This window comes from Neofelis nebulosa, chromosome 11 (assembly GCF_028018385.1).
Source record: "Neofelis nebulosa isolate mNeoNeb1 chromosome 11, mNeoNeb1.pri, whole genome shotgun sequence".
Classification (NCBI taxonomy): domain Eukaryota; kingdom Metazoa; phylum Chordata; class Mammalia; order Carnivora; family Felidae; genus Neofelis; species Neofelis nebulosa.
The window spans coordinates 33507024-33579112 of record NC_080792.1 but is presented as its reverse complement, the minus strand read 5'-3'; positions in this window follow the sequence as shown (position 1 = coordinate 33579112).

Genomic DNA, 72089 nt, shown 5'->3' with positions numbered 1-72089 from the left:
TAATAACACTGGGAATTTAGTTCCTTTCCCCTTGAAGCCCAGTACTCTTTTAGTCATCTGCCTTCTCAATACCCTCCCAGCAAGTTTATAAGACAAGTCTTCCTTAAAGTTTGCATGGTTCAAAATGTTTTGACCTCTTTCACATTGTGTATACTACTGCCAATATTAAAGGGAGTTCTATATCTAAATTTAAAAAGGTAACTGAGCTTTCCTAAAGGAAAACTGGGATATATGAATTTCATTTGTTATAGAAATATGTTTTGATACACCATAGTATCAGAGTAAGAAAACTGTTTAAATAGAGGTAAAAATAAGAATTGCATCAATTTAATATTGGCACATTATACAGCTAGAATTTTTTTTAATGCTGTTTGACTATCATGTGCAAATAATTCCTGATTTTTATGGATTTGTTCTTCAGCAAGCACAAATGCACCCTGAGTATATCCCCTGGTTTTTAAAAACTTTTTGAGGTACCTGTAACATTGTCAAATTTGCTTTACCCTGAACAATGCAAGAAAACTCAAAACCTAATTCTGAAGTCAAGTGCATATAGTATTATTTGTAAGATTTACACACTCATTCAATTAATTATAATGACAGGAGTGAAAGGCCTCTCCATTCTGATCCATTCATACATACTTACAAACTGTTGTAATCACTATCACTGTGTATCCTGTACTATTCGTTACCTCTCATCTCTTCATTTTTTGCATTTTCAACTGCTTTGCTAACTACAAACCATCCGCTTCTGGTCCCAGGCAACTGCTGCTCTGCCTTCTATAACTTCAGAATAAATTTGTCTTTGCTAGAGTTTCACATAAATAGAATGATACAGCATGACCTCATTTGTGTCTGGATTCTTTGGCATGATTATAGATTGATCACATGATCGTCTACCAATAGTTTGTTTCCTTTTATTTCTGAGTTCTATTTCATTGCATGATATATCACAATTTGTTTATTCACTCATATATTGGTGGGCAATATTAGGGTTTCCAGTTTGGGGCCATTAGGAATAAAGCTTCTCTAAATAAACATATACAAGTGTTTATAAGGACACATTGTTATTTCTTTTCTACTTAGTTGTATAATTGCTCTATTCATAAAATTATTTTCAAAATTGGTTAAACCATTTTACATTTTCACCAGCATTATATGAGGTGTAGTTACTATACATCCCCACCAACACAGAAGTGTGTGTGTGTGTGTGTGTGTGTGTGTGTGTGTGTGTGTTAATTTTACTCATTCTAACAAGGGTGTAGGTCTATATTAATTTTATTTGCATTTCCCTTAAGGTTAATGTTGTTGAGTATCATTTCATTTGCTTATGACCATTTGTATATCTTTATTTCTGAAGTATCTGTTTAACTCTTCCTCATTTAAAAAGTTGGGTTTGTGTCATTAGTATGAGGTTATAGAAGATTTTAAAAATATATTTTCTGGGAACTAGTTCTTTGTCATGTATATGAGTTGCACACATTTCCCCCTAGTCTGTGATTTAACTTTTCATTTTCTTAATAATGTCTTTGAAAGAGCAGAATTTTCAATTTGAATAAAGGTCAATTTATCATGTTTTTATTTTATGATTAGTTCTTTCTGAGTTCTATGTAAGAAATTCTTTCTTTCTACAAGGACACAACAGTTTATTGTTTTCTTCTAAAAGTTTTATAATAGTAGTTTTTACATTTAAGATTTATTTTGACTTAACTTTCTTTCATTTATGTGAGGAGGTAAAGCTTGAGATTCCTTATTTTTCATACGTATATCCAGAAATCCTAGCACTCTTTGTTGTAAAGATGCTCTTCCTTATTTAGATTACTTTGGCACTTTTATTGAAAATTAATGTATTGAGTGTGGACTCATACATACATGGTGGGTGGATTTCTGGAGTCTCTGTTCTGTTACCTTGATAAATGTATGTGTTCTTACTTCAATAATACATTGTCTTATTTACTCTTGACTTATTTAAGTCTTCAGAGAAGGCAAAATTACCAACTTTGTTCCTTTCCAATATTGTTTTGGCTATTTTGGACCATTATCATTTCCATATGATTCTAAAGCAGCTTGTCAATTTCTAAAGAAATACTGTTGAGTTTTATTTGGGATTACTTTGAATGTATGAATAACTTTGGGAAAAATTTTAAAGATGGCTAATAATCCATGAGAATACTATATCTGTCGTTTTATGTATGCAAATCTTTGCTTTGTCAGGGTTTTGTACTCATCAGTGTACATATCTTGCAAATATTTTGTTAAATTTATTCTTAGGTGTTTTTTTGTAATTTAAGTTTCAATAACTTATTCTGATTGAAATGCAATTGATTTCAGTATATTGGTCTTGACTGTGCAAAACTCCCTCTGATAATATAGAAATTAACTCTTAGGAAACTGAGCCAATTCTGGGCATACTTGATTGGTTATTCTTTTCTCATAGATCACAATTTTGCTTTCCCATTGTCCAAGACATGAAACAATGCTTTTTACATATGTCATCCAGTTTCCTGGTTGTTTACGGTGGAAATGTAATTCCAGACTCTGTTGTTACTTCATGGCCATAAGTAAGCCCACAGTGATCTTTGTTTTTTTCTTTTAATTGTTAATATTAAAAGTTTATAATGTAATTCAAGGAGCTTATAACCCTTAAAATACTAAGCTTCTAATCCAGGCACATGAAATAATTTTTTTTTTCATTTTTTCAAGTGTTTCTATGTTTCTCAGCAGAATTTTAAAATGTGGTTAATATTTGCTTGATATTCATCAATTACATTGCTATGCAATTTTTTGGGTAGCATATGTTAAACCTTTTTTACCAAAGCATTCTTTTTCTCTTTTAAAGTTTAAACTTTTTGACATTTCTGTTAGTAATCAGAAGTGAATGTATTATAAGGATCTTTTTTTAAAATTTTTTTTATGTTCATTTATTTTTGAGAGAGGGAGAAAGAGAGAGACAGAGCATGAGTGGGGGAGAGGCAGAGAGCAAGAGAGACACAGAACCCGAAACAGGCTCCAGGCTCTGAGCTGTCAGCAGAGAGCCGGACATGGGGCTTGAACTCACAAACTAGGTGCGAGATAATGACTTGAGCCGAAGTCAGACACTTAACTGACTGAGCCATCCAGGAGCCCCATCAGGATCTATTTCTTTGTTTTGTCTGGAAGGAGTAGTAGCTCCTTTTGACTTCCCTCCCTGCTTCCCTTCCTTCTTTCTTTAAACAATTTTTAAATTTTAAATGGCAATAGTTAGTTGAGATTCTGTGTTTTCTTTGATTAATTTTGGTCAGTTATATTTCATTACAAAATGATTCATTTTCATTATAGATTTTACAGTTTTGCATATTATTGATTAAAATATTCTCCATATTGAATAATGTATGTCTGAGTTTATTCCCCTATCAGCATAGCGGGTAGTGTGTGTTTACTTTTCCCCCTTTTTTTTCCATTAAATTAACCATTATTTTATACTTTATTATTTAATTTAAAAACGTTTTAAAATATAATACTATTAATAAATGTTTATTCTCTATTTCATTAATTTTGACTTTTTGTTTATTCCCCTTTTCTCCTTTCTTTACTTCAAACAAATTCTTTTCTATCTTTCCAAGTTCACAGCCTAATCAATTTATATTCATTAATATTTTAGTGATGAAGTAGTTTAAAGTCACTCATTCTCTGAGAAGATTTGTCTGATTGTATCCAGTCTTCAGTACCAACCCTTTATGGCAACAATCAATTTATTTTTCTTCTTCTCCACCCCACCAGTATCAGGAACCCCTCTCTGAAGAAAAATCAGAATCACTCTATTAAAACAGGTTACACTGGAACATGCTATGAACTGGATTTGAATTTAATTAACCATACGAGTCATTCCTCAAATTGGATAAGGCGATGGAGACAATGGGGGGAGTATATAGAACTCACTATGTCCAGTGGTTTTATAAGTCGAAAATTAAATGATTGAAAATAATTTTCCCTCCTCATATTTGATAAATTCAAAATGAGCGAGCTGAGAGGAATTATGTATGTTTTGATGGGCACTAACCTTTAGAGCTCAGCATCAGGCTTACCAATCATATTTTCTCCAATTGATTTCTTATTGCCTGTCATGACAACTTAGAGCCCAGTATAACTCCTAATATTCTTACGCAGAGGTATGCTCCAGGTATGACCCATCTATTCTCCTGAACCATGGCTAGTTAGCATATTTCAACTTGAACAATGACACAATAAAATTGTAACACACTGAAAAGTAGTATAAAAATAATGAAAGGTTATGGGACGCCAGGGTGGCTCAGTCACTTAAGCAACTGACTCTTGGTTTTGGCTCAGGTCTTGGTCTCACAGTTTGTGGGTTCGAGGCCTGAGTCAGGCTCTGTGCTGACTGCACAGAGCCTGCTTGGGATCCCCTGTCTTCCTCTCTCTCTGCTCCTCTCTTGCTGTGTGCGCTCTCTCTCTCTCTCTCTCTCAAAATAAATAAACTTAAAATTAAATAATGACAGGATAATTGTATCTATTTCAGAAAGAAAAAGAATGGCTTGGGGTAAGGAAAAGAATGTCTAAAGGCCTAAAAGAGAGTTGTTTTTGTAAGCAGTAAAAAAAAAATCATAATGCACACACACACACACACACACACACGGAGAAGATGTCATTGTTCATGGTAAACAACAGTCAAAACATGAATTCTTGTCTACCTGATTTTTAAACTCTCCTGGAGATAATTAACAAATATAAGTCTCTCTCCAAAGCAACATTCTGTTTGGCCTCTGACCAATAGGTAACTCCATTCCCAAAGATACTGGTCTAATTCCTTCTCTCTGGTGAAAGAACTCAGGGGGAAAAGTATAGCTCAGTCTCTCTTTTTCAATTACATCGACCTACTCCCAACAGGCTTCACCCAAACAACAAGTCCAAGGATTCTAAACAAGATGTTTTTCTTTTGAACATGTCCAACCTGGCGCAGCCTCCCTGAAGTGCAGTTCCAATATGATTCAATATGATTCTGGAATAAAATCAAATGATGTTAGTTTCCTTTTTTCCTCTACTGTAAAGAACTTTCTAATCTCACAAGGCAAATTTCTGATTTCTCTGGGATTCACATTAAAAAAATCATGTCTACACTTAAAAGTATAATAGATGAGAGAGTTTTGCACACATTAAATTCACCCACTAAGTTGAAAATGGAGATAGTGTCTGATGAGATCATCTCTGATTTGTGTATATTAATGAAATAATATTGTACTCAGTTACTCCATGCTAAGTAGGCTAAATATTTATATTGATAATCTGTGTATGCAACACAATTATTGAAGGATGATATATTTTTTTTAATTTTTTAATGTTTATTTATTCTTGAGAGAGAGAGAGAAAGACACAGAGTATGAGAAGGGGAGGGACAGAGAGAGGGAGACACAACATCCAAAGCAGGCTGCAGGCTCTGAGCTGTCAGCACAGAGCCCAGCGCAGGGTTCAAACCCATGAACGGTGCAATCATAACCTGAGCCTAAGTCAGATGCTTAACTGACTGAGCCATTCAGGTACCCCTGAAGGATGATATTAAAACAATTGCCTACTAATAATTACATTTTAAACAATTCATAACATTCCATTAAAATTCTCAGTCTCTTCATGTCTTTAGTAACTCAGATGATTACTAAAAGATCAGAGCAGAAAGGTTTAACTTAGGTCACACCATCTCACAATGTGAGACTCTAACCAACAAGTCAATAGATTTATCAAGTTGCTGGGTTACCAGTAAAGTCAAATCATTTGAGGCCAAGCAAAAGAAGAATAACTTCAGAATTCAGCAGAACATAGTGTTTTCCACTTTCTTCTTGACTAGGATATTATAAAAATATGTACACCAAAATGTGACACAAATAGAATTTTTATTTTATTGAATTGTTAGCAAGATATCAAAGATGCATCCTTCTTTTGCAATGCCTATGTTACTACTGTAATTAATAGACAGTAATATATTTTCGTGTGCACAAATGTCTTTCCTTCTCTTGTGTGCTCATTATCACTATAATAGGCAAGATATTAAAATAAAATTGCTATGGATTGAGAAGTATGTCATATAGTGTGCAATATATAGAAACAATTTAACTCACAATGGGTAAGCTTGCTACCATTTCTAAGTCACCCTAATAGCATCCCCAAGAGATAGTAAATAAGTGTGCTATATGAAAACCTTGACTTTTAAAGTAAGGAATGTTCGGGGCGCCTGGGTGGCTCAGTCGGTTGGGCAGCCGACTTCGGCTCAGGTCATGATCTTGCGGTCTGTGAGTTCTAGCCCCGCATCGGGCTCTGTGCTGACAGCTCAGAGCCTGGAGCCTGCTTCATATTCTGTGTCTCCCTCTCTCTGACCCTCCCCTGTTTATGCTCTGTCTCTCCCTGTCTCAAAAATAAATAAACGTTAAAAAAATTAAAAAAAAATAAAGAATGTTCTATACAGATGGCTAAGCTCCCACACAATGCTTCTATTTCCCCCAGCTTTATTGAGAGATAACTGACATATAACATTGCAGAATTTTTAAGGTGTCAAATGTGATGATTAGATACAAGTATATCTTGTAAAATAATTACCACAACAAAGTTAATTAATACCTCCATCATCTCAAATAATTACGTGTGTGTGTGAGTGTGTGTGTATGCATGTGATGAGAAGATTTAAGATCTACTGTCTTTGCAACTTTTAAGTATATAATTCAATATAGTTAATTATAGTCACCCCTGCTACATACTATATACCCAGAACTTATTCATCTTATAACTAGAAGTTTGTATCCTTTGATCAGCATTTCTTCATTTTCCCCACTTCCTAGCTCCTGATAACCACTATTCCACGCTGTCTCTGTGAGTTCAGGTTTTTTAGATTCCCTATATAAGTGAGATCAAACAGTACATGTCTTTCTCTGTTTGATTTATTTTACTTACCATATGCCCTCAAGGTCCATCCATAGTGTCATGAATGGCAGTGTTTCTTTCATTTTTATGGCTGAATAATATTCCACTGTGTGTGTGTGTGTCTGTATACACAACCCACACATTTTCTTTATCCATTAATCTTTCTTCTTTTTAATATTTTTAATGTTTATTTACTTTTGAGAGAGAGAGAGAGAGAGTAGTGGAGGGGCAGAGAGGGAGACACATAATCCAAAGCAGATTCCAGGCTCTGAGCTCTCAGCACAGAGCCCAGCATGGGGCTCAAACTCATGAACCGTGAGATCATGACCTGAACCTGGACGCTTAACTGACTGAGCCACCCAAGTGCCCCATATCCATTCATCTTTCAATGAAAATATTTATGTTGTTTCCATGTTTTGACTGTTGTGAATAATGTTGCAATAAGCATGAGGTACAGATATTTCAAATTAGTGATTTTATTTCCATTGAATATATACCCAGAAGTAGGACTGCTGATTGATATAATAGTTGTATTTTTAATTTTTTGAGGAATCTTCATAGCGTCCATACATGGCTACATCAATTTACACTCCCATTAATAGTGTAGAAGAATTTGTTTTTCTCTGCATCTTCATGAGCATGTGTTACCTTTTGTCTTTTTGATACTAACAGGTGTAAGGTGTTATCTCCTGGTTTTGATGTACACTTCCTTGATGATTAGTGATGTTGTGTCTTCATGTACCTGTTGGCCATGTGTGTTGAATTTGGTTTTTCTAGTAGTTTGTTTAGAATTTTTGCACCTAAATTCATCAGGAATATTGGCCTGTAGTTTTCTTTTCTTGCAGTGTCTTATTCTGGCACAATAATGCTTTCCTTGTAGAATGAGTTTGGGAATGTTCCCTCCTCTTCAAATTTCTGGAAGAGTTTGAAAATGATTGGAGTTAGTTCTTTAAATATTTGTGTGAATTCACCAGTGAAGCCACCTGGTAATGAGCTTTTCCTTGTTGGATGGTTTTTGATTACTGAATCAATCTCCTTACTCAATATTGGTGTGTTCAGATTTTCTATTTCTTCATGAGTCAGCCTTGGAAAGTTCTATGTTCTAGGAATTTGTCTATTTTTTCTAGGTTATACATTTTGGGAGGCCACACCATTGCCCATAGTAGTCTGTTAGGATGCTTTCTGTTTCTGTGGTATCGGTTGTAATGTCTTCTCTTTCATTGCTGATTTTATTTATTTGAGCCATCTCTATTTTTTCAGGTCTCTTTCCCTGTCCCCCACACCCACAGCTGAGGGAGCTCACTCAAATACTCTTACTTTTCCCTGTATGAGAAATTGCAGGCCAAGAAAGTTCCTCTTGGCACTGAACTGTGCCACCCTAAGTAGTGATGCTGTGGGTAAAATAAAACTATTCTTCTTACTGAAATCAATGCATACAATTCGATTTTTTTTCTCCAACTCTGTGCTGTATCTTCTCTGCTAGAATCCTGGAATTCCACAGGACACTCTTCTCTGTGGGTCATTGTCAAGATCAGTATTCTTGGGAGAAAGATGGTAGAAAGCCCTTCCCCTGCCATGATGAGGATGTAATTCTCTCCCATAAAATGCTTTTTTGTGGAAAGGGTGGATCCAGGGGCAAGAGAATATATGACTTATCACTGTGGTAGCAACGCTAGTAGGCAACAAGTAGAACTTTGCCTGTGGTCCTCTTTCTCTCCTTCTCTTTCTCACATAATCTCTAACAATGAGATGACTTTATCCTGTAACTTCTTGTGCAGGTACTTGGGATGAGCTTTCTATCAAAGCAAGAAATACACGTGATCTTCTTTAACTCACTCTACCTACACTAAAATGTTCATAGCTGATAAAATATGGATTATATTCTTCTAGAAATGTGGAATCTAATTAGGATTTATTACCGTAAATCAATAACTCAAAAGGATTATTCTTGAAAGGCTGACTTTTAGTCACTGTGATGAGAAGACTGTGGGCAATGCCTTTCCAACCTTCTCAGTATTTCTATGATTACACATTATTGGAGGTTTGTATATTTGTAGATAATGTTGGATCTAACTTCAGTACGTAAATGATGTGGTTGAGAAAAAAAAATCTTTTTTTTAATTTGAAAGCTGAAAAGTATCTTAGAAGTTCATTTTGCTCCTTTAGTTTCTTCCTCTCTGTCTTGATGAAGAGGTTGTTAGATAATCCTAGAGATACGAATACCCCCTGATTGCTTTAGAAACAATGTACAAATGATTTTACTTCATGTATTAACAAAAAGACACTACTACCAGGCCATCTGTTGTCTTTTTTTTTTTTTTGCTTGTACCAGATTATATCATTTTTCAGTTGGTCCACATCACTCTCTTAATCAGTTAAAACACTGTTGAGAAGTTCTTGAGTGTTCTTGTCAATCCACTAAAACTCTTCAGAATGGTCCACTGAATGAAACATTGGCTACTTTTAAGTTAGTCAACAGATTTCCTTCACTTGTCTCTGTATTGAACATAATGATTCTAAGCCATGGAGTATAATACTGTAGGAACAAGGAAATTCAACAACATGCATATTCTTATTGCCATTCATCATCCAACTGTGGGACTGTATTTTAAAGAAGTTAAGTCAATTTCATATACTTGGACCAGGTATGTGAAGTCATATTAAATAGTCATTTTTTACTAACTGGTGTGATTTTATATAGACTGTTCTTTAGAGTCAGAAACTAAGGTATGCCATTATATAGTTAGAGTTCTGAAATACATGCACACGTAGCCTAGCATTAATTTGGACACAAATGTTTATACATCCATGCTATTCTATCAATAATTTTAATTATGAAGAGTGAAAAATAAAATATTATTGTTTCAAAAAGATCTTATTAGATTATTTTGTATTAATATCCCAGATCTTTTCATCTTATTTTTAATAACAGAGAAAATTGAAATAAAGTGATGCGTCAAAGACAATAAAAGAAAGTAGCTCATCTGCAACCAGAATTCATGTTTAGTTTGTTCAATCCCTGTACCTTTTCCTGTCAATCGGATTCAATTTAACATGACATAATATATTTTCTTTCATTGCTTTCTACTTCCCATGATTGAGTCATAAATAATACATCTAGATTTATATTTCCAACTCTAAACTGTGTTTGCATCCCTCATGGAGCCTAGCATATAGCCCAAAAAACTGTATGCTATTACATAATTGTTTCTGGAATTTTCCATGAAAACCCTGATTAGTGATTGGCAACCTAAGTGGAATCACATAAGAATTTATGCCTCATGGTCTTTCTACTTGCTTTCAAGACACCATGATTGAGATTTGACCCACTGCTCACCTCTAAGGAGCCAGCCACTGTCTCCTGACCATTTTTCTTCACCCTATCCACCTAATGATAATTTACGGTTTTATGAATTCGATGCAATTGGCAGCCTACATGAATATCTGAGAAACTATAACACAGCAGTATTGTAATGTCCCACCAACTCTATCTTGACATTTGGATTTTTTTTTCCTAGAACACCAGGGTTACTTTCATTACAAATCTTATGAGTTTTATAGGTTTCATTATAATGTGAATCCACAGAAATTTGAGGATTAGGAAGTAAAATCATTAGTTATATCTTCAGGGGATGACTATGGTCACCTAGGAAAACCTTGTAAAGTTGTCATAAAATGATACCTAAGACATTTTAAATGACTTATAAAAAGAAATGCTGCCAGGCAGCAACCCCTTTGGTAGTTATGGGTATAAAGCATGCTGTGTTTAGCAAAGAAGAACTTAAATGACCACACAAACACAGTGTAGTGTTCCCTACTAAACTGGAGAGTCACCATTAAAAGCTGCAATAAAAAGGGCAGGTCACCAGCAGACCAAGGATGATGGCAGAAGGGATTTAATCAGCCTTTTGCAATGGGTTCATTTTTCTTCCTGTGCTTTTTATAAATAGTGTGATCTTGGAAAAAAAAACATCCATTCTTTCTTTTCAGTCTCTACAACAAAACCTATAATTCAGGTCCTATTAATTCTTCTATGACATTAATTTAATTATTTTCGTCCCAAGTCCTAGTGGTCCCCTGGTCAAAATTTCCCTTCTTCCAAACACCTGCAAATACACAGCCATCTCATAATCAGGTGGACACAGTAGACTCCTTGTTGTTTTCAGAGCTACGCTACTGTCCACCAGGAGAATATCCATCTTCAGCCATGGCCCCTCCCTTAGAGGCAGCCTTAGCTTCCAGAGATTTCATTCTGTAGCTCACCGAGACTGAACAATTCAGCCCTCTCCTCTATTACCTTATCTACCTCTCTTTCTCTCTTACTCTGAAGACCTTCTTTTTTCTTTTCTATTCTGTGCCTGACATACATATCTTCTTATTCCCAGGTTTATCTGATCACCTTTTTCCTGCTTAGAAAACTACTGGAAATGGTGGGTAGTATTGATTTGATCACCAAAATCCATATTCAGTGTAGTAAACATTTGGGTGTTTCAGTACAATGATAAATAGTGGACAAGATACAGGCTTTGGAAAATTAAGAGCTTCGTTGAAACTTAATTTTATGTGCTTCAAAGAAAGAAAATTCCAGGGACGCCTGGGTGGCTTAGTGGGTTAGGAGTCTGACTCTTGATTTTTGGCTCAGGTCATGATCTCAGGGTTCATGTGATTGAGCCCTGCATTGGGTTCTGTGCTGACAGCACACACACAGAGTCTGTTTGAAATTCTCTCTCCCTCTCTCTCTCTCTGCCCTTCCCCCCTTGCATGCACACTCCCTCCCTCTCTCTCAGAATAAACAAATATCAAAAAACCCCATAAAATTCCAGACAGCTAGTATTAACATCAATAAAAGACAATTAAGGGGTACAGATGGCCTATGTGTTCAAAAGTATGGACTATCCCATGTCACAACAAGCAGAGGGAGTATTGAGAGGAATATAAATAATGTATGCTATAATTTAAAGACTTTTGTATTAGATGAGGGTGTCTTTTTCAAACTGTACATTACTGTCTGCTTCCAAACAGTAAGGGATTTTTACCATCTGTTCTAAAATTAACTGATGTTCCATAGAGCAAAGGTGGGGAAAAGTGGGAAGAGAAAGATAAGTGAAAACACAGAGAAGCAGGAAAAACTATCTATCTATCTATCTATCTATCTATCTATCTATCTATCTGCTTGTGAGAGAGAAGTACAGCATCCCAGAAAGGGAGAACAGAGCAAGTTCCAGAATCACAGAGAAAGTTCTATAAATGCTTCTCAAAAATAAAACAAGCATTTGTCTTTTTTGCAATTAAAATATTAATGAACGGCCAATTCTAAACTCTGGCATTTCATACATGAGCGTGGTTGGTAAAGCTAGAGAAACAGAAGTTAGCAACGCACTAAGTAAAGAATAAGCACAGAGAACTGCAAACAGAATTAACTGACAGTTCTCTATAATTGCTACACTAAGTGCACTTTCCAGCCCAGATCAACACAGATATCTTAAAGAGCATCAGCTATTGGCACCCAACCAGAATAACAAAAGGACAAAATCTTTTGGATTAAGTCTACTTGGCTAAATATTTTCCCAATTTTTTGATGAAGAATGGTACATATTTATAATTGAAATTCATTGTATCTGATACGGCTCATTATATTTTTACTTAAGCTAACTGTATAGAAATTTGCATAGACATTTCACTCTGTAGTTAAAAGAATACCAGTGTTGTTATGGTAAAATTCTGAAAGAAAGAATGCTCACAGATTTAGTTTCATAAAAATGTATGAACTTAGTGTTTTTATTTGGCAATAGTAACGCAAACCTACTAAGGGCTGTCCACATGATGTTTTCTAAGATGATGACTTAATGTGGTCCATAACTACCATACTATGCTGCACATTATCCAAATGTAATTTTGACACCTGGCACATTTATATTAAGCATTTTGGTTATATCTATAATTTTAAAGTGTTTATATAACACCTAATTTATCTGTTGCCTTTATAAACACCAAGGGAGATTAGTGATAAGTAGAAACTTGATTACATATCTCCTAGTACCATAGACCAAGAAGCTGATTAGAATTAGTTTGAGGTTTGTGCAAGATCTAGGGCACCAAGATATAAATTGGGAAGACAGGCTGCCTCATATGACAAAGCTAAGGTACTATTGGGGTCACTACTGATTAAAACCACTAACCCAGAATGACCTCTAGAACTTGTCTAAGTCTACATTTCCCTCCTCTACCATATATTTTTTAGTTTTTTACAGTCACTAAACATCATGGACACCAAGAAGTTAGGAAGAAGATCCTGGAATTTAGAGTTGAATGAGTTATTAAAGATCTATTCTAATGGTTTGCAACTTGTATGTCCCAGAGAGTGCCTTTCACCCCAACCTGTTTCTTGGGAAATATCTTCCTCCGCATCCACTGAGGAACAGTTTTCTAAAAAAGGTAAAGCAGCTAGGCTTCCCTCTTTATTTTCAAAATTAAGTATGAATAATTTTGCTTTTACGTATTTTATATGATAAATTACTGAGTAAGATATTGTGAGGAAAATCTTTCTGAAATTTCTTCAGAAAACCACTGGTCTAGTGCAATATTTCAACTCATGTAGGAATGCCCTTTTAAGTAACTTTGGCTATTAGTTAGTGAGAGAGCAGATTAAAGTTTTAACTAGCATTGCAAAGAGGACTGATTATTTTAACTGGACATTATATTGACACTAGCTGAGGACACAAACACAGGGGACACCTAAGGAGGAAACATTATCCTACCATATTCTATGACCTTTCTTTTTTCCATGAAATCAGAATAATGGCTAAGCAAACTTATGAATAAGAAATAAGCATGTGTAAAAATGTGTGTATAGTTTCAATGTATATTGTTTTAATTTTTGTTTTCCTTTTATATATTCCATATATTTAAGACTTTTATTGTGTAATCTCACAGCAAGGTGGACTTAAGTGATCTATCAAAGTTTTCCACCTAAATGAAGATATTTTTTCAAAAGGCCAAGGATAAATAAGACAAGGCACTTTTTTTAAATGTTTATTTATTTTGAGAGAGAGAGAGAGAGAACACACATGAAAGCAGGGGAGGGGCAGAGAGAGAGAGAGAGAGAGAGAGAGAGAGAGAATCCAAAGCAGGTTCCAAGCTGTCAGCACGGAGCCCAGTGTGGGGCTCAGTCTCACTCAGAAACCATAAGATCATGACGTGAGCCAAAATTAAGAGTCGGATGCTTAACTGACTGAGCTACCCAGGAGCCCCATGGACACTGGGTTTTGATATGAGAAGTTTACACACAGTGGAGGTTGGAAATGGAAATATTAAGCATGACTTATATTTTCCATACTCTGATACTTTGATGTCTAGATTCTTACTGACTCTGAAGGGACTATCCTTCCCAGGGTCTTAGATATTCATTGAAATTATAAACAACTCTCCTAGGAGAATGAATTTCAAGTGAAAACCAGCCAATTTAGAGCCCATATGCCACCACTTTCTTTACCAGACTGTCACATCTCAGGCCACTATCCACCTGCCTCAATTATCCAGAGGCCTGACACCAGACATATGGAAAACTCCTGTGTGTAGGGAGTGATGAAATAATTCAAACTAGACAATCTTAAACTGGCTTGCCCTGCTTCATCTATTCCTTCCCAAAGAAACTACAATATAGGCTGTTGCCCACATTTCCCCTTGCTTTTCCTGCCCCCTGACTAACTCTGGTGCTTCTGGGCCACGTGGTCCCCTTGCATGGAGTTCCATGTCTCTTGTTTCCAGGGCACTGTAGGGAAACTTCTTCATTCATGGCAGTCACTTCTATACTTGTGTGTCTTACCATACTTCATTAAAACAAATCCTGGATATCCTTAAAACAGGAAAAGAATTAAATTGTTTCAAAATTTACCTTCTTAAATTCCAAAATGTGTGAGATTGAACAAATGACTAAATCTAGGAGCCTATGTTTCCTCAACTATATATAGTGAAAATAATAGTATTTACCCCAAAGTATTGGGAATTAAATTTAAATACCTGTCATAAAATTAAATTTTCAGTACATATGAGCTGTTATTATGAAATATAAGAAGCCTGGTGCATTAACTATGATGTGTAGGTCTCCCAATTTCTAAAATCATTTAACATATCATAATTTGTACTCATGAACTATAACTTTAAATTGTCACTCAATATGTCTGTCTTCTATATAACTACTTAATTATTATTTCTCAGCTAGTAAATATTCTCATTCATTTAAAGAAGATAACATATTACCCCATTATCAGTGATCAAAGCATCACTGCCTTCTGACTTGTTGGTGAATAACTAGAGAAGTAAAGAGATTAACTAATTTGGCCAAATCACTGCACAGTGCTTTCCTCCCTCATTTCTTAGAGATTGACATTCAGGGATAAAAGCCTCCATTCTCTGAACACAGTCCGAGAATTCTTTATACAAATCCAACCCAGTATTCACCCAAGAGCTTACCAGACTTGTGTCCTCTTAGCTAATTTACTGAAAATGAAGGTCTGAGCTAGTCTAAGCTCCCTCTCATAAGTATTCATTACTGTTTCCATAGGTTGAAAGAAGCAAAAAAATTGTGGAAACATGAGAAGCAAAGAAGATCAAAGAAGAGAGCAGAAAGAGGCAGAGAAAAAAAAGGTTTTTTTTAAAGTACACTGTAGATTTTCTTCCATAAAAGGATTCTTGTCAAAGTCCTCAAATAAAGTAGCTGCAGGGTAATATGTGTGGCTTGTAGATGAATTTTCTCTGAACCCTCCGCCTGGCATGTTCTTTGAGGGATCATTTGCCAAAAGGTGCCAAGCTCAACGAATCCAGTGGCAACTTTAGACTAAAAAGGCACGATCCTTGCTAAGGTGGATCAGAGAATAATCTGGTAATTATGATTCAAAAGTTTCTGGAAGTCACCAAAATCATCTTCAGGAGTCAGCCTTCATCAAATTTGTTTTGTGGGAATTCTTTCTGGGTAGTTCACTCTCCATAATAATAACAATTACTATTTTGGCAAAAGTAAGAATGATAGAACTGACAATAAATATTGGGAAAATGGTTCAAAATAACATATACCAAAATTTTTGTATGATATCATGTATTGAACACTAGAATGGGAAGGCACCACCTATAAAAGTGGGAATTTAGATAAGAAGACAAAATGCTAATGGCAAAGAAAGGTAACAGAAAATAAAACCAAACAAAGAAGAACTTTTCTCTTTTTACAAATTGCCCAAGACTAGTTTTCTCATTAATAAAATCTAAAGGACAGTCACAACGATGAGATTTAAACAAATGAGGAAAATCTCATTCTTGTGACATCTCTTTAAGTCAGTGTGTAATTATTAATCAGCTGCTATGTCTTCCAGTCCACATTATAGTCAGCAGAAGATGCAAGTATAACCAAAAGATTAAAACTAAATGGAAAATTAAACAAAGGCATTTCACTCTGAATATAATCTAAAGCAATGGGCATTAATAGGTATATCACTCAGTAATGAAAGCCTTTTTTCATTTTCAATGGACCTAAAGATACATACCTCAAGAGAAGTGAAATAAAGTATTTGAACTAAATATATGTTTGCACAACTATAGGGCTCTGTGGAGAGGATAGCCAGATGATAACTATGTTGGAAAAATACCTTCTGAGGTTTTGGTTTTGATGTTTCTGATGATTCATATTTGTTTTTTGGACTAAATATCCAAAACTCAGACACAAAGTATCTGAAAAAATAAGCAAACCATCCTGACCATTTTAGCCAACAGGGATCAGACTCAGAGAGACCATAACTATCCTTAGTCATCTTGCAAGATTAAACAATAAACCTAGACAAACTCAAAATATTATGAAGAATATAGCTTGTCAAAATCTAGTTGCATTTTTTCTTTTGAGAGCTCCTTGCCACATCCTTAGATGATTCAGAACTCAGGGAGTTTACTGTTATATAGGGGGCAAGAATCATGGGGTGACAATGTCACTGTGTATATATGATAGTATTTTCTGAATAGTCTATAGAGATTCACATAAGATGGTTAAAAATAGGGGGATTTTTGGAAGAGGTGAAAACTTTGGGCAAGTAAAGCAAGTTGGAGACTAGGATCAGGCAAACAAAGGGGTCCCTTTGTGAAGTTTTAACTTAATCAAGACTTTTCTATATGGCAATACATATTATAATTATATGTTTTTAAAGATAAATATATGTACATGTATAAAATATCTGAATCAATGAAAATATTTGGAAATACTGATAAGAGATTTATATACAGGATATATAGAGGACTTACAGTTCCATATTAAAAAGACAGACAATCTAGTTAAAACTCAGAAAACTGGCAAAAGACTTTAATATATAGTTCTCTAAAGAAAATATATAAATGTCTGATAAATACACGAAAATAGACTCAATATTATTAATCATTATTGAAATGCAAATTGAAGCCAAAATGAGATACCACTTCACATCACTAGGATGTCTACCATGTAAAAAATGGACAAGTTTTGGTGAAGATATGAAGTTGGAATTCTTTTTTAAAAATTTTTTAACGTTTATTTATTTTTGAGACGGAGAGAGACAGAGCATGAACAGGGGAGGAGCAGAGAGAGAGGGAGACACAGAATCTGAAACGGGCTCGAGGCTCTGAGCTGTCAGCACACAGCCCGACGTGGGGTTCAAACTCACGGACCGTGAGATCATGACCTGAGCCAAGGTTGGACACTTAACCGACCGAGCCACCCAGGCGCCCTGTGAAGTTGGAATTCTTAAACATCATTGGTATCAATGCAAAATAGTACAGCAATTAAAAAAAAAAGTTTGGCAACTGCTCAAAATGTTAAATGAAGAGCTACCCTATAACCCAGAAATTATATTCCTAGTTATATATCCAAAGGAAAGGAAAATGTATGTCTACACAAGAGATTATACACAAATGTTTGTGTGCATTATTCATAATAGCCAAAAAGTAAAGACAACACCAATGTACATCAGCTCATGAAGGGGTGAACAAATGTGGTATATCGTACAATGGAATGTTATTTGGCCATTTAAGGAATGAAATACTAACACATGCTACATCACAGATGAACCCTAAAAAATATTATATTAAGTAAAAGAAGCTGGACGTGAAGGGCCACATATTGCATGACCCCAGTTATAAGAAAAGTCCAGAATAAGCAAATCCATAAAGACACAGAGTAAATAATTAGTTTTCAGGAGCTGAGCAAAGAGGGATGAAATGTACCTGGTAAAGTATACAGGATTTATTTTAGGGATGTTGAAATTGTGCTAAAATTAGAAAACTCGATAGTGATGGTCATTATAGAACTCTGTGAATACACTAAAAACCACTGCAGTGTATACTTTAAGAGAGTGGATGTATGATATATCAAGTATATCTTAATAAAACTGTTACAAATAAGCACACTTGCTACCTAAAAAGAGGGTAGTGTATCACTGGATACACACAAATAAGATTTTAGTTCAACTTGAATTTGATAAACACTTTTTCATTTTTTTAATGTTTATTTTTTAAAGAGAAACAGAGCATGAGTGGGGGAGGGGCTGAGAGAGAGGGAGACAGAATCTGAAGTAAGTTCCAGGCTCTTAGCTGTCAGCACAAAGCCCAATGTGGGGCTCAAACTCAGGAACCCAGAGATCGTGACCTGAACCAAAGTCCAATGCTCAACTGCCTGAGCCACTCAGGCACTCCTTAATTTGATAAACACTTTTAAATTGCTGTCCATATGCCAGGCAATTACTGGCAACCAATGGGTGCAAGGATGAATTTGAAATTTTTGCCTTTCATGAGCCCACAATCATGTAGAAGATAGCGACAAATACACCTGTTATTATTTATTAATTTTAATTATAGAATATATACTATGTTGAAATGTACTGAGAAGTAATTGGAATGAGGGACAAATCAGAGTCAAGCACAGGGATTTGACCTTTCAACTTGACACTTGAGTTAGTTGGAGTTTTTCAGGATAACAGACCTGAGAATGACATGGGGGTAACATGTCCAGTGAATGATACATGTAATATGTAACAATACAGGATAGGCTATGATTAAAATCTACATGCTAAGATACTATTGATTCAAGGTGTGATCAGAAAGGCTGGACTAGTCCCTTAGAGAAAGCAACATTTATAGAAATTTAAAAATTGTATCATCTCACGTGTGCTTTCTGTTTGCTCAAAATGAGAAAGCTTTTCTATTTTACCATGGAGTTCAGGGAATTATCTGACTCTAAAGATGCATAAAAGTCATTCATACAGACATGAAAAGATTTTTTTCCAAATTGTTCTTAAAACATTAAGTTGTATATTATTTGGACATTGATGTGGAGTAAGTGCTATTTGCCTTAGGAATCAGCCCTCAATCCAGGGTGTTAACCCTGTCCAAGTATACTTCGTGTCCTTCAGTGACTGCTGCTTCCCCTGTAAATGGTTCGTTCCTGAGCCACACCTTTAAAAAATACAGATATTATTAAATGTCCAAACCAAACTTCTATTGACTATAAATTTTATCCCTGATATAGTCAGAAGAATTAGAAAACCTTAAGAAAGGCAGTCTACTGAGACAGATAAATGTATAGAAGAGAAACCTGATCTAGCTTTAGAGAATTAGGGAAAGATCTCTAGTAAAAGTGATACTAGAGTTAGGAAAGAAAGGTTGGCCGGGGCGGGGAGGGGTAAGAGGAGGTAAAGATCAGCTTGTGAAAAACCACAGCATAAAGGGAACAGGGTGGAACATATTATGTGGGGTTGATAGGAATGTTAGGTAAGTCTTATAGCATCAATTATTAAGTTTAACTTTGTACTTTAAGTATATGGGGGTAGTTATTGGGGAAATTGCCTTTGAGAAATGTCACCTTGGTTATAGGGTAGAAAATGGATCAGAGAGGTGCAAAACTCTAAGCAGGGAGAACAGATTTGAGGTTTTGAAGGAATCCACTTGAGCTGGTAGTTACAATAGGTATTAAGGAAAATGTAGAAGACATGGTGATTGGTTTCATTGTGGTTATAACAGGGTGGGAGTTCCAAGGTGGATGAGGTTTCAGGCTTAGGCAACTGACAGAGTAGCACCATATCCTAAAATAGGGAAGGCAGGAGGACATACAGCCTATGAGACAAAATAAAAGACAAATGGCCTGGGGTGCCTGGGTGGCTCAGTCAGTTTGAGGAACTGACTCTTGATTTCAGCTCAGGTCATGATCTTGTGGTTTTGTGAGTTTGTTCTGCACTAGGCTGCTTGGGATTCATTCTCTCTCCCTCTCTCCCTCTCTCCCTCTCTCCCTCTCTCCCTCTCTCTCCCTTTCCCTGCTCATGCTCTCTCTCTCAAAATAAATTAATAAACTTAAAAAAAGAGACAGAGAGAAATGGCCTTCAACCCTCCATTAGATGTCCAGCAGAAATTGCCCAGTAGAAAGTTAGACATGTGGGTCTGAATCTGTGAGCTAGTGAACCAAATGTGGAAATCAAAGTCATGGGGCGCCTGGGTGGCGCAGTCGGTTAAGCGTCCGACTTCAGCCAGGTCACGATCTCGCGGTCTGTGAGTTCGAGCCCCGCGTCAGGCTCTGGGCCGATGGCTCGGAGCCTGGAGCCTGTTTCCGATTCTGTGTCTCCCTCTCTCTCTGCCCCTCCCCCATTCATGCTCTGTCTCTCTCTGTCCCAAAAATAAATAAAAAACGTTGGAAATCAAAGTCATGATGATGGATGATAAAAACATTGGCTAGGAGGAGCTAGTCTTAGAAGAGTATGTTAGGAGAAAGTAATAAGGGTAACAGAAAGAGACATTTAAACTACTCTATAAGAGAATTTGAAGATGGGGAAAAAGAAAAAGGTGCTATTAATGGCATTATGTACATGATGTTTCCTCACAATTAGACTTATATTATGATTTTGGCATCAGTATTACAGAAGCGATGTACTTCATCAGATTTTCATATCTCTGATTACTTACGAAATAAATGTTTTAAATTGAGGTATATTTGGTATATATTAGTTTTAGATGTACACCATAATAATTTGCTATTTGTATATATTGCAAAATGATCACCACAGTAAGTCTAGTTAACATCTGTCAAGAATTTCTTTCCTTCTGATGACAATTTTTAAGATCTATTCTCTCAGCAACCTTCAAATATACAATATAGTAATATAGTTGCCATGCTGTGCATTACATACTGATGGCTTATTTATTATATAATGAACATTTGATCCTCTTGACTTCTTTCATCTATTTTGCTCATGCCCTACTCCCCAACTCTAGCAACCACCAATCCGTTTTCTATATCTATGAGCTTGGTTTTTGTTGTTCTTACTAGATTCCACATATAAGTAAGATCGTATGGTATTTGTCTTCCTCTGGCTTATTTCACTCAGCAATAGTATCCCCAAGTTTCATCTATGTTGTAGCAAATGGCAAGATTTCATTCTTTTTTATGGACGAATAATATTCCGCTGCACATGTATGCCACATTTTTTTTATCCATTCATGTGTTGGTAGACACTTAGGTTGTTTCCACATCTGACTATCATAAATAATGCTACAGTGAACATGGGAATGCATGTGTACTTTTGCATTAATGTTTTCATTTTCTTTGGATAAATACCCAGAAATGGAATTGCTGGATCATATGGTAGCTCTGTTTTTAATTAAAATTTTTTAAATGTTTATTCATTTTTGAGAGAAAGAGAGAGACAAAGCACGAGTTGTGGAGGGGCAGAGAGAGAGGGAGACACAGAATCTGAAGCAGGCTCCAGGCTCTGAGCCATCAGCACAGAACCTGACATGCGGTTCAAACCGATGAACTGTGAGATCTTGGCCTGAACCTGAGCCACCCAGGTGCCCCACTATTTTTAATTTTTAAAAGAACCTCCATACTGTTTTCCACAGTAGCTGCAACAATTTACATTGCCACCAACAGTACACCAAGTTTCCTTTTCTCCACATCTTCACCAAAGTTTGTTATTTCTTGTCTTTCTCATAATAGCCATTCTGACAGGTTTTAAAGTGATATCTCTCTGTGGTTTTGATTTCCATTTCCCTGATGATTAGTGATGTTGAGCATCTCTTCATGTAACTGTTATCTATCTGTATATTTTCTTTATAAAAATGGCCACTCAGATCCTCTGCCCATTTTTTAATCAAATTGTTCATTTTGATATTCATTTGTATGAGTTCATTGCATATTTTGGATATTAACCCCTTATCAAATATATGATTTAAAAATATTTTCTCCCATTCAGTGGGTTGCCTTTAATTTTGTTGATGGCTTCCTTTGCTACACAGAAACTTTTTAGTTTGATGTTGTCCCACTTGTTTATTTTTGCTTTTATGGCCTTTACCATTGGTGTCAAATTCAAAAAATTACTGCCAAGACCAATGCCAAGAAGCTTACTGCCTATGACTTCTTCTGAGTTTTATGCTTTCAGGTCTGACACTCATCTTCAATCCATTTTTAATTGCTTTTTGTATATGTTGCAAAATAGTGGTCCAGTTTTATTCCTATATATGTGGTTGTTCAGTTTTTACAACACCATTTATTGAGGAGACTGTCACTTCCCCATTGTACATTCTTGGCTCCACTGTCATAAACTAATTGACCATATATGTGTGGGTTTATTTCTGGGTTCTTATTCTGTTCTATTGATCCTATGTGTCTGTTTTTCTGTCAATACCATACTATTTTCGTTACTATAGATTTGTAATATATTTTGACATCAAGGAGCATCATAAGTCCTGCTTTGTTCTTCATTCTCAAGATTTGATTTAGTCATTTGCAGTTTTATACAAATTTTAGGATTGTTTGTTCTCTCTGTGTAAAAATGCCTTTGGAATTTTAATAGATATTGCAATGAATCTATAGATCACTTTGGGTGCTGTGACATTTTAACAATATTAACTCTTCCAATCCATGAGCACAAAATATCTTTCCATTTATTGGTGTCTTCTTCAACTTCTTTTTATCAGTGTAGAGGTAAACTTTTTGCAGTTTTCAGTGTAGAGGTCTTTCAGCTCCTTGGCTTAATTTATTCCTACTAGTTCCTTCTTTTTGATGCAATTGGGATTGTTCTTTTCTTTCTTTGATCACTTTTTATTAGTGTACAGAAACAAAACAAATATCTGCATATTGATTTTGTATCCTGCAACTTTACTGAATTTATTTATTAACTCTAACATTTTTTGGTGAAGTGTTAACAATTTTCTATATATAATATCACATCATCTGTAAATACTGACAGTTTTACTTCTTTTCCAATTTGGGCATCTTTTACTCGCCAATTTGCTGTGGCTAGGACTTTCAATGCTATGTTGAATAAAATATTCAACAAAAAAATAGGTATCTTTGTCTTTTTCCTTGAGTATGATGTTATCTGTTGGCTTGTCATGAAAGGCCTTGACTATGTTGAGTTACATTCTCACTAATACTCACTTTGTTGAGAGTTTTGATAATGAATTGATGTTGGATTTGATTAAATGCTCTTGCTACATCTATTGAGATGATCGTATGATTTTTGTTCTTCATTTTGTTAATGCAGAAATTGATTTGCAAGTGTTGAACCATCCTTGCATCCCTGGAATATGTCCCACTTGGTCACAGTGTATGAGTCTTTAAAGTATTGTTGAATTTGTTTCATTGAGAATTTTTGCATCTATGTTCATCAGGGATATTGGTCTGTGATTTTTTTCTCGTGGCACCCCTGTCTGATTTTGTCATCAGGGTAACGTTGGCCTTGTAAAATGAGTTTGGCAGCATTCCCCTCTTTATATTTTTTGAAAGAGTTTGAAAAGGATTGGTATTAATTCTTTTCTGAATATTTGGTAGAATTCACCAGTGAAGCCACCTGGTCCTTGACTTTTGTTTGTTAGAAGTTTTTTGCTTACTGATTCAATATTCTTACCAGTAATTGGTCTGTTGCTTCAGTCTTAGAAGGTTGTATGTTTCTAGGAATTTGTGCATTTCCTCTAGGTTGTAAAATTTTTAATGTATAATTTTTCATAGTAGTCTGTTATGATCCTTTGTGTTTCTGTGGTTTTAGTTGTAAAGTCTCCTCTTTCATTTCTGGTTTATTTAATTGAGTCCTCTCTCTCTTTTGGTGTGTCTAGTTAAATGTTTGTCAACTTTGTTCTTCTTTTTAAAGAACAAGCTCTTGGTTTTATTCGTCTTTTCTACGTCTTTTTACTATTTCATTTATTTCCACTCTGATATTTTTATTTCCTTACTTCTACTAATCTTTAGCTTTGTTTACTCCTACTTTTCTAGTTCCTTCAGGTGTAAATTTAGACTGTTTATTTGAGGTTTTTTCTTATGTCTTGAGGTAGGCAATAATTCCTATGAACTTCCCTCTTAGAACTGCTTTTGGTGCATCCCATAAGTTTTGGTATACTTTGTTTCTATTTTCATTTGTCAAGGTGCTTTTTGATTTCCCTTTTGATTCATTCACTGGCTCATTATTTATTCCACAGCATGTTGTTTAACTTCAAAGATTTGTGATTTTTTCAGTTTTCTTCTTGTAATTGTTTTCTAGTTTCATAGCTTTGTGTTTGGAAAAAATGCTTAATGTCATTTCAATATTATTAAATTTGTTAAGACTTGTTTTGTAGTCTAACATGCAACTTTTCCTGGAGAATGTTCCATGTTCACTTGAAAAGAATGTGTATTCTGTTGCTTTTAGATGGAAGATTCTGTATATATCTTAAGTCCATCTGGTCTAATGTATAGTTTAAGGCCAAAATTTCCTCAATGATTTTCTGTCTGGATGATCTATCCACTGATGTAAGTGGGGCATTAAAATCCCCTACTATCAGTGTATTGCTGTTTCTTCCTTTAGGTATGTTAATATTTGTTTTTATATTTAGAGGTTTCTATGCTGGGTGCATAAATATTTACAAATGTTATATCCTCTGGTTCAATTGTCACTTTTATCATTATATAATACCCTTCTTTGTCTCAAATTACAGTCTTTGATTTAAAGTCTATTTTGTCTCATGTAAATTGTACAAATCTTATAGATGGGTCTTGATTATTTTCCATTTAGCCACTCTATGTACTTTGATTGGAGAACTTATTCTAGTTACACCTAAATCATTTTTTTACCTAATGTCATTATTGACAAGTATGTACTTATTACCATTTTGCTGTTTTCTCGCTGTTTTGTAGTTCTTCTGTTCCTTTCTTCTTCCATTGCTCTATTCCCTTATGGTTGATGACTTTCTTTTGTAGCTTGTTTAAATCTCTTTCTCATTATCTTTTGAGTAACTACTATAGATTTTGCTTGGTGGTTGCCATGAGGCTTACATAGAACAACATATATTTATAACAGTCTATTTTAAATGATAGCAACTTGAATTTATTCAAAATTTCCACATTTTTATTCTCTTCCCATGTTTGACCTTTTTGATATCACATTTTACATCTTTTTCTCCTGTGTATTTCTTAACTAATTAGTATAATTACAGTTATTTTTTACTACTTTCATCTTTTAACCTTCATAATAATGTATGTGATTAATTCATTACCTTTATTATATATTTACCTTTACTAGTGACTTTAATACTTTCATATGTTTTCTTGTTATAACTGCCAAGTTTTATATACATTTTTAATGTTATTTATTTTTGAGAGACAGACAGAGTGCAAGCAGAGGAGGGGCAGAGAGAGAGGGAGACACAGAATCCAAAGCTGGCTCCAGGCTTTGAGCTGTCAGCACAGAACCCAACATGGGGCTCAAACTCATAAACTGCGAGATCATGACCTGAGCCAAAGTCAGACACTTAACTGACTGAGCCACCCAGGTACCCCACCTTTTATCTTTTTCTTAAAGAAGACTCTTTAATGTTTCATGTAAGGCTGGCTTAATGGTAATGAATTATTTCATCTTTTGCTTATCTGTAAAACTCCTTATCTTTCCTTCAGTTCTAAATGGTAATTTTACCAGTTAAGGTACACTTGGTTGGAAGTTTTGTCTTTTTTTTCACCCCCTTATTTCAGCACTTTGAATATATCAGCACCCCCTTATTTCAGCACTTTCACCCCCTTATTTCAGCACTTTGTTCCCTTCTGGCCTGCAAAGTTTCCACTGAAAAATCTACTGATAGTCTTATGGGAGTTCCCTTAAATGTAACAAGTTGCTTTTCTCCTATCTCTTTGTCTTTAACTTTTGACATTTTATTTATAATGTATTTTGGCATTGGCCTGTTTACATTCATGTTATTTGGAACTCTCTGGGCTTCCTAGATCCGGATGTCTGTTTTTTCCCCCAGGTTAGAAACATTTTTAGCCATTATTTTTTCAAATAAGTTTTCTACTCATTTCTCTCTCTCTCTCGCTCTCTCTCTCTATCTCTCCCCTCCTTCTGGGACTCCTGTAGTGCAAATCTTAATCTGTTTCATGTTGTCTCATAAGTCAGCTATCTTCATTTTTTTTTCATTATTTTTTTTCTCTATGATGCTCTGTTTGGCTGAGTTCCTCTGCTCTTTCTTCAAGTTCAATTTTCATTTATTCTGCTTTGCCTCATTTGTTGTTGAACCACTCTACAGTATTTCTCAATCCACTTATTCCTTTTCATCCTATTATTTAAAATAAAAATTAAGAAGATTCTCAAATTGCTTTAATTGGTAATACACTCTTCAGGATAGCTTCTTCTTCCTTTTAACTTACCTCTTTTATTTTTTGAGCATGTTTTTTCTGACTGAGCAAAATTTTCCAGGCTTATTTTGTAGTTTCCCTCTCCTCCCCTTGGTTTCTTTCACTGGGAATGGTATATGGAAACCAAGATCTGAACATTCATTGTTCTCATTGCTACTGAAATGTAATTATTTCCAGTGATTTCAGTGAAGAGAGCTAGGAAATAAGCATACACAAAACACACACACACACACACACACACACACACACACACACACACAAACCTATACTTATTTGTAAACCCATCCTCATATCCATATTTAAACAGAAGAATATAGATATATTTTTTAAAGCATGACATTACACCATTATCTTTAATTCTAATCCAATATCCTGGGTTCATTCTAATTGTTCCCCTTTCCATTTTTGTAACTCCCAAATTCAACAATGAGGTACTTGATTCCCATTAACCACAATCTACCAACCAGTCTAGAAATGGGGTTAATTGCATCAGGGTCTTATCTTCCTGTGGGCCCCACTGATGCCAATTTGACAGGAAAGAAGAAAGAAAGGAAAGGAAGGAAGGAAGAAAGGAGTTCTGTATTTTTTATGGTATTTTTCTATGTATGCCCTTTTTGTCTCTGGGGAGAGATTTTTATTACAAAAATTAAGTATTAAAAAATATTTTTTTAATCTTTGAGAGAGAGACAGAGTGTGAGCAGGGATGGAGCAGAGAGAGATGGAGACGCAGAATCCAAAGCAGGCTCCAGGCCCTGAGCTATCAGTGCAGAGCTCAATGCGGGGCTCAAACTCACAAACCATAAGATCATGACCTGAGCTGGAGTCGGACGCTCAACCAACTGAGCCACCCAGGTGCCCCCCAAATTACATCTTATACTTCATTGTGTCTCTCCAAAATATCTAGCACAGTGCCTTACCCAAAATTTGAAAGTGGAAAACTATGGGCTAATTCTACCAATACACGTGGTTTATTTAACTGATGCATATTTAAGGGCGCCTGGGTGGCTCAATCGGTTAAGCATCCAACTTCAGCTCAGGTCACGATCTCGCAGTTCATGAATTTGAGCCCCACATTGGCTCTGCACTGACAGTGTGAAACCTGCCTGAGATTCTCTCACGCTCCTCTCTCTCTGCCCCACCCCAACTCACTCACATGCTAGAAATAAATAAATAAATAAACTTTAAAAAATTTATTCCAAAGTTTATTTTAATGGATATTTGACACATGTTTTTTCAATTTCTTACTTCTTTTAAAACTCAGACATTATGACATCAGTGGACCTATATCTACTCCTACATGAGGGGGGAGAAAAACCAGTTGATTGACTGCTGCTGTCTATGGAACACTTACTAAGACTTCAGTAGAAATACCTGCCATACTTCATCTCATTGACTACTTAGCACCCAAAGGAATATGAGTTTATATCCTCACACATAAGAGGCCCTGGCTGAAAATTTGAATATTTGCTAGTTGATTGATTACCCAAGGTCAAGTTTAGAGCCCCAAATCAACTGAGTCAACCTTTTCTAATAAAGCTCTCACCGTTTATCTTTGCTATTTACTTCTCTACATCTCCCAGCTTAGCCTAAATTCAGAAACCTGGTCACTGCCATCTATGAATTATAGTAATTTGACCAGAGAATATTACTTGCAATCCCTGAGAAGAGGAGGAGAGAGTGCCAGAACCATTAGTTTCAGGGGAATAAAAATTGCTCATTCATAATTTTGTGTGTGTGGTCTATGAGCTGTAAAGACCACTTAAGGTCACTGCTTCATACAGTATTAGGTAAACATTTAAGAGGTAAATACTTTTATCCATCTTTGCTTCCAGCAAAGAAATAGACCATGAAAACTCCAGAGGGCTGACTTGATATATGTTTTCACTCTATTATTTTTCCTGAGCTAAGTTCTCAGTAATGTTCTCTGTAGATGCAGGTAACTGGACCATGCTCAGTGTGAGGGAAGAAAGGCAGATGTATCTGTGAAGCTATTTTATATATAATTTTTATTTATATGTTTTATACATATAAATGATTATATATATAATGAAATCTATAATTACATATATAGAGAGAGACAGAAAAAGAGACAGAGAAAGACAAATCTCTGTCCATGAGAAGAATTTCATCCCTTGGAAAATAAATATGTCTGTTAAATTTGTGAATTTATAGGCCAGTTGGAAATAAGTGAGAAAACAGTTATCAAAATATTTATTAAAGGGCACCTGGGTGGCTCAGTCAGTTAAGCGTCCCACTTCAGCTCAGGTCATGATCTTGTGGTTCATGGGTTCAGGCCCTGCATTGGGCTCTGTGCTGACAGCTCAGAGCCTGGAGCCTGCTTCAGATTGTATCTCCCTCTCTCTCTGCCCCTCCCCCTGCTCACGCTCTGTCTCTCTCTCTGTCTCAAAAATAAACATTAATTTTTTTTTAAATATTATAATCTCTTGTATTAATATATGATAATTGACATTGTTTAGTGGCTATATACCATATCTAATACCTATAGTTATTTCTTTGCAAATTGTAGATAATTGTCACAGTTTTTACTTATATTTGCCCATATGTTAGTGGGATGTCAGTTGATGGTATGTTAACTTGATATATCTCAATTGATGGTAACTCTACCTTGAAAAATGAAAATGACACTCTATTGATAGTGAGGCTGAGGATTTTTTATGTTTATTTTTATCTCCCCTGTGATTACTCATTCATATCACTGAGATGTTAATGAGTTTTGTGGATCCATTATATATTAAGATGATAAAACATTTGTCTTATTGTTGTAATTATTGCTCCTAGGTTATTCTTTATTTTCTTTCTTTATCTTTTTTAATGTTTATTTGTTTTTGAGAGATAGACAAAGCACAAGAAAGGAAGGGGCAGAGAGAGAGGGAGACACAGAATCCAAAGCAGGCTTCAGGCTCTGAGCTGTCAGCACAGAGCCCGAAGCAGGGCCTGAACCCATGAACTGCAAGATCATGACCTGAGCCTAAGTCAGATGCTCAACCGACTGAGCCACCCAGGGGCCCCATTATTCTTTATTTTATTTACAGTTTTCATGTACAAAATTTTGAGTCAAATTGTTAACTTTTCTCCTTTTGATTTATTCCTTCACTTCTATAGTTTGAACACTTTTTCTTCTTCCTGAATTGGGAGTAGTAAAACATGTTTCTATCAAGTATCTACTAGACAGTGGGAATTATGATAGCTTTTGGTTATTCATGGGCAACCAAGGCAAGAACCTTCTATCAAGAGGCTCCTATCAATATAACATTGATAGACATGTCAACAATTAACTTTATTTTCCTTTTTCCTCTGTCCTCTGCCATGTAGGCCACAGAGGACTTATATATAAGCAGGGTTTGAGAGGTTAGTTATGGATGACAATGAAAGAAAACAAAATACTGTTTTCCCCATCATTCACTCAAAGACTGATTCCAAATTGAAATTAATGAAGAATGTTTTCTTACTAATTTAATAAAGAGTCTTAGTATAGATCTCAGAAGAGCAAACTCTTCAACGTGCTTCTTACACAGATGGACTCACAGACACAAAAACACACATCCTCACATTGTGTCTTACAACTGTCAGGAAAGTGTTGAAGGTGAAAAAGAGGAAACCAGGGACATGTCTCTGCCCATTAATGAAATTAGAGGCTTTACTTTTCCTGAGAGAGTGTGATTTAAGGGCTAATCAGCACCATGGTCCTTGCACATTATCTAAGAAAGTAGAAATTACTGGCTACTGAATCTGTGCTTGGAAGCTCCAGGGGGAATCTCTGCAGGCCCTCTGATAACTTTTTATGCCATGCTCGAATATTCCTCCCCATGTAATTGGGTTTGTTTGCTATATATAAAAAGCAGCCGCTGGCTAATCGTCTGATTCTTTCTGTACGTGTTTGAGTAGGACAGTTTACTTGTGCAGATTAAGCATCGTGTGTTCAGTTTTTCTCCACTCCACTGGCAAGGACTCTAACTGCTCTATTTGCTTTGCACATTCGCATTAAATTATTCAATGGCACTCACATTCATATGTCTTTAGAACATTGGCTCCAAATGAGTCATATTCACAAGAAAGGTTTTATTTTTAGGCTATTGAAATCAGAAACAGTATCATGGAGAAAATGATTCTAAAAGTAGATTTTAGTTCATTCATGTAGGGCACAACAAACTCTTCTCTAAGTTCTGTAAGTTGATTTCTCTTCAATATCAAGGCAACCTTTCCTGAGGAATAAAAAAGCCATTTCTCACTTTCATTCAGGCCAAAGATGAGGGCAGAAAAAAGAACACGAGGGGCAAGGATATCTGAATGCCCTCAATGTTTCTTTCCTTTGGGAATATCTACATGAAATTGCCAGTGTAACCTCTGTCCCTCTTGAGGCAGGCACAGAGAACTCTGAATGAGAATCTTATAAATATCCCATTTGTTCGTACATATTATACTGGGGAATATCCATCACATTAATCCATGTGGGAAGGAGAGTATTACATAAGTCTTAAGGACACTATGGATAAAGAATTAAATTAGAAAATGTAATCAAATGTGTGTGTATGTGCATGCACACATGTAATTGACATGAATACAATGGCTGTTACGGGAATCTGGCAAATATTTTTTGTTGCTTGTTGTTGTGCCATGGGACATGTCCCTGATTTTACATGTGTTGTCCACTGGCGTGCAAGGAATGAGCATGAAAGAAGTTCTTCCATTTAAGGTCTCCCAATAGGTAGTTGCCTTTTTGAGCCAAAAGTAATTAGGTTACTTTGTCCACCTGTGGAAATCTTTGGTCCACATGGCCAAATGAGTTTTCTCATTCACATACATTCTTCATTCTCAAAACAAAACAAAAGAAAAAAGAAAAAAAATGCATTGGTGAAAACATGTAGAGCCTCTCCAAATTTCAGAAAGGTAAGACAGGGAAATTTTACAATTTTTTTTTTTCATCATCACTTCCACGTCTTTCCAAGTATTTCTTTTTTCCCAAACCAGTCATTGTCTTCTTTTCCAGTAAGTTTTCTGATCTGTATTTCTTTTTTTTTAATGAGATGTTTATTTTTTTTAATGTTTGTTTTTTTGAGAGACAGAGTGCGAGTGGGGGATGAACAGAGAAAGAGGGAGACACAGAATCTGAAGCAAGTTCCAGGCTCTGAGCTGTCAGCACAGAGACTGACGTGGGGCTTGAACTCACAAACCATGAGATCATTATCTGAGCCGGATGCTTAACCAACTGAGCCATCCAGGTGCCCCTGATTTGCATTTCTATTTTGTAATCAAATTACCCAGTATTGAATAATAGAGTGTAAGGATAGCTCTGCTATCCCAGACTCAGTGATAGGAAATCAGTTCTTTTTTCTCCTTTCATGTCCTGAAATCATCTTCACCCACCAGCCATAAGTATATTAGCAGTATACACAGTGATGATCTGGTTGTAAGAAAACTATAATATAATAAAAAATAAACAAGGGTTTGGATTGAGAAATACTAAATTCTTAGTCCCAGACCCAGTCCTATATTTAGAAGTTCTATTATTGTGGTTAGTCATTTGACCTACCTAGTTAATCATTTGATCTTCCTGAATCTTAATTTTCATTTTCATAAATTATTCTAGCCATTTGACAATGAATGAAATGGTATGAATAAAACCACCTTTTAAGTTGCAGTTTTGTTTCAAATCTGAAATCTGAATTCTTATGTGTACATGGCTATTGCTACCTGGTAAGAGGTGAAGAATTAGAAGGCAGCCCGAAGTAATGAACCTTAAAGTGACTGAAATGGGAAGAATTTAAGTCTAGGAGAGCATTGAACAAACAGCATGAGGAGAGTTGAATAAAAACTCAGACCAAAAAGGACTTAGGAGCTAATCTGGACTAAGCCAAAAACTAGAAACATTATGGAAAATAGAGGTAGAATGAGTAGAAATAATTTTAGTATTATTTTCTTAAGAAAGAGTCATGTCTTACTGGATTTAACTTAGCCCCTCCCCCCTTTTTTGCAAGCATACTTCCATATAGTGCAGGAGGTGAAATATAAATGTTTGTAATGCTCAATTTATCATTTTAATTTAGAGGTGCCTGGTGGGGGGGGCACAGTTGGTTGTAACTCTTGATTTTAGGTCAGGTCATGATCTCACAGATGTGAGATTGAGCCCCTCATTGGGCTCTGCACTGAGCGTGGAGCCTGCTGGGGTATCTTCTTTGTCCCCTCTCTCTGCCTCTCTCTTGCCTCTCTCTTGCTTATTTCTCTCTCTCAAAATAAATTTTAAAAAATTAAATTAAAATATGACTTTAATTTAAAGCACTTCTAAGACTCAAAAGCTCAAACTAAAAGAAAAAATACCAAGACAATAGAAACCCAATTACAAATGAAAAATAACATAATAAAGTTCATTCAGCTCAACTCAAAGCCATAAGACTTATGCCTACATTATCTAAATAAGTGTCTTGATTCTAAGTTTGAGAGCAAAGAGCAGACATAAGGAAAAACTCATCTTTCCTCTACAGGTGAATTTTATTTCAAATGTACCATTTCACATCCATCAACGTTTATTTAAATCAACTAGTTTTCACACAGGTAAAAGAGCAACTAATGAGTTAATGTCAAGGAAGGTGGTTACAATTTAAAAGGCATTAAGGATGGGGCACCTGGGTGGCTCAGTCGGTTAAGCGGCTGACTTCAGCTCAGGTCATGATGTCGCGGTCCGTGAGTTCGAGCCCTGCGTCAGAGCCTGAAGCCTGTTTCAGATTCTGTGTCTCCCTCTCTCTGACCCTCCCCCGTTCATGCTCTGTCTCTCTCTGTCTCAAAAATGAATAAATGTTAAAAAAAAATTTAAAAAAAAAAGGCATTAAGGAAACTGAATGAATATTTCCAACTTTCAGGAAAAATAAAGTGATTGAATATCCATGTGTTTGTTACAGTTATTTTGAACAATGACCTAATCTCTCTTTGTTCAAAAGTATGGAACATTAAACAGTGGTTGGATTTATTAAATAGAAAGAGTAGATACTATATAGCTGAAGCAATTCATTGTATATCCACAGGGCAGTTTTTCTTTGAGTACGTGAGAGAGAAAGAGAAGGGGGGAGGGGCGAGAAGGGAGAGAGAATGCACTGTGTAATACTCTTTCATTCTAATGCCAAAGCCATTAAAGTAGGGAAACAATGTGTTAACTCGCTGACATTCTTAGTTTATTTGCAAATTAGGTTTCCCAGGAGACTTTATTGAGAAGGATATATTTATTATATTGTTGGGGTAAAAATCATTCTGCAGAAAATATGGGTAGTATGGTTGATGAAGAAACTACGGAGTACATTCTTTTTACCCTTTATTTTTCTTTTCTGTGGTTTTCACTCTTCTCTCTTATTGTCATCATTGATATCAAAGTATATGGAAGAGTATTAAAACTCTGCTAACATTTGAAGCTGTGATGCTTTTGGAAATGGTGTTTAAAGCTGGTGAGTGATGAGGATTGTAATTTCTAATATCAATTGACACTTTCTCCTCCACCTTTCATGCATTCAAAGAGCTCTGGGCTCTAATCTGCTCTTAGCTATTGTTGAAGGTTGTCATTAAAAATAGCAGCTGATACTCATATAGCCCTCAGCAGGGTTTGGCCTTCATTGGGTAACAAGTGGAAATAGACCAATAGGCCCTAAGCAAGAAGAAGTACAGTTTAGGTTTTAGAAAACCATTTGAAAGTGACTCAGGTTAGTTAAAGAGGATTCATCCTCTAAAAAAAGAACTGTTCACTGAACACATGATAATTCAAAGTCTGGTATAGTTAGGACACTGTTCTGAGTCCTGTGAAATTGTGTTTACAAAAGGGACATGGATCCTTCATTCATAGGGAGAATAAAAGTGATCAAATGTATTAAGAAATTAATCCCAATGATTTCTTTCCCACTGTGGTGGTATTTTCTATGGAGAAGCACAGAACATTAGGCTTTGACCTAATTGAGAATGATGGCAGTTATCAGAGTGGTCTTCCCTTGGGAAGTAAAGTAGACATCACATGAAAGAAAACGAACAGTGATAGTTCAGAAACACACCTGTTAAGGGTAAATTGTATCTCCAAAAGGGTATGCTGAAATTCCATGTTTTAGTACCTCAGAATATGACTTTTATTTGGAAATAGAGTTGTTGATGTAATTAGTTAATAGGAAGTGATATGGGAGGTTTGACCCCTAATCCAATATGACTGGTGTCTGTATGAGAAGAAGGAAATATGGACACAGATATGCACAAAAGCAAAACAATGTGGAGACACACAGGGAGAATATGACCATGAGAAGATGAAGGCAAAGATTACAATTATGCTGCCATATACTATGGAATCCCTAGTGTTAATAGAAGCTGGAAGAGGCAAGGACAGATCCTCCCTTGGAGGTTTCAAAAGGAACATGACTCTACCAACACCTTGATTTCAGAATTGTAGGCTCCAAAACTACAAAAGAATAAATTTATCATGTTTGAAGCCACACAGTTTGTGGTACTCTATTATGGCAGTCTCAGGAAACTAAGGACACTTTATAGTATGACATTAGCTTTCTGATATCAAATTCCTGTACTGGATCCTGAGAATATATAAATGATAAAAAATAAACAAACAAAACAAAACAAAACTCCTGAGTTCATATCAGAGAAAATAAACATGCTATTGCAGGAAACAGATATTTTACATAAAAATTTTCACAAAGTATTCATTTGTGGCAAGTGCTAATATAGATGATTATTGAGCCCCCAAAACATATACTTGGAGGTATAACCTCATTCATGAAAAAATGGATGATTTTACCTGAAGAAGTGACTTTTAGGGGTGCCTGGGTGGCTCATTTGGTTGAGTGTCCAACTTGTGATTTCAGCTCAGGCCAGGATCCCAGGGTGGTGGTAGGAGCCCTGCATCAGGCTCTACGCTGAGTGTGGAACCTGCTGGAGATTCTCCCTCTCTCTCTTTCTCTGCCCCTCTCCCCTGCTAAGGTGCTCTTTCTTTCTTAAAAAAAATTGGAAAAGTGACTTTTTTTTTTTTTTACATATTTATTTATTTTTGAGAGAGAGAATGTGAGTGGAGGAAAGGCAAAGAGAGAGGGAGACAGAGAATCCCAAGCAGGCTCCATGCTACCAGCACAGAGCCCAACGCAAAGCTCAAACTCACAAACTGTGGGATCATGACTTGAGCCAAAATCAAGAGTCAGACATTTAAAGACACTTAACCAACTGAGCCACCCAGGCACCCCAGAAGATGTGTCTTTTAAATTGACACCTTAAAAGCCCCACTAGAGGCTTTATTCTTTGCATTATTCAGACTTGTCTGAGTAGAATTACAAGAATAGAAACGAGATCCTGATATCTATGTTTTCTCAATAAGTATTCATGGAGAAAATTAGGAAGGAAGGAAGGAAGGAAGGAAGGAAGGAAGGAAGGAAGGAAGGAAGGAAAGAAGCAAAGAAGAAGAGAAAGACAAACTGCTAAGGCAATAAATGTGTGTGCCAAACTAAAACAAAAGAAAGATACTTTCTCATTGGCATAGGAACAATACTGAATTTTATTTTACATATGTATTTATATCACATATATTTACATATCAGAGATAGAAAGGTTAAACACTTTCATTCCAATAAATGTTGAAGATATAGTAATTTCCATTAGGACTTTCTTGAATTCTCACTGTAGCTTTCCAGGCACATATATATTGTATTGACTTTGTGGGAAGAGTTACTCATTAGTCAGAAGAAATTTTCTTTTTCATGTAAATGGTGTTAGAAATTTTCTCTTTATCAATGACCAAATTGTGTTTTGATACATCTTTCAAATTAGGTTGTTAATCTTAATAGTCTAATAGTCCAGGGTTAGCTCCCAGGAGCAAACTAATAAAATTGAATTTTTGAAACTTACACAACAAAAAGAATTAGAGCCTGTTGAATAGTTATTCCATTTGTATCTGTTCAGTAATTCAGCAAAAATTATGAAATGTCTTCTCTGTATCACTTTATTTTATTAGGCATATTTGAAGGTATTAAAGATTTAAAAATGATAGAGGAGATTAAAAAACAGGCTCACAACACAACGTGCACATTACATGGCTAATAATATATAGATGAAGAAAGTACTTGGGAATCAGAGTGGAAACATGCCAACTACCTGGGAAATGCAGGAAAAGCATCATCTCAGGGTGACATTTAAACTGGTCTGAAGAGTGAGAAGGTGCTGAACAAAAAAATAAATAAATGGGTAAACTTACTATAGCAAAAGGAAAAACTATTCTAGGCTTAGGCATATTTTCAGATCACTAGTGTGGTAGATTTTAATTCATCAATAGAGATAATAATTCCACTCTAATGAATTTTACAATGCATGAAAATTTTTCTATTCTGATACAATGGTTCTTAAACTGAATATGTATGGAGCAGTTATCGTCTACTCCAGGAAAGGAAGGTTTTATGTCCATTCTGTCCATACCCCTTCAAAAGTAGATATTGAGTACTAACCATGTTTTTAGTTCTGGGCTTGAAAATGTGAATGATTTCAGAGTATGACTGACAGTCTTTCAGGAACCTTTCTTTTTTCAAATATAATACTCTGAATGAAGCCATATATATAATAGCAGATAGAGACAGTATTATTTTATACATTCAGCCATTTAACAGTATGCATATGGTGACATTTTCTGTATCTCAGAGTAAAATACTGACTATTTAGTGGAAGATGGCTAAGTAGAAAAGGTCAGATTATTAAGTAAAAATTAGGGAGTCAAGAAGGCTGAAGATCACAAGAGGACAACTTTAGGAAATCATGTCAAGCTATAATGAACGAATATAGGAAAATCATGTAATGCCAAGAATCCATGAGACTGATACCTTCTATGCATCATAAATGAGTTTCTGGAGAACAATAATATGATTATAAAATATCCAACTTTTAAGACAGCATATTTTTAATCTATATTCTTATTTCCTATATTTTTTATTATTACTGTTTCATGATTAACAGAATTTATATATGGTCTTACATTGTCTTGGCATTTCTTACATATATACGAGGTGTGGCAAGTAGTACCAGGGTATTTATATATTGGTATAATATACATTATACAAAATGTAGTAATATCAGTACTTCTTAATTTAACTGATTTAGTTGTTGATTTAATTTCTGCTCCTGAATAGCCCTAGTAGAATAAACACCTAAAATACAAAATAAAGATAACTTTAGTATTTATTATTTTAATAGTACTCTTATATATCCCTGGATAAACATATAATATTAAATATATATCTCTGGATAAACATAAATTAGACCTCAGTTTTCCTGTTTTAACATATAGAATTGGATTTGAAAGTGTAAAATTTTTATTTTGCTACTGTTATTAATCTGCCAATTTACAATACAACTGGAAAGGTAACAGTGGCAACATCTACCTTTTCAATATATGTTGCAACCTTTAGTAGATAGAAGCATTCAATAATTGAAGATTACCTGGTTTTCAAAACATAAAGCTTCCAGGACCGTGAGAATTCTGCTGTACCAGACTTCAGAAGTATTTATCTATTCTGTAATTATCTACTATATTCAGAACACAATAATGATGTTGCAAGAGTATGGAGGGAACACTGTATGTGTTCTATTAAAAATATCCTACTTTAGGGGTGCCTGGGTGGCCCAGTGGGTTAGGGGCTCCACTCCTGATTTTGGCTCAAGTCATGATCTCCTGGTGTGTGAATTTGAGCCCCACGTTAGGCTCCGTGCTAATGGCACAGAACCTGTTTGAGATTCTTTCTCTCCCTCTCTCTGCCCCTCCCCTGCTCATGCTCTCTCTCTCTCAAAATAAGTAAATCAATTTAAAATTTTTTAAGTATTCTACTTTATAATCACTTTGAACTTGTTCAGTAAAAATGACATGCACATACAAAATGATAGTTTTTTTTAAGTTTATTTATTTATTTTGAGAGAGCAAGAGCATGCACAGTGGAGGGGCAGAAGGACAGGGAAAGAGAGAATCCCAATCAGGCTCCATGCTGTCAGTGCAGAGCCCGACCTGGGGCTCAATCTCATGCATAGTGAGATCATGACCTGAGCTGAAATCAAGAGTCAGATGCTTAACCAACTATGCCACCTAGGCATCCCCCAAAGTGAGAGTTTTTATGGTATGTGTTTATGAACTATAATATAAGTATTTACCTAAATATTTTTTCTACAAGTATGTGACTACAGATTTCCTAGGTTTAGATATTGCATATTATGTATCAATGTACCAAAAGTATTTAACATGAACTTGACATGGAAGAAGCACTTAATAAACTTGAATGATTAAGTAAATACATGTATATATTTATTGGCAGGCAAAGATTACATTAAGGAACTAGTTATGGAATTAGAGGGAAGAGAGAATATTCTGATAAATGCTTATAAAGATGATTGCAAATGACTTAAATGTAGGAAAGTTGAAGGAGTTGTACACAATATTCAGGTAAACTTTCAGGTATTTAGAATCAGTACAAGATAGTAACAATCTGTGAGGAGTGGGGGATGGTGATAAGAGAGAACCACCTCTGTCACCATGCGCTAAATAGCAGGTACTCCAGGGTACTAAACAGAGCCTGGGAGAAGAGCATGAGGACAGAGAAAATCACTCCAGGCACTCTCTAACTTACACTAAGACCTAGCCCATGGTAGCCCAGGGCTGAGAAGAGTTGGCAGAATTTAGAGAACAGCCTGAGGTACAGGGTACACAGGGTCAACTGAATGCCAAAGGTAGAGAACATGAAAGGAGACAAAACCTCTAAGCACTCAGAGGCCAACCCCTGCTAAACGGAAGGTTGAGATTCTACCCTCAAATCATTTGAATTATTTGTTGAATTGAACCCAATTAATGAGAGAACAGAGACTAGATCAAGCCAACCATACAGTAACTCAAAGACCAGACCAAGCTCAACAATAGACTAGATCAACTCAGTATCCTCTTCTCAGGGTGAGTAGCCTCTATAACAGGGTGAACAAAAGAGCTCTGAACTTGTATAGACACAATATTATTTACTTAGTTCTTTCCAATTCTTTTCCACGTAATGCCTCTATGCAATCAAATTATGAGATAATTAAAAAAAAAAAAAAGATGTGAACCATCATCAAAGTAGAAGCAGCCCAAATGTTGAAATTATCCAAGAGGAACATTAAAATGATAATAATATAATAAAAGATCTAACAAAAATATGTACAACATGAATGATAAAATGAGTAATTTCAGCTAAAAATGTAAAACTAAAAAATGGCAAAAGAGTTGAAGAATAATTTTAATGGGCTTGAATGTATATAGCACTTGAAAGAATCAGTAAATGCAAAGATAAAGCAGTGAAAAGTATCCAAAAAAAAAAGGAAAAAGGAAAACAGATATATTTTTGATAAACAAATAAATTGGCCTAAAATTTTCATAACTAAAGACCCAGAATGAGAAGGAGAGGCAATGGGATGAAAAAAATACCACAGGACATATTGGTTGAAAAGCAAACAACACACACCCACACCCACACCCACACACACTGAAGAGAAAATCTTGGAGATGTTCAGAGAAAAAGACATATATACAAGAAACAAAATAAATGTCTGAGTTGTCACAAGAGGTAAAAAAATCATAAGGACAGAAGACAAATGAAAAGCATCTTGAAGTGGTGCAAAAAATTAAGGAGGAGAAGAAGGAGGATAGAGAAGGAGGAAGAAGAAGAAGAGGTGGAGAATTTACATATCTGGTTTCAAAACTTACAATTGTTAAAATAAAATAAAATGGAGGCCAGGCTTGAAAATCCCCAAGCAGACAAAATTAAGTAAGCCCTACAAGCAAACTAAGCCTATCATATTTCATGAACATAACTGAGACTTAGGTTAGTTTATTTTTGGAAATAGCTCTGATAATTACAAAACAAGTCCTCTTCCTAAAATGGTGCAAGATAATCGCTTTAACCAATCTGTTGCCATCTGGAAAACCCTACTGTAATAACCAGTCATTGTAAAGGTTAAACAACTTTCTCATTTTCATTTTATAAGCCATCCTGTAACATCAGGCTCTGATCTTCATACCAGTTTTGGATTTGAAGACTCAGTTTGCACAGTGTTTTTTGCATACAACAAACTCTTACTAAATACTATTTTACTGATCTGGTTTTAATTTTTACTATTCTTGTATTTTTTACCCTATAAAGACAATATGATATTGGCATAAAGGTAGATACATAAATCAATGAAACAGAATTGGGAGACCAGAATAAAGTATTTGTATTTAGGGTCAATTGATTTTTGACAAAGATCTTAAGACAATTTAATGGAAAACAAGTCTTTTCAACAAAAATACTTACCCAAATGTATATCTATATGCAAAAAGATGACATTAAACCCTTACCTTACATTACACATAAATATTAATTCAAAGTGGACCAATGATTAAATGAAGAGTTAATAAGATAAAATGTCTAAAAGAATACAAAAGAGAAAATCTTTAGTAGCTTGGATTTGATGGAGTTTTTAAGTACAATTCCATAAGAAAATCCATAAAAGAATAAATTCATAGAAGATTTTATCAGAAGATACCATTAGGAAAAGAAAGGCAAGCCACAAATTGGGAGAGATTATTTGCAACTCATATATCTGATAAAGGACTTGCATTGAGAATACATAAATATTTTTTAAAGTCTAATAATATGACAAAAATTCAAATTCAAAATAGGCAAAGATTTGTCTAATCATTTCAACAATGAAATTATAGGAATATATATTAAGCACATTAACAGGTATGCAATATTTTTAGTAACATGGAAATGGAAGTTAAAGCAACAATGAGATGCCAGCTCACACCCAACTAGAATAGATATACTCAAAAATATAGACAAGAAGAAGAATTGGGGAGAATGTAGAAAAACTACAATCCTCACAGACTGATGGTTAAATGTTTAAATGGGAATGCTAAATGTGGAACCTGGCATCCTTAAAAAAATTAAACACAAACATATTATATGACCCAGTAATTCCACACCTGGGAATCTACTCAAGATAAATTAAATATATACCCACACACAGATATTTATAGGAGTGTTATTCATAATAGCCCCAAATTAGAACGAATCCAAACGTCAATCAAATGATGAATGCATAAACAAAATGTTTTATATTAATATAATTGAATACAATATACCAAAAAGAGGACCAAGCTACTGACATGTACAACAGGGATGTACTGCAAAGTCATTATGCCAAGTGAAAAAAGCCAGGGGTAGAAGACCACAGATTACATCATCTCATCTTTATGGAATGAACAGAAAAAGCAAATTTGTATGTAGAGAGTAGGCAGATAGGTGGTTTTCTACAGCTAGAGATGGAGACAAGGATTAACTGCAAATGAGCACTAAACATTTTTTTGATGTTGTATCTGCCATGTTTATTGGAGTGGGAGTGGCAGAATATGTGTTGGCTTTTGTGATTTTTTTTTCCTATATGCAATATGAAGCATTTGAAGTAAATGGCTTTTACTTCTAGAAATGGCACTCTATTTCTGAAGCATGATTCCCACATTTCTCAGGCTAAGGATTATTAGAATTGCATTTGTGTGATTCCTTGGCTTTCTACTACCTTCCAGATCTCTCTTTCCATGCTGAAATTCTTTTAAAAAGCATCCAATAGTATACTCACTGCAACATATATCAGTATGAGGTCATTTGCATTTTTTTCAAAAACATCTCATCTTATTTGTGAAGCAGATTTCTTTCAACATATCAAAGCATATACTCTCTCTGAATCCATCTGAGCCCTTTTTAAATCATCCTTCTAAGCAAAATACTTTCATTTAAAAAAAATGAACATTTCCTGTACCCAAGTTAACTTCTTGTGTTGAGCCGAAGCAATATAAAATATCAGCTCAAGTGGGAAATGCGGGGAGGAATTATAAGGAAAAGCTAGGAAGATTGAATGGGAAATGACTCTAAAGTCTGATGTGTGGCATTAATGATGTAGCTCACTGAAGTTGAGAGAAGCTAGTTCTTTGCCTCTTGCATCAGGGAAACTAGTGATGCCTTCTATGTTTAAGCTGTGAAAAATTTAAACACAGCCTCTAAATTTTGCTATGAAAATTACCTTTTAATTGCTTAAATGAAACATATATAATTTTATTGCCGACATGAAAATTGCAATTCATCCTCATGATATCCATTACCGCCAGCATCACCACCAACTACTATGCTCATGCTTTCACCATGTTTATTGGAAAGGTTAAACTCTTTGTTATTACTTTATGTAGATGACAGATAGTGACAACAGTTTTTTTTCAATCTTGCTTGTCCAATAAACAAAGAAAATCAATCTGATCTCAAAGTCTGATTAGTCTGCAATGTATAGACAGCATTTTTATATACGATTGGCAATAATCAATCTTAATTGATTGGCAATTAATTGGCAATAATCAAGATCTTAGACATGGTATGAGGTTTTGAAGAAGCAGAACTTCCTCTGGGTTGAAATAGTAAAAAACAAAACAAAACAACAACAACAACAACAAAAACCCACAACAACAAAAACCCATGTGGTAGAATACCTAGGCAAGCAAAGAAATATGAAATGGAGAGACCTAGGTAGGGATGTGTAAGGAATATTACAATATCCATGCAGTGATTAAACAGCACACTAATGATAGTATTCTACACTGTCACCCGTAACCTACCAGACTCTGAAAGTAGTGAGGAGAGAGAAGTGTTGGAGAGATAATTAGAATCACAAAGATGTAGAATGTGTGGGAAAGGAGACATGTTGGTCAAAGGGCACAAACCTTCAGTTATAACAAATTCTGGAAACCAAACATACAGCATGGTTGATGAAGTTTTGGGTGGTGGTGGGGTTCAGTGCTTATGGGCAAGAAAGAATTCTTGAAGATGTCTTTGGTGCAAAAAGGTGATTTTATTAAAGCACGGGACAGGACCCGTGGACAGAAAGAGCTGCACTGGGGTTGTGAAGTGTGTCTAGTTATATACCATGGGACTGGGGGAGGTCAATTCAAGAGGAAGTTTCTTAAAGGGATTTTCCATATGCTAACTACTCACAGATTACTGGAGGCCTAGCTATTGTCAAGCTAAGGTTGTTTTTTCCCTCTAGCAAAGCATTAACATTAAGACAGTAGGCAGTCCCTGGAGAAATGTTTTACTCTGCCAGCCTCAAGTATTTGTCAATGGGCTGCAGGTTATCAGGAAATTCAATTTTATCTGTCATTTCTTTCTTGCCTTTGTTCCCACATCACTATGGAGGGGAGGGTGATGTTGGGGCTCTAGGAAACCAAGTCTATAGGTTTCTGGAGATTAGGCTATTAATAAGATTGCCTTTTTCTTATAATTTACTAAGATATTTGTAAACTGATGGAGACTCTAATCAGTTTAACCATTAGTTTTCTGTCCTGTCCTTTATCCTTAGGCAGCCTGGAGTTCCTGAGGACTATCACACATATCCCACCTGGAAGCAGGGAGAGGGAGGTTGCTAGACTGTACTTTGCTGTCAGCCTGCCTTATGCTCCCTCATCATGGTAACTATAGGTAATAGCAATGTACTGTGTACTTAAAATTTGCTGAGAGTAGATCTCAAGTATTCTCACCACACATACAAGAAAAGGCAATTATGGGAAGTGACAGGTATATTAATTAGCCTGATTTCATAATAAATACAGCAAAATATCACATTGCACACCTTAAATATGTATAATTTTTGTCAGTTATACCCCAATAAGTCTAGGGAAAAAAAGAATCACAAGTAAATGTATTCAAAAATAATTACTTTGGGAATGTCTTCACACAGTTAATTTTGTTGGGAAAATAAGTAAAGTTCTGCACCATAAGATGGCCCATGGGACTAAAACAAGCTCTAGTTTCTAGCTTAGAGACCCCTCTTTCAGGTTCTTTTTCCAGCCCTGCTTGCCAGTGCGCCAAATTACTACTAATGAGGAATTCGGAAGTAACAGACTATAAATTGTCTCCCTTGCTTGTGCTCTTGGCTCAGATCTTTGGAGAAATGGTCTCCTCTGAGCCTGTGGGTGTTAAATAAATCTCCGATCCACCAAGACCTCCGAGTGCTGCTTGGTTTTTCAGCCAGCGCTCCAGCCTGGTTCCGTAACAATTTAACTAAAATTCATAGTTGGTCATAATGATTTACCGGCAGTTTATTACAAATTCCAAAATAAGCTACTTTTATTTTTAAAATATTTTACAAACAAGAAGCAACCTGAATCTTTGACGACATCCTCATTACGTAAGTTCTAGTAATATCAGCAGTAGTTATCACTGAAAATATATCACATGAAAATCTTATGTTAACAAGCTCTATTACTTATATTCCAGGAATTTCATCTGTCAGTTTCCTCATCTTTCAAATGAGGATCATGATCTAAATTATATTGTGAATCTTGTATGTTGTAGGGGGGAAAACATAAACCTTTCTCTTCTACCCATTTTGGGTTCTTTCCTTGGGGTCCTATAAATTAAAGTGCAAAAGGCAGATTAACAAGGGAAAAAAGTTAACATGCTCATCATGTATACATATATATATATATACACACACACACACACACACACACACACACACAGACATATGAGAGCACTCAGTGATGAGTAGCCCAAAAATTTCTTAGTGTTGGGCTTACCTACCACTTTACAGTAAACAAAAGAAAAGAGGTTTGGGCTTCTGGACTGGGGATGAAACCTAAGGAAAGAAGACAAGAATAGTATGGTAATCTATGGTTGTTTAGTAAGGTTTGTTATGCAAATTTACATCATTGCCTTTTCCATTGATGATTGTTATTAAGAGTCCTCCTCTTCTAGGTAAGGGTGAAAGAGATGCTTTTACAAATGGAAATTTCTTTTATGAATGGAAATTTCCTTTACAAAAGGAAAACTTGCTGCTGTTTTTTAGTTTTTCCTGCCTCTGCTGATTCTCAATGGCCATTAGCTCAAAATAATCCCTATGCCAAAGAGGCATATTTTGAGGTGGCATATTCTGGATTCATTATACTAGAACTCTACATAAAGGGCCAGTGAGTATTTGGAAATTTTAATTCATTTTGCATTATCTCATCCTCTTTGGGGAACAGAGATTTCAAACCACAGTTTGAAAGCATATCTTTGGTCTGTATACTTTTGAATTTTGAATAAAAAAGAGAATAAGAAAGCAGCTAATATGTATGTGCATATAACCTGGATAGTCATCCTTAAAAAACTACATCTACTTCCTTTATAACCGCTTCCTTTCCTTTTTTCTCCACCCCCTTTTGTTCTTACTCCTTTTTTCCTCTCTTCCTTCCTTTCCTTTTTCTTATTTTTCTTCCTGTCCTCCTTATCAGAAAATTTTAAAAATCAGAAAAGTTCAGACTTTGCTTATTTAGACTGTGTGTTAATTTAGGAATGGGGTGAACTGGATTTATCTTAAATATAGGAATTTTTAAAAAATGTTTGTAAAGTGGAATATTTATCTACTTAAAAGAACAAACACTTTTGGAAAACTCTAGAAATAGCTATTTCCATATGAAAAATACACAGTGGAAATAGTAAAAATGGTACATTCTTGTGCTTATTAACAATCATTTTTTATTCTTCTTTAATGTGAAAGCTAGGCTAACATTATCTAGCATTAACCAAGTTATGAAACCGAGACCAGAGAACTTGCTCCATAATTTACTGATTGCATGATCTAAGGGAAGTCACAACTGGCAATTTTCATCTCCCCAATAAGCCAGATAGACTTGACTATATTTTAGCTTTCCTTTATGTATTATCATACAGAAATACCCATAACATAGATGAGGTTTAGCCACCCTTCGTGATTGTATCAAACTCAAAAATTCTATGATTAGGATTTGCTTTTGTTTTTTTTTTTTCAACAAATAACAGATGATTAGTTTTCTGTATTTTTATTTGCCTACTTTCCTGCCTCAATTGCTCTATCTTCTTTAAAAGTATTTTTCTTATGCTAATACATTTGTATGAAATTTCTAAGAATGTATCTGCTCATTTGATTTTGTATTGCTTAATAAGAGTTTGTCCTTTCCGTGACTTCCTTAGACAGAGGGCCCCTGCATTCCAAAAAGGATTTGCTTTTCAGAGACTAAGTCAAATACAGATCCCTTTGCTTTTTCAGCCCTGCCAAGCTGAGAGCCTCCCTGAATTCAGGGCAAGTGGCATAGGGCTCCTTACTTAGAGGAGAATATGAGAGGGCACAACTATCTGGGTCTGAAGGAAGAAATCTGCCTGTCCTATTTGGATTCTTTTTTAGGTCAAATTACTCTTAACCTCCTAAAATTCTTTATCACTCACTCTCATTTGGTGCTATTTTGACCAATCAGAAAATAGCCATGCTTTTCTCTATTCTTTTGCTAGTTTTTAAATCTTGTCCTTTTCTGATACTGGTCAAGATGTTAGCCTATCTGTGAAGCTGCAAATATCCCATCCAAAATCAAGTCAACAATATATTTTGGGACTTTCAGATACCCCATATAGCATCTGCTCCTTCTGCAGATGTGGAGCCAGAAGTAATGGACTTAATTTTGGTTGCTTTCAGTTGAGACATTAGTAAGAGCACTGGGTTTTCGGCTCATTCAGAATGTGTGACATGAGATAAAAGATGATGTTTGGGGGTTTTTTACTTTCCATTTTAAAATTTTAGACTCACAGAAGAGTTGCAACAATAGTATAGAGCTTCACCGTGTATCTTTCACCTAGCCTCTTGGGATGTTACCAGAAGCATGGTACAATGGTAAAACCTAAAAAATAATAATATTGGTACAATACTATTAATTTACAATAGACTTTATTTGCATTTTACTTTTTTTTTCCTACTAATGTCTTTTTTCTGTTTCAGGATCAAATCAAAGCCAGAAACTCAAATTACATTCATTTGCTAGTGATGTGAAAATGTTGGGGTTCAGTGCAACTGGTCAAGAAAGAATTCTTGAGGTGTCTTCAATGCAAATAGGTGGTTTTATTAAAGCATGGGACAGGACCTGTAGGCAGAAAGGTGCATGGGGGTTGTGAGGGGTAGTGATTATGTATTTTCAAGTTGGGAGGGTGTTCTAGATAATATAAGTCTCTAAGGAATTTTGGAAGCATAGTTTCCAGGACCTTGAGGGGGCTAGTTAGCTATTGTTAGGAAAAGGTCATTTATTATTGTTTAATAAAACCTTAGTCATGAGACCCTTCAGATGTAATAGGTGGGCCATATGCTTGGAGGATGATTGCTAATGTATATCTTCGGGGTGTGGAGATAAAGGAAGTTTCCAAGGGAATTTTTTTTATGTTAAAGAAGACTTACAGGATCCCGGAGGTTGGGTTAATATTAAGATAAGGTTTCCTTTTGCCCTTAGCAAAGTACTAACATCGAGGCAGTTGGAGTAGCTGGAGGAAGGTCACTCTGCTTGTCTCAAGGACTTGTCAGTGGGCTGTTAGTTGCAAGGAAATTTAATATTTTTTCTTTTGCCTTTGTTCCCCATGTCAGCTAGGACTTCATAGTTTCCTCCTGTGACAGTATCTCCATCTTTTTTTTCTTTTTTGTGACCTTGACACTTTTAAAGATTACTGGCTAAGTATCTTGTATAATGTTTCTTAATTTTGGTTTGTCTATTGCTTTATCATGATTGGACTGGGGTTATGGATTTTAGGGAAGAATACCACAGAGTTAAAGCGCCCTTCTCATTATATCGTTCGAATGAATAAATGTCAAACATGACTTATAACTGGTGACACTAACTTTGTAACTTGGTTGAAATGATGTCCACAAGATTTCTCCACTGTAGAGTTATTGTTTTTCTCTTTCTGTACTACATTTTTTGTAAATGAGACAACATTTACAAAAGAAGGGAAATTAAGTTGAATTTAAGCTCCACTTTCTGGAAGGAAGTATATAAAAAAAATTGGACATATATGTTAAAAACACTATAGTATATTAAATACTTAGGGAGATAATTTGAGGCTATGGATAATAGCATGCAACTGCTTGAAGTTTTTTACTTACACCAAAGCGAAGCTGGGGGATAGACAACATCCTCAAATAAGAAAGAAATGACCTGTAGAGCTTTTCCCTTTCATTTTCATTTTTTTTTTTGAGTCAACTCTCCTCTTGTTTTACTCTGCTTTGAAATGTTTTTCAGAGCCTTAGTTTTATAAAATATTCTATCCAAAATTTTATGTTATCTGTGGGAGTATCCATGTATCCACTTTGCTTTGCTACCATTACTGGAAGTTTCAAGGCTCAATTAATTTGATTGGTTTGCTTGATCAAGTTCATAATGTTCACATTCAATCCTAAAAATATGAGTTTAAATATATTGAATATAATATGTTAGGTAAGGTATGAACAACCTTAATCATGTAATGACCTTAAGTTATTAAAAAATATTTCAGTGATGACAAATTCAGAAATTCCATTCAGTCATTTCAATGACAATTCAGTGATAACTAATCAGAGCTAATTATACACAGCATACTGGTTTTCTTAGCTTTTATTTTGAATTTTCTCAGGCTCTTTCAGAATCAAATGCCTTTGGTCTCACTGACATGAGCATTTACTGCTCTTTCATTTTTCAGTATGCTGTGATTATGGCTATTCTCAGCCTTTCTGTTGGTATGGATTTCAAAATTGACCATTGTAGGCAGATAACCTAGGAATGGGTTTCCAGAGGTTGATATGATCTGTGGTTGAAACAACTGAAAGTACCAGATTGCAAAGCAATGTGCATAAGTACTTCTGGTTTCCTTTAGGAACAACTAATTCTCATCATAGACACGGTGACCCAGCTGATTGCTTGCTGTGCACCTGGATGTGTGTGAGTCTGTGTGTGTTAGCACGGGTGCATGTGGATGTTTGGTGGGACTTCAGGAAGACAGTTCAGAGACAGAAGAGGAGAAAAGTTGGAGCAGAAAAAAAAGGTGGTGGAGAAAGAATTAAATCAAGCTATTCAAAAAACCATTGAGTGGTCACTCTGGGTATTAAAATAAACCAGTAAGTGTGGTGAATATAAAAGCCCAGGACAGAAGGCCTCTTGTTTCAATAGGTAATTTTCAGGTAACTAATTTGAGCAGTCCTTTCAAGACACAGAGCAGCAATTTTTAAATTGTGGTAATATTACATTCACAGGTCTTAGAGGAGGCTGGGGAGCCAAATAGGGCTCTTGGGCCCAACTCCTTCTTCAAGCAAAAGAGTTTTATTTTCAACTGTTTCATACAGTTGACATCTGAGTAAAATTCTTTGAATAGAGTTCCTTTAAGAAAAAATTGAAAACGATTCTATAATGTTGAGCTCCTAGAAGACCAGGATAGGAGGTAACAACACCTTAAAAAGGACACTACAAAAATAACTTAATTATACCAATAATTTTAAGGGAAATATTATATGCTAAAACTTAATATAAGAAATAACTGTGATAATAATAAAACATTCTATCTTCAAATGCAGATTTTATAATTCACAGATTTGTCAATATAATATTGTAGCAAAACATATTTATCAATATGATACTATAGCATTTCATAAAAACTTAATCAGGTGGTTGCTGGTTTTGTGAATATAAATGACTATTGTTTTTTCAATTTGCAGCTGAAAAAAAGTATTTTGAAAGTGTGTATTCATATTGAGTGCCCTGTGGAGTATACAAGGGGAATTCTTATAATGGTCACTGACCTCAGCAAGCTTAGAGAGCAAGTGAGGAAATAAAACTTAAGTTATACACACACATACACAAATTAGAACAAGGTGGTATCAAAGTTCCTTTTTAAGAATGTTAAGTAGCAAATTCAAAGATTCCAGTGGTTTTGGAAGATTATAAAGCCTTATAAAGAAGACATTTGGATTATTCCTGGATCACAGGTTGGAAAAGTAATGGGAGGATAAATGTATATATCAGTCACACATTAATTTACTTTGCTTTATAAAATTCTTGCATACAAATATATAGAGTGAGGTTTCCTAAATGAAGGCTATACTTTGACAATGATTTTTTGGTAGCATGCCTATATTAGATTCCCTTTGACTTTTAAAAAAAGTGTCCCAACCATATTTGTCCCTAAAATTATATATGACACTCTATGTTCCTGGAGAACAAGACAGAATTGTGTGAACATCATAAGAAGAACTTTAAGACACTAACTTCAGGAAAGGAATCCTGAGAAGTCAAGTAGTCCAATTGTATGAGTTTATATGTCAAGGCTTCATTTATTCCTAATGGGGCCATCAACGCATTTTGCGATCTCAGTAATTAAGAAGCCAGTTTGATTCCTCTGATTATGGACTTCCTAAAAGCTGGCTGCTAAGTCATAAAGGAAATAGAAAGATGCTTTGGAGAACTAATGGCTGCCCATGTGTGCTGAGTCAGTCTTGAATTTTATGGGAAGCTATGCTGACTCATGCAGGACCACTGTGTCTCTGAGATGATCTATTTTAACATACTGATTGCTTCTTCTTGGGAATCATTTTCCCTATGGAGACATGGGCCATGTGTATAGTTTTACAAAATTAATTCAGCATAGGAGATGAGAGAAAACTTGGAGCAACAACGCAAATTCTAAAGTAAAACAACGTGTGTGAAAACCTATATTAAACACAACAAAATATGCAGAAGTAGGAGAGTTTCTGTGGTATTTCAGTTAAAGGATAGAGACTGGTGACTCCACTATGGATGTCATCAGCATAGTCATGTTCACTAGAAGAAAGAAGAATGGTTTAAGGACTCTCCATGGAAATATTATTTTATCTCCTCACCATCTCCAATTTTGTTTATGTCTTCTTTAATGAATGCCATAGAGCAGTAAAAACAAGAAAAGAGGATAAGATGTGCCAAAAGAATAAAGCAACATGAATCACCATGATGGATTTTATCAATTAGAAGTTGAAATTAAAGATACTAACCTGTGGAAAAAATCGTACCTCTGGAGTTTGTTCCAGGACAGTGTGTGTTCTAATTTCAGAAGGGAAGGTGACAGAAATGTTTAAAGTGTGGTGTGTAGGAAAAGTATGATGACCCAGAATAAAAATCACAGTGGGAGAAAAAGCAGCTTTATATCATTTTCCTTTCCTGAGCATGCTTTGATTAGATAAGCACCAGAAAGCCATATTGGTGACTAAAAAGGTTTTCTGTTCATTGTTCTACCTAGGAAGCACATGTGGATATTCAACCAATTTTTTTAATTGTGAGATTTTCCTACTGACTAAGTTTTTCTGAATCACAAGATCCTCTAATGAGCAAATAATAAGAGAAGAGAAAAGGGACAGAGGAATGAGGAACAGAGAGGAGAATGATCTTGATTGTTCCCTAAATGCATAGTATTAAACACTATGTGTTCAAACAAATGCAATCTCAATTAACCACAGTTCAGTCATCTAGAAATATTATTCAAATAAATTGCAATGACTTTTTTATTCACTCCAGTCCCTGGATAAAGTGAGGACAAGTGGAAATAATAATAATGACAATAACATTAAAGCCATGGCAGCAGCAACATGCTGGTTATCCTTTACTGCCATCTCCCTTCCCAACATCATTTTCTGCCCTGCTTTTTGCTCTGGGAGGCTGACTCAGTTGACTCTGCCTCCTGGACTCCCTTATTTTCTTGACATGGGTGGGGTTCAACCAATGGAAGTCGAGAACAGGAGATTAGATGGCAAGAGGAGATTGAAGTGACAATATTTTTTTCCTAGTTTCTTCCCTACATCAGGGTCTTTCCATTTGTTACCCCTTTTATGGCACAGCTCCTGTGCTATTAGTTTTATCTCTTTGTTCTGAACTATTTTAACACTCTTGTCAGAAATACAAGTACGATTTTCTTCAGGTTAGTGGTAAAGAAGATATTTTTTTCACGTCTTTTAAATATCTATAAAAAATCAGGTTAGGAGGAAAATATTTTAATTCTATGTTCTGTACTTCTAATTCTATTATAGTCAAATTTTCTCAGTCTTCCTGCTACAAATGGAGAATCAAGGAATGTTAGCCTCTGTACTGAGACAGAGAATCTTGAAAGATGGCCAAACTCCCCGCCATAGTCTGTAGGTACATGTAGCTCCACTCATCGTGGAATCTAGACTATGTCTAAGGCTGCTTTGACCAATGGAATGTGAAGAAAGTGAACTTCGGGGGCTTCTGAGCAAGATATCAAGAAACAAGATCTTCTACTCACTAGGGATAAGTTGCAGACTACACTGCTAGACAGAGAGGTCAAGTAGAGAAGCCCTAGAAAGTCTAACACTCTGAAAAAGGAAGACAACCAAAGGAGCCCTGAGGCCCCAGATGTCTAACCATCTGGTGGCATGTGCAATTTTGCTGCAACTGTGTGAGAGCTTAAAGAAGGCTAGCAGAGGAACCTCTCAGCTGGGCCCAGCTAACACACAGATTTGTGAGAAATAATAAAACGTCAGTGGTTTAAGCTACTAAATTTTGAGGTAATTTATGATGCAGCATTAGATAACTATAGCAATAGATAATCCACTTACTAGCAGTGTGACTGTGGAAGGTACTTAAGCTGCCTGAGGCTCAATTTTCTCATTTTCAAAATGTTCATGATAATAGTTAACTATACTACAGGTTACTTTGAGGTCTAAGCTATAAATGAGATAAAATGTTTAAAGTAGTCATTCAGCTTAGAGCCTGGGACACAGGAAGCATTCAATAAATTTTGTTCTTATTGGTAACATTATTATTACATATTTTTCATCTTTACTTCCCTGGATAATTTCATACACACACACACACACACACACACATACACACACACACAAAGGTACATTTCTTTAGAACCTACAATATTTTACATACTAGATTACATATTTGAGGGTTCAGGGTTAGTAATAAAGTACAAGAAAAATTAAGATAATCCCTAGCAAGAGGCTGTGGGGATAGCGAAAGGGTATGACTAACTCTAAAGCAGAAAGACAAGAAGAAAAAAAAAAAAAAAAACCTCCTGTAACATGATGCTATTTAAACTGAGACTTGAATGATGAGAGTTTTCTTGGGAAGGGTGAGGCTGGAAATGTGACCAATGTGGATACCAATGCATAAGGAAAGGTTTCAGATGTTAAAGGGAATGGCCTACACAGAGAACCAGGAGTTTAGAAAAGGCATGAAGGAAATGCGTGTTGGTGTGAGACCAGGCCACAAAGAAGGCTGGGGTGATTTGGGAGTGACTTGTACATTTTGCCCTGGATTTGGAAAAAATCCTGAAAGAGTGAAGCCTTTTCTGTTTAGGTCACAACTCGTGTGTGTGAACAATGCATTTTAGGCAGAGTCTTTGAACTTTCTATGAAAACTCTAGGTTGTGTGAACAATGGGTTGAAGAAAAAGAGACTGGAGATTTGGAGGTAAAGGGGACAAGTAGAGAAAGGCTGTCATTAAAGCAGTAGGGAAGCAAATGGACAGTGGTTCTTGAATTCCAGATATATATTTCTGAGTCAACATCAGTAAAATTCAGCAGTAGCTGCTGAATGAGGGAGATAAGCAAAAAGGCAAAGGCAAAGGCGGCTCTCAGGTTTCTATCTCGAGACTTTTGGTAAACGATAGTGACCTTCACTAAGACAGAAAATATAGAAGGAGCAAAAAGAATGTTTCCCCATTATAGAAGGGTGTGGGTAGGAAGGGTAAGAAAGTCATCATTCTTTATAAGACCCTTAGTATCTACTAGATACTTTTACAAAGAACTCTAAATCTATGTTTTCTAATTACTTAGAATATTAGTGTAACTATATTGATTGTATACATAATTATATTGAGGTTCAATTAGATTAAGTTACTTGAACAAGAACTACAGAGTGGATGGCAAGGCTTAATGACTTCAAAGCCCACACATACTTCTTATTTAGAAAGTTGGCGATGACGCTCAGAATAAGGATAGAGATATGTAGTTATAGATATAGTTGTTGATGTTGTCTTTGGAATGGATGGTTGTGGATAGAGTGAGAAATGACGAGCTCAAAGGCAGTATCTTCTAAAACACCAACAGTTAAAATTCAGAAAAAAGAATAATTCTGCAAATGGAGGTGGTCCTGATACCAAGAAAGAGGTCAGCAGAGAAGAAAGCCTAGAGTAGGGGGAGGGGAATGGAAGAGGGCAAACCAGACGAAAAGAGTTGACACACAAATAATATGCTGCAGAGTGCTAAAGAGGGTTGAGGGATGAAAAGTGACCATTAGGTTGACAGCTAGGAGATATAAATAGTTGGAACAGTCTGGAAAATCTTAGTGTCCCAACTAGGATTGTGGCCACTCCCCTTCATTAGCTAGCCTTTACAAAGCAGGGAGGAAGGAAGAGGGCAATCCAGTCTTGGGGTACTGCAATAATAAAGAGACAATGATGGGAAAGCAGGAAACGTATAAGGAGCTGTGCAAATATAAAATGACCTTCCAGGAAAACTAATCTTCACAATTCCAACTTTTGTTTTTCTCTATGTGTTTTTCTTCTTAACCAGGTTTTTACATGAAATCAGGTGTCTTTGTCTTGCATTAGGAGAGGCCATATGTGTCCATAGCTGCTATTTGAAAGTGGTTATCTAGGGTTAAGCTATGTCAAGAACTATAAAGGGTCTAAGACTTCACCCTACTTGTAAAATGAACAATTTAGCCTGCCACTATCACATGGATGTTGGCAGGAGACATGAGACTCCTGGGTCAAAGACAAAGGACTTTCTTACTTGTGTCAACAGTAGTAGTCAGAAGATCAGCATTTCTCACGCTAGTTCCTCGAGCCCTTGTTCCCACAGGACATTGCAAAGAGGGCCAGGTGACACATGTGCATGCAGTGGGTTGCACTGCACTAGAGAAACTCTGAGTTTAGGGAATCTAAAACTTTTATAACAGGCAGGAATATGCCTATATATTGTCCTAGAGGGAGGCATGATATTTGTTGTACTGGAAGTTTGGCTCTGGAAGGAGACACTGCATCTTCCAAAGCAGGAAGCAAAACTGTCCTTCTTTTCTGGACAAACTCTATCTTCTAAGGCTGTTTCTATGCAAACACCTTTGAATAGATAATCTGGAAAAAACGCAGTAATTTCCTCTGCTCATAAGATGTGTACAAACATAAGAGAATCATGAAGAACCGTTTCCCAGCAAGCCAATGCAAAACTCTAATCATGCAGTCTTGGTTGTCCCAAGAGAAAAAATCCCACCATTTTATGTATAAAATTGATGTGGTCTCACAGACTCAATACTATTCATATACCAATACGTATACCTTTAGCATACAAGTTAACAATTTGTGTTAATTTGTTAAAAAAAACACAAACTTCTGTGTTTGAAATCCTTTTGCATATACATTCAGCATTTCAGTTGATGATCCAAATAATCTTTGAGGTACATATTAAGGAGGTACCATTATGACCATTCCAAAGAGAAAGAAACATTGATGGTAAATGAGATCACATTTCTTTTCCAAGTCACAGAAATAAAAAGCAACTGAGCTTTAAACTCCAGTGAATTTCTTTCCATTTTGGTGTATTCTGTACCCCTACATTTTCACAGGTATACCCTGCTACAGCTAAGTTGAATGGAGGGCCTCTCTCTCCCCTACTCATCAGACCCATCTAATGTGCTATGGGAGCTTGGGCCTAGCACTTTCCTCTTCTCTGCCTTGTTTTATTTAAGCTAGAAAATGGTGGCAATCACATAGTTTTTTTTTTTTTCTTCATAACCTTGTGGTGAGTATTCGAAGGTAATAGACATGAGACTATTCAACACCGTTTCAATCACTCTGTCAGTCTCCTTGGCACCGTCTTTCTTTCCATATCATTCCACTGTCTCCAGGGTACAGCCCCAATTCTCACCTGGCCTTGCAGACATTCCTTGATGTGGCTTTTCTCTCCCTGCTGAGCCTTATTCCTTTTGTAGTATGCACTCCAGCAAATCTGCAAATCTACTTTCTTTTATTCCAAATTTCTCTCCTTTGAACTTTCCTGTATTTGAGTAAGAACTCCATTGGCACTTTCTCTATTGAGCATCCCTCTCTTCCTCAGTTAGGAAGTATTTCCAGCCGCCTGTGGGCCTCTGTCAACATCTTCTTTCTCTTATAATACATATTGCATTGTGTTATCATTACATATTATTACATCCTGTCTTTGAATAGATACTGCAAATTTCCTGAGGGAAAACAAGTGCCTTCTCACTTAGGACTGCATCTCTATCCCATAGCCGATGTCACATTTTGCCCAAGTCTGAAGCATTTTTTAATAGTGGTTAAGGGCACAGGTTTTGGAGGTAGGTGCTCCTGAAATTCAATTCCACTTGTGCCATTTATTACTTGTGAAATCTCAGGCACCTTCTTTAAATGTTCTAGGCCTCAGCTTCCTCATGGAAAATCAGGTGCTGATTATATCTTTATCATAGGTTTTGGGAAGGAGTATTTATAGTATTGTTTAGCAAAACATAACTGCTCAATAAAAGATTATTATCTTATGAATTTACATTTTATTCTTATTTTAAATTATGTCACTTTTGCCTTTTGGTTCATTACGGGAAAATGACCAATTCCAGAAAATTCTGTTTGTTTTTACTACTCTCCAACTTCCAAGCCACCCTCTTCATGTTCCTATTTATTAAGCAGTGGCTTGTTGAAATATTTGTCAAGTCCTTGACTTTAAAGTGTTTTCATTTTTGATATTTCATGTAAAACCAATTCGGGCTTTACTTCGCAAAAATTAAGGAGCTTTTTGAGGTCTCTTCATAATTCAACTAGTTAAAAGCCTAACTGAAATGCCTTTGTTCTTTTAGTTATACCATCTACAAATGGAGCAGTGGTAGCTGTCCTCCATATCATTATGTTCAGCTATAATCCAAGCCCAGAGACAAGGATATATGCAGCTACCGATCTAGTTCCTGTATTTGAAAACCAGTGGGTGATGAAACGGATGTTTCTTTGTCTCTATATTCCTAAAGGGGTTCTACAGAGACAGCTCTCTCACTACAAGCCTCCTTCCTGCTTCATTTCCTATGACATACAGTTTCCTGTATAATTAGTTCTAAAATGCCAATTGCCTCACATCCCTGTCCTCCTCTCAACTTGTCTGGAGCTCACCATCGCTTACACAATAAAGCTCAAATTCCTTAGCTTCAACGTCATTCGCATCACAATCAGGATGCAATTGTCTTATCCTATTGGACTTTCTAACACTATACCCTCCTCTCCACCTGTGGCTCCATTTAGAACACATAAGCCTGCATTTATGCAATGTTTAGTCAAACATTCACACCTTTCTTTCTATGAATAGAAATGCAGTCTCCCCTCTTCACCTATAAGTAATTCCACACTGATAAATTCTTTTTTCCTCTAGAGGGTCCTCCCCAAGATACGTTGTATCTTTCCTCCATGATTTTACTAGCTGTCCACAATACTCCTAAAAATAATAGTTTTATTGGTTCATGCATTTTTTTCAGTTTTAAAATTATTTCATGTGTAACTAATTTTCTCAGCTGAATTCATTATCACTCATTAAACACTAAGTTCAAAATAGCTTGCTACTTTAATTAGCCCAACACCTAGCACAGTCTTCAGAGAACATTTTATTTTTGTTTCTCAATGTTTATTAAGTTAAACATACATAAAAGTACACATATCACAAATGTGCATCTCAAAGTTAGCTGTCACAAAAGAACACCCAGATAACCAACTCTTAAGATATAGGACATTATTAAGATTATATAAGCCCTTTTTATATTTTCTTCCAGTATACTTTATTGCCAACATTTCAAATACCTGTATAAAAAACGTACAAGGGGGCGATATAAAAAATGAAGCATTATGTTGCTTTATGAGGGAAAGCCACAAGCATCTGCCCCACCTCTGCTGAACAATTAAGTTGTTCCCCAAAGGAGCCATCTTTAAAATGTTTAATGGTTTCTTCCGAAAACTACTTCTGTTTCTTAAGGTGTATGTTCTAACCACTATTTCTTGATTTATGAAGTTTAGACATTACCTATTAACTCAGATGTCAATGAGGAGGATTAATTTATATCCCCCACCTCCCTCTTTTATCCTCCAATTTTTTGTCCTTATTTGTTAATCACTGTAAGGGTGTGGAATGTTATTTTTTTTATGTAATAGCAAAGGCTAATATCTCTTAACCCTCCACTTTTTAAGTTGAGGACATTATCATCTCAAGCTTCCCTTCAATCACTCTCTCCACCTTTCTAGGCCCATCATTATACCTTCTGTAACCATAATTAAGTATTTTATGTTTGGTTTATAGTTTCACTTCGCAAATTCAACTGCATATAAGAATCACTTGGGAATGTTGAAAAATGCTGATGCCTTATCCCCAGATTTTTGATTTAATAGATCTTATTCTCAGAGTTCTGATTTAGGTATTGTCACTCTTCAGAGTTCCACAGAGATGCTAATATGAAGCCAGGACTAAGAAACACTGTCAACAGGGTGATTCTATAAGTTAAAAATCAATACACTGATTTTACATAATTGTGGCTACATAGATATTGTTCATGTCAGCAGCAACTATTTTAACATGATTGCATATTCTCTTTTGGAACACATTTTTTCTTGAAAATTTTAATTACTTTTTTTTTCCCCAAGCGCCTCATCATTTATTTCATTGGGTTTACTTTTATTCCCAGAGATTTTCATCCTAGAGCCCTCTATCCTCTTGTATAAGTCTGGTTGAATATGAAGACTGCAATAGAGATGTCTTCCTGAGATTTTCTTTCACTTCTTTCCATAGTTAAATCCTTTGTTTCTGGTATCTCATGTCAGCCTCTGTAGTTTGACTCTCTAGTTTTGGTTATAGCTCATGCACTAGCAACTTTTTAAGAAATGACACAAAGTAAACTTTATGAGTTCTAGCCTGTTTGATGATATCTTCGTTTTGCTCATGAAACTGGTGAAAAGTTTGGCCAGATATAGAAAATAGAGTTTGAAAATAATTTTTCTTGGTACTTCAAATTATTACTCCATCATTTTCTGGAAATCATCTTGCTGATAAAAATTTATTCGTAAAATTATTTTAATCCTTTAAGTGTTGCCTGATTTTACTCAGTGAAAACAACTTGGATCCTCCTTTTAGTTCTGGTTTTACTCAGTGAAAGGACTTGGATATTCCTTTTGCAGTTATGATTTTTTTGAAGACATATTTAGCTAGTGATCATTTTTCCATTCATTATATTGAGCCATCATGATCCTTTTCAAATTGAATATTGATAGCCAGTTATGGGAAATCTTCTATTTGTTCCTTCATAATTTTCTTTAGTCTTCTATATACTTTACTTGGCAATCCATATGGAACTATATTAAATATCCCTTATTTTAACCTTCCTATCATATTTTGTAACTCCGTGTCTCTTTTTACTTTTACTTATTTTTTATAAGCTTAAATCAATTAAAAAAATTTTTAATGTTTATTTTTGAGAGAGAGAGAGAGAAAGACAGAGTGTGAGTGAGGGAGGGGCAGAGAGAGAAGGAGACACAGAATCAGAAGCAGGCTTCAAGCTCTGAGCAAACAGCACAGAGTCCAATGTGGGGCTTGAACTCACTAACCGCGAGATCATAACCTGAGCCAAAGTCGGATGCTTAACTAACTGAGCCACCCACCCTGGTGCCCCTATGTCTCTTTTTAAACATTTGAGGATTTGCTGCATTACCTCTTACATTTCATTATACTTTCTTTAAAATTAGAAATCATATTTTTACTTCAAGGATCTTTTTATTGTTCTGTCATTATTCTTTTTGCATAACATCTTGTCTTTTTTTTTTAATCCAATGTCATATATTCTGAAGTCTATCTAAGGATACTTAAACGATATAACTTTTTCATTATTTTAAGTTCTCTTTTTGTCTCTCACAGGTTTTTTTTTTTTTCTTTCAGGGCCATTTTTCTACTGTTTTACTCATTCCATCTCCCACAAACATCTAAGATTTGCTTAGTCATGTCTAAGAGAAAAAAAAAATAGAAAAGCTATCTGTGATTTAGACAAGGTTTGTTGACTTATTGGTTTTCCTTTAGGCTACATTGTCCTGGAACTAGTTTATCATTTGGGTTTCCAAAGATATTTACAAATGTCTTTTCAATAGAAATGCCAATCATCAGAGGAACTTTTATGGTTTGATGTAGAAAATTCACTCAAGTAATTAGTAAGATGAGTAAGTTCTGTCATTGTAGTGGTGGTGAGTTATTTGATTGTTTATTTGTTTTATTTTTTTCTGAGCAGGAATCTCTGTCTGCAAGTTCTAATTCTCTCAACTCATGAAATTGCACTAATGTGATTCTAGGATGCTGGTGCTACCAGGTACCTGGCAGAAGCAAATAAAATTATCTCTAGAAGCAAATAACATAATCTGAGGCCTAAAATTATTTTTCTATATAATTTCTGATCATCACAAATAAAATGTCTAATATACAATCAAGAATAATCAGACATCAAGAAAAGAAGATGAGTAACTGCAAATCTATATGTTACAAATAATAGTCTCAAATAATAAGCAAATATTATATAATTAAAATTAGAAATAACTTCATGAAATTACTCATAGAATAACTAAACAAAAAATTATTAAAGAATAGAGATTTTAAAGAATGCAATTATTATACCTAACCTTTATAATATTGCACTGGACACTACAGAATAAACACTCTTTTCAAGGACATGAAGCAGGCCTCAACATTTTGAAAGAATTGAAATCTCAATCAAAATTCCAGCAGGTTTTTTTTTTTTGTGACTGTATATGTGAAATTTGTTATATATGGTTCTAAAGCTGATATGGAAACACAAAGGCTCAACATTTAACGACTCACACTTGAAGAACAGCAACATAACAAAGTAATGAAACTTAACTCTCCCAAATATCAAGGATTATTATAAGGCTACAGTAATTAAGACTCTATGGGGCTGGCATAACAGTAGATGAACAGAGAAATGGAATAAAATAGAGAGCTCACAGATAGACATAATTATTTAACATTTGACTTAGGAAAATAGCAGCCCTTTAGAACAATGGGGAAATACGACAGTTCCATTAAATGACACTAGAATAATTAGATAACCACATGAAAAAATTGTCATGGCATTTACTTTCCCCATGTACAAAAATAAATTCCAGATTGTTTTTTAGATTTATTTTTAAAATAATTTTTATGTTTATTTATTTATTTTGAGAGACAGAGGCAGCATGAGCAGTGGAGGGGCAGAGAGTGGGAGAGAGAGAATCCCAAGTAGGTTCCGTATTGTGTTCACAGAGCCCAGTGAGGGGCTCCATCTCAAGAAACCATGAGATTATTACTCAGTCAAAACTGAGAGTCAGAGCATGAACTGACTCAGCCACCCAGGTGCCCTTGTCTTTTAGATTTAAATGAGAAACACAAAACAATAAATCTCTCAGAAGATAATATAGGAAAAAAATCTCCAAATCTCCAAAACTTTGATACAGAGAAATACTTTTTCAACAGGAGACAAGAAATACTAGCCCTACCTCCCACTCCCAGGAAAGATTAATATATGGAACTAAATCAAAAGAGAATTTGTTCATTAAAAGAGACCATAAGTTAAGGGAACTAAAAGTTAAACTACAAAGTGGAAAAAGATTGTTTGGGACACACTAACCACAAAAAGTTCATATCTGAGTATATAATATACGCTCTATGCATTGATAAGAGACATCCACCAAAAGAAGAAGAAAGTCAATAAAATATACATTTCACAAAATACATCACTGAATGGACAAAATTGCTCAATTATGTTATTAATCAGACTTATTCAAAGTACAATCAAAATGAGGAAATTCACAGATGAATATGTCATTTAGTGTACTTTTCTATAAATGTTCTATTACTGAATATGAAAACTCTTCATTAAGAAAAATAAAGGAAAATATAGAACTGTATATAATTGCCCAGAGGTAAGCCTCTTTCAACATGAAGGTGGACTGATACAGAAAGTCAACATGAAATATGAAGACAGTAATGGATAGTTCAAAAATAACTGAAATTATAAGTCTTGGGCTCTACTAAGGCTACTAAATCTGCTTATTCTATTCACAAGCTCTATAACAATGGGCATATCATGTACCCATTGTAAATCTCTATTTCTTTATTTTACACTAGAGCTCAACATAGATACTTTTATGTTTGCTGTGCAGATTGAACAAGATTGTGATAAATGTTGGATATATGTATGGGTAGAAATTTGGGAAAATAGAACAATACTTCAAACATCTCTTTTGCAATTTTATTTTGTGTTAACTTTGGAATTTTATGCTGCTTGAGAAAGAGAGGAAAGGAAGAGATAAGGTATAAGGGGAAAAAAATGATGCAATTCTTCCATGGTTCAAAAATACAGTTAATACAGGTTATTTTCTTAATAGAAATCATCTAAATGATGGTTTACTCATCTAAAGGGGTGGTTGATTGATATTATTGAAAGGGTCCCTGTAAGTTCATGAACACTTGAGGTTAAAATAGAATATATTAATTAGGAAATCACCAATTATTTAGCTGATGTCTGTCCACTTTTTAAAATTATTGACATAAATAGAAGTCAAACTATTACAAAATGAAAAAAGGTCTTTTGTTTATAAGAACTAGACCCAAGTCCATTCAATAAATTAGCAAATACAATATTGGCAACATCTTTGCACTCCCTCTTAATATCCTCTTCCACATCTTTATTCTCTCATTACATTTTTGTCTTCATAAAAATACTGAAAATGATTTCTTTAACTGTGTTTATCTTAATCATAATATATTTCTCTCCTTTAGGATTTATTGTACTGAGATTCTTAGAAACAAATGGTGATGATGATGATGGCAGTGATGATAATAATAATGGCACATTATTGTTAATGATATAATCAAGAGTACCAATACCAATAACACATGTATAAAAGAATTTCAGATGATGATGGCTGGCTGATCATTCTGGAATGCCCAGAAGAGAATTATTTATAACCTTGTTAAATACAACTGAGATGGAACAAAGCTTCTGAGAAGGAGAGTTAAAGGGTCTTTATTTGGGTTCCTGAGTGTGGCCTTCCTGCAGCTCTATTCTCTGAGCCAGTGCACTTCCACACCCTTGGTGCACACTCTTTATGAGCACCTGATCCCCAATTAAGGCCTATACCTGCAGCGACCAAACTTCCATCCCATCAATTGTCTTCTTTCACACTCTCCACAACCCAGAGGAACTTCAGTGACCACAGAATCAACGCAACAGGGCAGCTGGCCCCAGGAGTCTGAAGTGCTAAGATAACAGTAGCATTTTGCAGAAATGCATTCATCTTCCTCTTCTTGGGGTTATGAAGGCATCCATTATGGTCTTAGATAAATACATTCACCAATGTGGCACTGGGTAGAAATTCTTTTGCCCCTCGTTCAGTGATTGAGAAGGGATAGAATAAGACATGCAGGTTGTCATTTTTTGGGAAATAGGGCTTGAGTAAAGGAGGGCAGAGGTGAGGGTGGGAGACAGATTCTTTTCTATACTTGCAGGACCAAGACTGTGTAAGAGAACTCCTGCTGGAGAAATGCTTTCAATACAGATCATGCCTTTTTTAAAAAGTCTAGAATTGATGGTCGTTAGAGCCAGATCATCTCAACCATTTCAGACCACAGCCCATACAGGTCCCTCTTCATTATCATAAACGCTCAATAGTTCCTATGGTCAAGATACCAGACCTCCCAGTGAAATCAACATAATCATGTCTAAGCTCACATGGAAAATGGGACTATTGCATTTAATCTTTTAAAAGTGAATTCATAATTGTGGTTAGTTATGGTTCATAGACTGTTGAGATCTGTGTACGTTATCACCTTTAATCAAGGATTACAGTCTGAGAAATTATTTTTAAATAGTCAGAATTTCCAAAATTTAACCTGCCACTCAAATCTGCACTGATGTGAACTAAGTTCATTACTTTATCATGATAATTCCAGCCCCTCCTTTTTCATTCCTTTTTCCTAGTAGGTTTTTCTATTTCAGTGGATCAACATAATAATCAGAAATGCCTAAATCATGTTATAATAAACAACATTTGTTTCTGGAAGGAAGTATCTATACATAGCCAGACTCCCAGGGTTCTCTTAAAGACTATCTGTGACTCTGGGCAAATTTCCTTAATCCCTCTGCTTCAGTTTTTTCAATTATAATATGGGTTTGGGAAAGTGTCTAACATAGAGAATTTTTGTGAGGATCAATTTAGATCACTCAGAGGAGGGCCTAACAATAGACATTAGCTGTTATTGGCATTATACAATTCTTAGTTCTGTTCTGGATGCTTTATTAACTCAGATGTCCATTCTTCATGTCCTGCCTTTCCCAATCCACTCTCCTCCCCTGATGTTCTCATAGTGGAACCACATAACCAGATCATTGAGTGTAACTGTGTTGAGCCTGATCAGTAGGTCCAAACAGAGGAATAATTTTAAATCACTAATGTTAACTTAAGATGGTTAAGTAATAGATTAAGTAATGAAATGTAGCAAAATGTTGACTGCTATTATATTGTTTGGTCTAATCTATATAATTAGAACATTATAATTTTTTCAGTAATTATATTTCATTTTTTTAGGAAAATAGAAAAAACATTATTTTATAAAAGAAAATACATACAATAAATGGCATGTAATTTATAACAAAACTCAACTGATCTTTTGGAAAGAGTAATAAATTCCCAATAAGGCATATTCCAGGAAGAAGTTCAGAGATGTTCTTAATTAGAGTAAGATAGTCAAAACACATAGACTTCTAGGCAGAGCTAACATCCATTTGTAAAAGGTCAACTAAAATGTCTCTTTTTATTTAAAGGGTAAATATTTATTAAGCCAAAGTATGAGAGACACTAAAGAAAGAGTTTCAATCCTCAACATTTTCAATTTGTCATAGAATGGAAAATCATCATGTCCATGACTCCTCTCTAAACCTTAAATACAAAAAATTATCTGTACTCATTTGATAGCTGATTTTGTGATGACTATAGGTCAGACATTTTTATTTTTATAAACAAGGCTTTTGTAGGATCAGTCTCTATCAATTTCCCATTCCCACACCCTCTTTCTTTCCCATTTGATTTTATTTAGTTGGTGCCTGCTTCCAAAAGAATTTGAAGATGAAACATTGACTTATTGATCCAATTTTGTATTGATTACCAAATTATGTATTAAATACTTCTCATAATCCAGCTGCCATATACTCAGATGTTGAAGAAAACAATGATGCACAAAATTCATTTCCTTCACTCAAAGATTTAATATCAAATTAGTGATAAAGACCAATATTTGGGTCTCTGTAATGCACCATAATGTGGTGCTACTATGGGGTAAAATCACAATGATCTTCAGAATGTCATTTGCAATATTTACCACGACATTTAGAAGCAAGTGTAAGCCTTTGAGATTTAAACAAAATCTTTTGATTTGGATTCATTTAAGTTCACTTTGCATTTTAGACAATTTGCCCAAGGGGCTTACAAACATAATTTATGAATCACTCAATAATTTCCCAAATAATTTGTTTTGTATAAAATATTTATATGAAGTGATTTTTTTCCCTGTAAGGGAATAGAATTGAAAACATATTTCCACTAGAGTGAAGTAGGATGATGCACAAGTATTTCTTGGTTTCCACAAGAGAACTCAATTTGTCTTAATTCAAATATTTCAATGTATTCCTCACCACTCATGTGCCCAACCCTCTGCTCAGTGCTGTGAGGAAAAAAATAGTAGAAAAAACATTAAAAATTTAAGTGAGGTCAAAACATTATATAGTAGCAGTTTTGAAAACAATTGAAGACATTATACGATGTTGTTTACTAGGCTACCTCAATGTCACATTATTAGAGAAATTAGTTACTGGAGTTAAGCACAGTTACTGGGGAAATTTGAGATAAGTTTTGGTAAATGAATAGTATTCCTGTATGTAGAAAAAGTAAATGTGTCCCTATGTCCATGTGCCTCTTTTTACCAAAATGTTATTTTGCTTTCTTACACAGTCTTGATTTCTGAGACACTTTGCAGGTTCCCCGGAAAGGTTGGACATCTGCCCTATAATTATACACCATTATCGTTCTTTCAAAGTATTTCACAGAACTGTCTATATCACTGGTATGAATTAGGAGGTAGGCCAGACTCATAGGAGAGTCTGAATTTCCATTATCACATTTCTCTTAATAATGTGAACTCACCGACAAGCCCTCATTACCAAGAAGGAAAGATGCTTACTGTCATAGATGACGCTGTCTTAATAAAATTTTGTAACCTGCAGTCTTCACATTTTGCTTCTCCCCATCCTCTCCTTTTACTTATTTGGGAGTATTTCATCTAAATCATTGCTTGTTGGACAGTCCTTTGTGAATCATAATCTGCTCTGATACCACTATCAGTGAAAATGGTGCTGTCAACATTTATGTCAACGCTGAGGTTGTAATTTTTGACAGTAATGTTCCTGGGCTTGATCTAAAACTCTCTGTTCACATTGACAGAGCTGCCTGTCAGAGTCCCTTTTGCCTGACACTTCTAAGTGACTAAGGACTTGGTGGGACTCACTCTAGGAAAAAATCTCATTCCAAGTTCTCCCATTAGGTCCATGGCTCATCTGAAAGTACTGTCCATGTTACCAAGAGATAAATGAACGTATAAGAACAGGGACTTGGGTCAGCAATAGGTTGCTGTATAATGTTCATAAATATCTGTGGAAATAAAATACACCCGTGGTGAATTTTTCCTGAAGGCTGGATCTTGTCAAGCTCCCATGCATAAATCTTAAACCCCATTAAAGAACGTTGGTCTTACTTCTTGTTTCAAATATTATATTTCAACATAGCTTACTTCTTGTTTAAAATTACAAAATTATGCTCTCAAATTTTATGATTTGTATGATTAAACTGCTTCATTTTGAATGTTTCTGCTATATCATACTCATCACTATGCCCCAAATGTGTTGTGTTCCTTCCCTCATCCATTTTTTTACTCAAATATTACATCTTCCCAGAAATTACTTCCACTTTTTTGTAACTATTAGATTAGTACAACTTAAAGAAGTATAAGATTACACAAAGCTATGGAGTATTGGCAAAACCAGTAAACTCATATATCGCTCATGACACTGTAAATTGGTCTAAGCCTTTTCAAAAGCAATTTGGGATTATATAACAAAAGCCAGGGGTGAGGCTAACGTGTGTATTTATGAGTGTTTGTGCATATATATACCTTTCTCAGTAATTCCACACTTGGGAACACATTCTGAGAGAATAATTCAAAATAAGATAAAAGATTATAATAAGTACAAAAGCATTCATTGCAACATTATTTATAACAGTTAAAATTGGTTATGAGTAAATGTCCAATATAAAAGGGCTAAGCATATTGTGCTATTTCAAATTTATTAAATTTTATGAAACATTAAAAGCTATAAAATTCACTCTATTATTTTCTCCCTCTGTGGCCACACCTTTTCGATCTCCCTTTTGAACTGCTGCTTTTTTGTGCACCCAGTATAAACATCCTCTACCTGTATTTGTGCACTATTCTGGGGTATGCAGCACCACTGAGAATCCTTCTATCATTGTACATTTCCTATTATATTATGAGTATGACTTCACTGTTTTTCCTACCAGACCGAAATCCCTTTGTGGATAAGAACTGTGCCTTTTATCACCATATCCTTGAGGCCTAGTATATTGTAGACTATCAGTAAGTATGAACTGAATTGCTCAACACTGAAAACAAATGGCAATAATTTCTTGGTAAGTAACAAAAGCAAAATACAGAAGAGTATTTACAAATTTGTAAAAGATTTAAAGGTATTGATTATGAGAACAAGGAGTCAAGATGTACAAAGAAAAATGAAAATGATACCAGAATTAGATTTCTGTGATTATGAGTAATTTAATCATTTCCTTCATTGTTGTTATAAATAAAAATTTTTTAAATGATATTGTGTTCGATACTTAATTATATGTAACAGTTCTATGAACCAGATTCTTTAAAATGAGGACGTTATTCCTTTACTTTTTTTTTAACTCCCATTTTCTGTAAGTCTATGACATCTAAATGTTGGACCCCCTGTGATAAGTCAATAAATTGATCTGAGATCCAGCTTTTTCATCTACAAAATGGAGATAATAATACCAGGCTAACAATATTACTACAGGAGCAAAACAATCTAGCAAATATATATACAAATAGGATGAAGGAGCTTTTCCGTATCCAGGGAAGAGGTGACACTATAGAAAAAATACATTCAAAATACATACACTAAAGGATACTCAAAGTGACAAATACTGCATATTCCATCCATGGCAGAAGAAGAATATAAGATCTGGTTTCTTAAATTTTTTTGAGAGAGTGAGGAGAGCATTAACAGGGAAGAGGGGTAGAGGAAGAGGGAGAGAATCCCAACCAGGTTCCACACTCAGAGCAGAGCCACACGCTGGGCTTGGTCCTATGACCCTGGGATCATGACCTTAGCTGAAATCAAGTGTCGGATGCTCAACCAACTGAGCCATCTAGGTGCCCCAAGATATGATTTGCTTCTAATCCCCAAGTAGTAATCTGTCTTGACACACAAATCAGAGAGACTTCAACTGTATATCAACTCTTCTTCCTTAAAGGTTGATATAACAACCTTTTTATATTAAATTAAATCTAGATTAAAACTAGATTTCACAGGCTGTACTTGAGCTAGTGCTTTCTTCTCTCCAGTTCCAAAGACCACATCAAGTCAATTAGGTTCCCTGATGCATTCCAACTATATTAGTTAATAAAGCTCAAAGTTGTCACTTCATATTGAAAAAAATACACATAGTAAAACCCAACCTTTTTGGTATATGCTTCATATTTATAAATACATGCAGCCGTGAAACTACTATCACAACTAGGATGGTGGATAGATCCTTCAAACAGAAAGATTTCTTGATGTTGTCCCTTTTTGTCAATTCTTCTCTAATTGGCTCACTGGTAAACACTAGATTGTTTTACGTTTCTATAATTTTGACTTTTCAGAATGTCATATACATGGTGTCATGCAATATTTAGCCTTTGAAGTTTGGCTCTTTAACTTAGCATAGGCCTTTGCGATTCATCCATGATACTGGACATAAAGAAGCTCGTTCCTTTTTGTTGATGAGTAATATTCCATTGTATGATTGTAGTACAGTTCGGCTCATTTATTTATCAGTTCAAGGACAGTTGTGTTGTTTCTAGTCTTTTGTTATGAATAAAGCTGCTTATATAAACATTCATGTACTAGTTGCTGTGTGTGAACATATGTTGTCATTTCTCTTGAGTAAATACTTAAGGGTTGAACGGTCTCATCATATGTAAATGTATACTTAATTTTGTAAGAAATTATCTTCCAAATTGACTGTAACATTTTGAATTCTCACTAGCAGTATTCCTGCGGCTCCAAACCCTTCCTGGTATTTGGTGTCATCGAGTCCGCTTTCCTTTTTCCAATCTACTATTTGTATAGTGGCATCTTCTGGTGGGTTTTTTAATTTGCCTAATGGCTACTGATGTTGAATATCTTTTCATGTATTTATTTGCTTTTAGTATATCTTCTTTAAGTGCTGCTGTTTAGTCCTTACATCTTTCTTTTTAGTGGGCATGTTTTGCCTGGTGAAATAACCACTACATCCTCTCTACCCATTCCATCATGGGGCTACACAGAATGCTTCTGAATGTGAAGCCATTCAGCTTCTTCTTGAGGATCCACTCAAGAAATGCCCCATCAATGGGCAGAGGGGGATAAAAAAGACTGGGTGAGCCTCACAAAAGTTCATTCCATACTCCTTAACTTTCTGTAATGATCTTAAGTTCAATGAAGTGCCAACCCTGGCAATGGAATATTGTATCAGCTTTTCAAGTCAGGCCCAGCATTATTTTCATGCAATTCACTCTAAAAGCAAAATGTTCAGAATTGTGATTAACAAACCAGAAATTGCTTAAGAAGTTATTTATTCACTCCTCTTCTGCTAAGGCTCCTTTTGCTATGCAGATAAGTCACTAATGTTGGGGACATTATTCTACCTAAATATTTATTGAAGGTTTACTATGCATTTTTTTTTACACTGTCTTAGCTGATCAATAAATATTTGTTGAACTGAATGGAAGATGAATATATACAGCAATATATTTCCTAAATAAAATCTATAACTTATATGAAATCATTCAAATATTTCAAATCTAAGGGTCATCACACAGGGACATTTTACTAAGCACTAATGGCATTCTAGATATAACATACTAGATGATCAAAAAGGTGAAAAACATAACCCTAGCCCTCAAGAATTTGTGATTCTGATTGAATACATACATACATGACCAGGAGGATAAAACATGCACTAAAAAAATACTAAGTTATATATTAGTGTTTGCACAAATGCCATGATTGAGATGAATTAACCACAGGGAATTGTTTTCCAGCAGGGATGGAACATAATAGTGGCATAAAGGGTAGAGATGATAATAATTATAATTTCTTTCTTGGGCCCAAAGCACAATGGGACACAAGAGTAAATATGGAAAAGACAGTGAAGAAAAGGAGTAGGTCCTGGAATGAAACCTATCACCCAGGAGAAGAAAAGAATGGAGGATGAATTTGGCAGCTATGCTGTGCTTTAGGTGATACAGATGTAAGTGGCAGAGAAGATTTCCCAGGTGCACAGAATACATGGGCAAGGGACTAGTGCCAGCAATATTTAGAACAGCAAGCTGAAGACAATTAATGCTGAGAAGGTCTTTCCAAGGTCAAAAGACTTGGCAATAACACCAATAGCTAGACATCAGCTCTGGTAAAAGAAGAAAAGAAAGGTTCAGTGCATAGTAATAAGGACCAATACAAAAGCTTCATCCTCAGTTTTGGTCAAGATGAAGACATCATCATCTAAGGAATGAATGTAGGAAGAAACTCCTGTGGTAACCATTGGACTACAAGACCACAGCTTTGGGCATTAATTTAGTTTCACCTGGTCATGGAACAAGGATGAGACCTTGAATGGAGCTAACAGTGAGCTTAGCTGAGAGAAGCTAGAAAATACTGAATCAAGAGACTCTAATCAAAATTGACATTGATGAGAGTGGCTGAAGGACAAAAAAAAAAGTTAGATAGTTTTTATAACTGATATTCAGGATATTAACAAAAGGAAGTTGATGGTATTGCCCTTTAATATTATATTTTGCCTCCACTTGGAATCCAAGATCATATTTTGCTTCACTGGTACAGATCTAGTCATTTTCAACTAGTAATTACATAACTCCCTCCTTCTCCCCAAGGAGAGAGTCATTTTACAAATGCAATATACAAATAAATAAAGGCACCAGTGGAGCTAGACCTGCAAGCTTTTAGAGAGCCGATAAAATTTGATTAAATTCTTCTTTTGTTGTTATTATGTTTTCATCACCTTTGTCATTGTGTCTACACTTCTGAACTCCACCTGGGAGCGGCAGTAACAAGGTATCACAAAACTGGCGTTTCTCACTCTAATTCCAACCTGCCAGAAGCAGCAAACACAGGAAATCTCAGGAGAAAACTCCTTGTCATACAATTTACTGCCCAATTTTGCAAACCCGAGAGGCTTAGC